At 36.8% G+C, this 72,089-nt stretch overlaps 3 protein-coding genes across 4 annotated transcripts; all 3 read left to right on the forward strand.

Annotated features, from left to right (window-relative positions):
- Positions 1-7,190: 7,190 nt before the first annotated feature.
- Positions 7,191-38,122, forward strand: LOC308635828 (von Willebrand factor A domain-containing protein 5A-like). 2 transcript variants are annotated; one of them, XM_081270601.1, is made up of 18 exons: positions 7,191-7,231; positions 13,616-13,672; positions 13,792-13,994; positions 14,293-14,515; positions 14,633-14,808; positions 15,093-15,207; positions 18,887-19,056; positions 19,298-19,386; positions 20,248-20,392; positions 20,817-20,896; positions 27,416-27,530; positions 28,322-28,486; positions 28,763-28,863; positions 29,182-29,429; positions 31,284-31,415; positions 31,785-31,915; positions 35,375-35,501; positions 37,814-38,122. In XM_081270601.1, the coding sequence occupies exons 2-18, from the start codon at positions 13,630-13,632 to the stop codon at positions 37,828-37,830; spliced, it is 2,280 nt and encodes a 759-aa protein (XP_081126727.1). In that variant the 5' UTR covers positions 7,191-7,231; positions 13,616-13,629; the 3' UTR covers positions 37,831-38,122. The 2 variants fall into 2 exon arrangements, with proteins under 2 accessions (XP_081126727.1, XP_081126726.1); XM_081270600.1 differs by lacking the exon at positions 37,814-38,122 and adding an exon at positions 36,016-36,343.
- A 7,663-nt stretch (positions 38,123-45,785) lies between these two features.
- On the forward strand, positions 45,786-46,715 carry LOC308635893 (olfactory receptor 10D1B; the record flags this gene model as incomplete). Its single annotated transcript, XM_081270740.1, has 1 exon — positions 45,786-46,715. One exon carries the CDS (start codon positions 45,786-45,788, stop codon positions 46,713-46,715), a length of 930 nt encoding a protein of 309 aa, XP_081126866.1.
- A 19,315-nt stretch (positions 46,716-66,030) lies between these two features.
- On the forward strand, positions 66,031-66,969 carry LOC308635850 (olfactory receptor 10D3; the record flags this gene model as incomplete). The annotated part of the gene is made up of 1 exon (XM_081270651.1): positions 66,031-66,969. The coding sequence occupies one exon, from the start codon at positions 66,031-66,033 to the stop codon at positions 66,967-66,969; it is 939 nt and encodes a 312-aa protein (XP_081126777.1).
- Between the last annotated feature and the right edge of the window lie 5,120 nt (positions 66,970-72,089).

The following is a 72,089-nucleotide window of genomic DNA, read 5'->3' on the forward strand; positions in this document are numbered from 1 at the left end:
AGGGAACACCAGAGTCATGAGTAAAGTTTTGTGACATGAAGGGAGTGGATGTGAAAAGTAATTAATATAAAAGTACCCCAAATATAACAAAGTTACTTACACAGCCTAAGGCTGTTAAAGATGCATTTGATCATGCATCTTAGTTCATGTGATAATAAATTAAAGAATGTTATCACAATATGTTAATGCAATGGATTTACTTTACTGCTGTCATGGCACCAAGTTTATAGAGGTAATTTTACTTTATGAGGTTCTTTGAGTCTTGGTTTATTTTTTGTCTTTTTTTTTGGAAGAACGCTGGCATTCTTTACATTTTTTTTCCTAGACTATTTCCTGTTGAGCACCATCTGGACTTGAAGCCAGTTTGTATTTGTGCAAATAGGTGGCTCCTATTCTCTTGGGTAGCCATCTTTACACAGACATAATTGGAAGTCTCTGAACAATTTCATTCAGGCTCAATTAATAGAGAGGGGGAACCAATTAACTCCCATGTAGGTGTTCTAACACATTTCTATGAAAAGATGTTTAACAACAAGGTGGAGGAAATTTTTTAATAATATGTGATTTAAACTGTGAAAATGCAGGGGATAAGTAGAAATGTAGGCAGGTGCTGAGAATCACCATACAGTAAATGGAAAAATACCATTGAAAGTTTGGGATGTCACTTTAATGGTGCTTGTCACATAGTGGGTGCTCAATAAATTCATGTTATTGATTAACTCAGATAACTTTCCTGCCCAGAATTGTAATAAAGTTTAAATTATGGTGATATTCATGATACACCCTGGAAAGTATAGTGAACTTTACTGCTGTCTGGAGGATAGGAGATAAGGGGAATGGTGATTAGAAAAGATGAGATTTTAAGGTGGGCAGATTTGATTGTAAATTTAGGCTGAATCTTGCTTATTAATTTTGTGACTTTTATTTGTCTTCAGTTTTTTATATCTAAAATAGGGATTATATTACATTTTAAATGTTGTTCAGTAGATTAAACAAGATAAGTTCCTATGAGGCTTCTAATAAAATGTTTATTGTTTTGCTGGTGTCCCCAAATTGATATTTTCTCTTTCATTCTATGCAAGGGAAAGACACATCTGTGCTGTTTTGGTTTAATATGAACATAAGCATAGCAGAGTTTGGGGAAGTTTTAAAAAATACCTTTTAGGTACACTTATACATTATTGCTGGGAATGAAATACAATCACTCTGGAAAGCAATATGGAGCTTCCTCAAAAAACTAAGAATGGAACCACATTTTGACCCAGTTATCCCACTCCTCAGTATATATCTAAAGGACTTTAAGTCAGCATACTACAGTGACACAGCCACATTAATGTTTATAACAGTACAATTCACAATAGCTAAGCTATGGAACCAATCTAGATGTGCTTCAACATATGAACAGATAAAGAAATTGTAATATATATACGACTGCCATAAAGAAGAATGGCTTTATGACATTTACTAGTAAATGGTTGGATCTGGAGACCATTCGTGCATAGTGAAATAAGTTAATCCCAAATATACAAAGGTCAACTGTTTTCTTTGATATGTGAAAGCTAACCCAAAACTGGAGGAGGGATATGATTTAAATGGATTAGACAAACAAGAATGAAGGAAAAGGAGTATGGATAGGGAAAGGAAGGACAGTGGAATAAATCCAAAATAACTCTCACATGTAAATATATGGATACACCACAATGAATCTCATTGTGTACATCCAAAAGACTGGGGTCCTAAATAGAAAAGGATATTCCATGTTAGTGTAATTATATCAAAATGGATCCTACCATTATGTACAACCAAGTTGTACCAATAAAATATAAAAATCCTCTTTAGTCCCTCATGGAGATTGCTGAATTTTTTCTGGGGTTAAAAAATATCTATATGTAGCTGGGCGCAGTGGCACACGCCTATAATCCCAGTGGTTCAGGAGGTTGAGGCAGGAGGATTGTGTCAAAGCCAGCCTCAGCAAGAATGAGGCATTAAGCAACTCAATGAGACCCTGTCACTAAATAAAAAAATATAAAATAAGGCTGGGGATGTGGCTCAGTGTCCAAATGCATGTGAGTTCAATCCCCAGTACCCTCCCTCCTCTCCCCAAAATATATACATATGTGATGGAGAAGACTGGGAACCATCTATTAAGAGTCTACTGCCTCCCTCACAGCCCACATGCAAATCTGTCTCCAATTCATTCAAAACAGTGAAATATGAATTATGCTGGAACATATAACGATGTACAAAAGGAGAGATGAGTCATATTGTTGAGTCTAAAGGAAAATCCACGATTTCCTTTAGATATAGACTCAAAGTAAAGAAAGCCTACAAGAAATTTCTGATGAAAATTACACTATTGCAAACTTAAATTTCAATGACCACAATTAAAAATGTTTATCTTTATAACTTCAAATATTATTATTAAATCACTAAACAATCAATCTCACTATTTCTAGACTCACAATCAGATAATTTCATAGACATCAAAGACATATGGAACTGAATATGATAATTTAAATAGTAATTTATGGGCCATCCATAATAAAAATGGAGTCAGCTTCCATAATAGGTTGAACTCAAACTGTAGCATTTATCTAGAAAATATACAACATGGCATAGCCAGATATATATATATATATATATATATATATATATATATAGAGAGAGAGAGAGAGAGAGAGAGAGAGAGAGAGAGAGAAATTAGATGTTTAAAAGTCCACATTCAAAATCCTTCGTTGTTTTTTTTTTTGATGGTATGACTTTTGGGCTAGTAGTTTGTCAATTCCCAATTTAGCTTTTCCCTGTAAAGAAGTAGAACTTTCCTGGCACAGGTAGCCTTACCCTTAACTACTCAGTTAAAATTAATCATTCCAACCAGGACACTTTTCAGAGTAAAATGAATTAATAACTTAAACAGAATGATAAGGGTAAAACAGGGAAGTTCAGGTCAAACCACTTTATATACTTTTTTTATTGGATCCTTGTGTGTGCCTCACAAGTCAGTACTTTGACATCCACCACGATAATAGTGTTCTGTGAGCATGTGGGATGTTCTTACAACCATACTTTGTACACAGTGGGCACTCATTAAATGTTCATTTTTCCAAAACTAATATAATATTTACCTCACCATAAAGATTGAATATCATGATGTTTTTAAAATATTTTGATAACATAAGATATGACATAAAATGGTAGAAATCATCACATTTATTATGGAAGTCCCATATTGATGGATTTGGGAAGGTGCCTGAATTGAGAGGAGTGTTGATGTCTTAAGGCCCAGTGACATCACTAGAGGAGACAGGATAAGACCAGTGCAAACTATGACTGGAGGCCAAACCTTGGGATACACTATGTTTTAGGAAAAGGAGATGAAAAAGGAAGCATTTAATAAGAAATATGTTCATTCCTCAGAGAATTAGGAAGTGGATCAGGAGAATATTTTTTCAAATTCTTTCTGTAATGAACTTTTTATTTTCTTCATGCCAGAGAGCATATCCAAATTATTTTTAGTCCTTATAATTTTTGTGATACTTGAAACATGATAGATGCTGCATTAGTTAGTAAAAAACAAATATATATATATATATATATATATATATATATATATATATATGTAAATAAAATAATGCATTTCTTCATGCTATGTGTGCAAAAGAAGGAATGTGGAATGGACCTTGGCCATCACATCAGAGAAAAAGGATGCCCCAAATGAGGAATTCTGCATTTCAAGTCTTTAGAATGAGGTTAAAAGGCCAAACTTGAGAAAGATGGTGGGAACTTTTGAGTACTTACATTGTCAAGAATATCATGCTGTCCCAAGACAGAAGGAAAACAATTTTTCCTTCTTTTTATCTTCCTTTTCTTCTGCAGGGTTATGGATAGTTTCATCCCAAATGTCTCTCTTCCCTAGATGCCATGGAATTGACTTCATTCTCTAGCTACAGATGATCTTCTTCAAATTATCTTCATCATTCAAAATCAACAAAGTGGATTCTCTACATGCTAGGTGACAGGGCAATTCCCTGCAAGCTACTGGAAGCAAAATTATCTCCTACATCTCTGGGATGTTAAATGACTTCATGGTCCCTTTGGAGCCCCCTCTGTGGTATGCCCCAAAACTGAGGAATAAGGAGCCCTGTGAACATAGGTAGCAATTAAATGCTGAATGTTGAAATAGGTTTATAGTTACAAATTAGTACATGGTAATAAAGATAATCTTCAAGGAATTGGGAATTAAAAGAACTTGTAAATCCCACCTGACCACCCATTTCTCTGTTGTGGGCAGATATCTCATCAAATCTTTGTTCTCTATAGACCTTGGGAATCTGGCTGCTTATTCTATCATTTTTCTGATTTCTCCCTATTTTATGTTTCTTGTGGTTTCTTGTGTTCCATGGGCCCAAACTTAATTGCAAGGTGACACCAGTTTTAAGGGATGCTGGGAAATGAATTTGAATAGCCATGGACTTGGCTCCACTTGGCTTACTTACTAACATAAAAGAACATGATGACCAATATTGGGGTATACCCAAAGTACAAGCACAGACTTGTGAGGAGATACCTCAATGAAGTAGCCTGTATTTGTTCTGTGTTGTATTACACTCATGTTATTGCATGATGATGTTTACCTCCAAAAGTGGCCAAACCACACCACATCTACGATGTTGTCCATTAAAGCATCATAGAGCTAATAATATTCCCATTTCCTAATGAAATGAATGTCCCAACCATCATAACTTCATAGCACAGTAAATCATGTTTCGGGGGTAATTCTGTTTGAAACAGCCTACTTCACTGCCATCATATACCTGTACAGCACATAAAATTATGGATGCTATGCAGTACTTGAGAGTGATTATAGATGATAAGTACTGGCTATGTATTTACTATACAATAAACCCCAGTAAGTATGTGTTGACTTAAAATGAATTATGCATTTCACTTTCCAAAGGTTGATCACTCTACTCAATTTATGTGGGGCTGGGGATGTGGCTCAAGCGGTAGCGCGCTCGCCTGGCATGCATGCGGCCCGGGTTCAATCCTCAGCACCACATACCAACAAAGATGTTGTGTCCGCCGAGAACTAAAAAATAAATATTAAAATTCTCTCTCTCTCTCTCTCTCTCTCTCTCTCTCTCTCTTTAAAAAAACACTTTATGTGAAAAAAGTGGAATTATCCACTGTGTTTAGAAAAATATGATTAAACAAAAATATAAATAAACAAAATATAACATACCCATACTTCAATAAATATAAAGGCTTGTTTACTTGTTTATTGTGCTAGGTTTAGGGGCTTTTCATATATTTATCTTTTTGATGACCATCAACATAATGTGTTTCTTGATTCAGTTCCAGCTTCTCTCTGTTGCTTTCCAGAATCTTTAGCCAATAGAGTGAAATTACAGCTGAGAGAAAAAAATTACACACACACACACACACACACACACACACACACACACACACATATATATATATATATATATATATATATATATATGATCTTTCCCGGGTAAATGGATCATCCTTTCTCACAGTTAGCTTGGCATATGTAGTACTAATAAGAATTAGTACTAAAATTTAGTACTGATAAAATATAATTTGTTCTTATATAGTGCTTTTTACCTTTGTGCATGGATACGTATGTGTATTTACTTTCACATCCATTAAGATCCATTAAATCTAAAAACAACCCAGGGAGTTAGCTATGTCACTGTCTTCATCATACAGATGCAAGAATGTACTTAGGCAGAAATAAAGATTCCACAGCAAGTGCATCAGAGAGACCAAAATCAAAGCAAGCCATCCATACTCATGATATATACTAAACACAGATTCTTACATTGACATGACTTTCTTTATGTCCCAGATTAAGTATGCATTTTTCAATACAGAGGATATAAGGAAATTTATCCCTTCTTGTGTACTTTAGCCAGGAAAATGAGTACAGATTCTCTCAGCTACTTGCATTGCTACACCATCCTGATGAAACACCCATGAGTCACCAGGCCCGGAAGAGGCAGTTCTTAAAAAATGGATAGCTCCCAAGAAAGAAAAAGTATGTTTTCCCCCATTGCTCTGGGTAAAATGTAGAGACAGAGAATTCAAATTAGAGATGGGGAATAAATGACATATACCCACAATGTTCCTATTAGCAGGGTCAGAAGCAGGAAGCCCTTGGTAAAGTCTGTTAAAGAGATATTTACTGTAGTGGGCTGATCACTCAGAAAACACTCTCAGTCTGAATTTTGTCCAAATGAGAGTTTTTTATTCAGCCAGCTGGAGACTGGTCCCTGCAGGAACCAAATTGTCTCTGCCAGGAACAGTGTCAGGTTTGAGTTCTATGGGGTTTATAAGAGGAAAAACCACATACTCGAAAATGTAGGTACTGTCAAGCAAGCAGAATACAAGGGCTGAGAAAGCAGTTAGCAGAGCACAAACAAACAACTACATCCTGGGTTTGAGCAATTTGTCGGCATATGAAGTACAGAAAAATATATTTTTTAACATCTTAGAGATAGCTTATATAACAGTTTCATATGGGAGTCATAAAAAGGAAGTCATGATGGGTATTTATACTTGCCTATTGCTATACATTGTACTTAAATATTGTTCCATTGACCTATACTTATCTGTAACTATGTTAACCTATGGGCTTATACTTATCAACTTACACTGTTCTATATTTTATTTCTAACAACTTAAATCTTATGTCTCACAGTTAGATGATTATGTCGTCCTACAATATTACTTCTTCTAACTTATAACTACAGCAGCTTAACATTATCTATTCTGTAACACCTATCACATAATCCTATTATCCTACTTATTAATATTTCATAACCTATAACCTACAATTTATAATCAATAATCTATATTGATTATGCTCAGACCATAAAATTTAGTGTATTTTATATCATTGCTAATGTTACTGTTGCAGCACTTTCACCTGAAAAACAAACCCCTTCCCTGTGTATCCCTCTAACAGTTCCTTTGTAGACACCAGTCAGATGAAAAATGCAAATGTTCTCCTCATGTTGGAGACTTTTACATGATCTGGAGAAAAGCAGAAGTGCAAATATTTGTTTAAGAATTATCAGTAGGTCCCTTAGTGATATAGTTGCTACTTTACAACTGGTCCCTAGAAGGGGGCGGGACTTCTAGGGAAATTTAACTGCAGTTGCTTTCACTTTCCTGCAGTGCAGAGCTCTGGGGACTTCAGGAGGAGGTAGGCAACCCTGCTGCCTGCACTGGGACAGAATCCCACCCCTGCACCTGAAGCCTGAGAGCCTCCCATTCTGCCTCCCTTTCTCCTGTCTTTACATCTATCTGTTGGTGCCTGTTCTAGCCACAAGCTCCCAGGGTGTGGAATTTAGTACCCGTGTGTGCCAGAAGGATTTCTGCAAGTTTGGCTGTTTACAGGAATCTTGGGGAAAGGCCCTGGAGCAGGAATTTAGCCATCTTCTGATAATCTCCACATTTCCCTTTCTACTATCATTTACTTTTCTCTCTCTCCATACCTCTACTTTTCCTTCCTCCTGTTTTATTTCTCTGGGAAAAAGGTGATGTTTTCTCAGTTTTGTGTAAGTTTGTGCTGTCAAAATGTGGCTTTAAGTCTCCACCCAACTCAATTATTGCAGTTGCTAAGCCCATTTATGTCGAAACTGAGATTGCTGTTGTTCCTTTTTGTAAATACCGGGACAATGAGAATCTAGGACTAAAAATTTAAAGATTGAACCACTCTCTGTTTCTGGGAAAGCCCCACTCTGCAGCCCAAATCACTTTCTGGCTGGCCCAGGGTTTCCACTTCTCATAACAGGATGTTAGTGTGTGGTTCACTGGTCTCTCCTGCTCCTCCCCTCCCTGCCTGCCTGTGACTGCTTCTGTCAGACTCTTGCATCTCTGATGTCCTGTCCAGACAGAGGTCCCAGCCTGAGAGAGAAGCTCCCTCTCCTCCCAGCTGCTTCAGATCCAAGACTTTGACCTTGGTCAGTTGCTGTGATCAAATCTTTGCCCTAGGAATTTCTAGGCACTTTTCTGAAGTGCCATCCTGAGAGTTGGAACAAAATTCTGACCCAAACTAAATTTGATTGTATTGGGAAGGGTGGGGAGAGTATGAACATAGCACCTTTGCCTCAGTGAAGGCTGTTTCTTTGTAGGGAACCCTAGTCCACCTGACTTCTCCCATCCACTGGGGTAAAAACTGGGCATCTGAGAGCTTGAGTTTTCTCACACAGTCTTTGAGCTTCTTAGCTCCTGTGTGAATCTACTGCCTTAAGCTTTCTGAAGGTGTTGTTAGATGTTCTTCCCTGTCCCAACCCAGCCTCTTCTGTGTGTCCCACTCTGGGGGTCATCCTAGAACCCCTTTTCCTCAGTGTGTTCTCCTGTGTTCTCACCTAAACTGTCCTCTGTGTTGCTGTCAAAATGTGAGCTGTTTTGCAATGTATAGTTTTTATCCAGTTGTGTAAAATAACAGATATGGAATGATGAGCCTGGCTTATTGCTATGCATTTGTATATGGGGGTGTGGGAGGTAGGTGCATAGGAAACACAAGAGATATAACATGGATGATCAGCATGGATATTGCATTGGTTTTGAAGATATTCTCTCTCTCTCTCTCTCTCTCTCTCTCTCTCTCTCCTCTCTCTCTCTCTGATTGATTTATGTGCTATGGATCTTACCCAGGGTCTTGCACAAGTTAGATAAGAGCTTTTCTGCTGAGCGATATCCTCAGCCTCAAGGTGTGTTTTAAATGGTGATTTGAATGGACATCATGGGCCTATAAATAGTATTGCCAAATGTTTCAGAATTCTTAGTGTAGGATTGTTCCAGAAGGGAATCTGTCCTTCTCGAGAACATTTGTTTTCTGGCTTTCAGGTCCCTCAGGGAAGGTTGGGGTTCTGTGCACTCATCTGCTTCTGAGGTTCTGGATGAGCACTTGTGTGTCTTTGTTTTTCAGCATGGTCTGTGCTCCAGGTAGTGCCATTTTAACTCCTTAAAGCCTGTTTTTGAGGAAAACCCTTCCTGATCTTAGAAATTTTAGCCCAGGGCACCCTGTTTCAGAACAGAGAAAGTTCATGATCCAATGCATAATGGACCAAGGGTACAGAACTAGGATCAAACCCACCTCTGGATTCCCTGGTTGAAAGAATCATCATGTTGGGCTGGAGATGTGGCTCAGTGGTAGAGCAACTGTCTAGCACATATGAGGCACTGGGTTCAATCCTTAGGATCACATAATAGATAAATTTACTTTAAAAAATAAATCATAACCTGTATATATAAAATCTCAGTTTATTATAATATCACATTTAATATTTGTCCAAGATTATATATTATTAGCTTGAGAAATATGTATCAGACAGCCTAATTTAAAAATAGAGAAAAATGTGTATATATATGCACATATATGAAATTATTAATATATATATACATAATATTTTGAACATAGATAACAAACTGTAGTTTGGTTCAATTCTGAGCCTCATGAGGAAAATCAGAAGGCACGTGGTATAAAAAGATGCAGGACTCTGAATACCATGATCCAAAGTGTATGAGTTTGGCAGGATGAACCCAACTACTATGTATAACAATAAAACTAAAATTTAAAACAGCAGATACATTGAACAATAGAAATGATGACAACAAGAACAATGTTGGTATCTGTCTCCATTGCTTAAAAGTCATCTATGCCACCGACTTATTCTTGGTTTTATTTTTTGAGCTTTAGCAGTCTTAATAAAGGCATTGGAGCTTGCACCAATATATCAGAGTGTAGACTCTATGGTCTCTTTTAGCAGTTGTAGTGTTTCTGTTTTCATTCCTAGGTCTTTGATCTATTTTGAATTGACTTTTATACAGGGTCAGAACTAGGTTCATAGTTTCATTCTTCTACATATAGATACGCAGTTTTCCCAGTACTTTTTGCTTAAAAGGTTGTCTTTTCTTCATTGTGTGTTTTTGACAACTTTGTCAAGAATCAGATGACTGTATGATCTATGTGGATTTCTATTCTGTTGGCCTTCATGTCTGTTTTTTATGCCAATACTATGATGTTTTTTTTTGTTACTATATGTCTGTAGTATAATTTGAGATTGGATATTGTGATGCCTGCAGTCTTGCTTCTATGCATTGCTTTGGCTATTCTGTTTTTATTCTTCCATATGATTTTTGGACTGTTTTTTCCCCCTAGCTTTGGGAAATTTTTATTTTGATGGGGATTTTAGTTCAACTGTAGGTCACTTTTGTTAATATGGCCATTTTAATAATATCAATTCTGTTTTTACAGGAATATGGAGATTCTTTCCATCTTCTGAGATCTCAAATTCCTTTCTTCACTATTCTGTAATTTTAACTGTGGAGATGTTTTTACTTATTTGATTAGATTTATCTAGTTTATTAAGTAGTTTATCTTTTTTGAGACTGTCATAAATGGAATTATTCTTGATTTCTTTCTCAGCATATTAATTACTAGATTATAGAAAAATTATTGTTTTTTGTATGTTACTCTCTGCCCTGCTACTTTGCTGAATTTATCAGCTAAAGGTTATCTGGTGGAGTTTTGGAAGTCTTTCAAGTACAGTATCATATAATAGTATGAAAAGAGAGCCTTCAGAGTGGGACAAAATCTTTACCACATGCTCTTCTAACAGAGAACTAATGTCCAGAATATTTGAAGGATTCAAAAAAACTTAACAACAAAACCAAACCAAATAGCCTAATCAATAAATGGAAAACAGATATAAACAGATATTTCTCAAAAGAAGAAAAATACATTCTCAACAAATATATAAAAAAAAGTGTTCAACATCTTTAGCTGTCAAGGAATTCAAATTAAAACTACCCTGATATTTCATCTCACTATAATTAGAATACAAATAATAATCATTACTGGTGAGATGTGGATAAAAAGGTATGCATGTTCATTGGGACTGCAAATTGGTACATTCATTTTGGAAAGCAGTTTAGACATTCCTCAAAACACTTGGAATAGAACCACCATATGACCCTGCTATCTTGATCCTTGGTATTTAGCCAAAAAGACTAAAATCAGCTTATTATAGTGATATATGAATACCAATATTTTAACAGTGCAACTCACAAAGAAAAATTATGGAACCTGCCATCAACAAATGAAAGTTAAAGAAGATGGGGTATACATACACAATGGAGTTTCATTCAGCTATAAAGTAGAAGAACAAAATTATATCATTATATCATTGCTGGTAAATGGATGGAATGGGAGAGCATCATGTTAAGTGAAATAAGCCTGACTCAGAAAGTCAAGAGTTGAATGTTCTCTTTCAATGTGGAAGCTACTCACCTTGCATAGAACTTAACTAAAAGTGGATCAAATACCCAGGAATTAGACTAGAAACCCTGCATACACTAGAATAAAATGTAGGGCCAACACTCCATCATGTTGGCTTATGAACCAGCTTCCTCAATAAGACTCCTAAAGTGTAATAAATAAAATCAAGAATCAATAAATGGGTTGGTACCAAATTAATAGGCTTCTTCATAGTAAAGTAAATAATTAAGAGTATAAAGAGAGAGCTTACAGAATAAGAGAAAATCTTTGACACCTGTACCTCAGAGCATTAATCTCCAGTATATATATGAACTTAAAATTAACACCCTTCAAAAAAACCACTCAAATAATCCAATTAATAAATTGGCAAAAGAACTGAAAAGAAGAAGAAATATGAATGGCCAACAAATATATGAAAAAATGCCAGGTGCAGTGGCACATGCCTGTAATCCCAGCAGCTTGGGAAGCTGAGGCAGGAGAATCATGAGTTCAAAGCCAGCCTCAGCAAAAGCAAGACAGTAAGTAACTCAGTGAGATCCTGTCTCTAAATAAAATACAAAATAGGGCTGGGGATGTGGCTCAGTGGTCCAGTGCCCCCTGAGTTTAATCCATGGTACCCACCCCACCCCCCGACCCCAGCAAATGTTCAACATCTCTAGCAATTAGAGGAATGCAAATTAAAACTGCACTGATTTCATCTCATTCCAGTCAGAATGGCAACTATAAAGAATACAAGCAACAACAAATGTTGGTGAGGATGTGGGGAAAAATGGTATACTCATACATTGCTGGTGGGACTACAAATTGCAACCACTCTGGAAAGCAGTATGGAGATTCATCAAAAAACTAGGAAGGGAAACACTATTTGATCTGGTTATACCACTACTAGGTATACTTTTTCAAAGGACTTAAAATCAGCATGCTACAGTGACCCAGCCACATCAATGTTTATTGCAGCAAAATTCACAATAGCTGAGCTATGGAACCAACATAGGTGACCTTCAACAGATGAATAGATAAAGAAAATGTGGTATACATACACAATGGAGTATTCCTCAGCCATAAAAAAGAATGGCTTTATAACATTTTCTGGTAAATGGATGGATCAGGAAACTATTATGTTAAGTGAAATAAGCCAATCCCCAAATACTAAAGGTTGTATGTTCTCTCTGATATGTGCATGCTATCACACAACAAGGTGGAGAAGAGGGGTAGAAGAAAATTTCAGTACATTGGACAAAGGAGAATGAAGGGAAGGGAGAGGAAATAGGAATAGGAAAGACATAAGAATGAATCTAACATGACTTTCCTATGTACATACATGAACATACTGCAGCAAATCTCCACACCGTGCACATATACAAGACTGGGAACCTAACTAGAATAAGATGTAATCCATGTTTGTATAAATACATCACAATAAACTCTGATTCATGTATAACTCAAAGAACAAATAAAGTAAATTTTAAAATGTGGAAGCTAGAGAGAAGGAAAAATGAAATAAAAAATAACAAGCCACACAACAATACTAGAAAGACTAATAACGTTGAGGAAGGGGGTCAAGAGGGAGGGAGGAGGGGACTCATGGGGAAGTCCTGAGGTATGAAATCTATCAAATTATATTATGGCCACATATCAACATACTACCATGAATCAAATATATGTGTGCATATATATAACACACAAAATAATATTATTAAAACAAATTAGTAGAGCAAATGGATCAGGAGGAGGGAGGAGGGGAAGGAAGGAAAGGTAATGGGAAATGAGAGTTATCAAATTATATTTATATACAAATATACATAATGAATCCCACAATGTGTATAATTATAAAGTACCAACGAAAATAGTATATGGCAATGTGAATAAAATAAAAAGCCATCTATGAGCCAGCCCTAGTGTGGGAAATTCATATGTGATTTGAAGGTACAATTGTTCTCATTTTAGAAAGAGAAAACCAAGGAGGATTAAGGTTACAACACCTATTCAGTATGTTTAAGAAAGGAGTATTAAACCCACTTTTGAATACTTACTATTAGTATTTGAAGCACCCTCTAGCTTTTTTAGGAATTTCTTCTTAGATGGCACTTATTGCATCTTACAATCTCCCCATCTGGGGATGGCATTTAAAAGGAGCCTAGCTATAGGATTTTTTGTCCCCTTCTCCCCTCCATGTTTCTTCCTAGCACAAAATGTGACTTCCTGAATGTATTCTTATGCAAAAGGAGGCTCATAATGTAATAATGTTTGGATGCATATCTCCCAACATGTCATTCTGCTCATGATGTATCTTTTCCTCAGGACACGGTGTCAGTATGGAGGGCTCCTGTGGCCTAATCACTCTCCAAAAGAAGCCAGGTAAGCCTGATTTCTGACTCTTGTGTACCAGTGTGTCTTTGATACCTAGCTCAATTCTTGGCTTGCAGGAGGCCTTCTATTATAGTGTGTTGAACCCTTGAACCCTAATCTATCCCCAGTGGCACTGAAAAGCATCTCTGTGACCTTGTCCATCCATGAGTTTGTGGCTTGTGTGTCTGCAACCTTAAACTATGAAAATGAGGAGAAAGTCCCTTTGGAGGCCTCCTTTGTATTCCCCATGGATGAAGACTCTGCTGTCTATAGCTTCGAGGCCTTGGTGGATGGGAAGAAAATTGTGGCAGAATTACAGGACAAGATGGAGGTACAGGAGATGGGTCCTTTGTCTTCTCCCTTCCTTTTACCTTAATGATTAATGTGAACTCTTTAAGATCTCATTCAAATGCACCTTCACAAAAAATGCTGGAGTTGGATGCTTTTCTATCTATGCACTTCTAAATTCTGATTTCCTGAGATCATTTAGGGATCAATCAATTAGAGGCATTCAAACTACAGCTATGAAATTGACAAGACCCATTAATTTCTCTAACAGTCTTCATTTTCTGCAGTCCTGTCTTTTCATTTGTTGTTACCTTTCTTTCCATCCCTCCTATTTTCCTTAGGCCCAACACAAATATGAAGATGCCATATCCCAGGGTCAGGAGGCCTACTTATTGGAGGAGGACTCAGACTCTAGAGATGTCTTCTGTTGCAATGTGGGGAACCTCCAGCCTGGGTCAAAGGTGGAGCTTACCCTGAGGTACGTGCAGGAGCTGCCCTTGGACGCTGATGGGGCCCTGCGCTATGTGCTCCCAGCCATCCTAAATCCTAGATACCATCTTTCTGGTAAGTACCTCTCCCCTTTGAGTAATAGTAGTGGCATAATAGGGGAATTCACTTTATATTTATGGGGGTGCTAAAAAGTATTGGCAAGGGAAACAGAATGAAGTTCACTTTTTATAGGACGGCTTGAGGACAGTTGCCTTGATATGAAAACTCCTCTAGTCCCCTTGGAGGAACTGCCCTACACACTCAGCATGGTTGCCACCATCAGCTCCCAGCATGGCATCCAGAGGGTCCACTCCAACTGCCCCTTGAGCGCTGTTGAGTTCCTTGCAGATGATAAGACTTCTGCTCAGGTAATCAGTAAGAGAGGACTGTTGTTGCCAGGACCCTAATCCTTGGGTCTTGATTTTGTCCAGCCCTTCCCAGGTGGTCCTTACTTTTCCCTATTAACCCAGAGGGGGATGCATTGTGCTCCCTCTTCACCCAGGTTTAATGTGCTGAGTCTTCTCTTGATTCTCTGCTTTGCCACTGGTCATGCTCACTGGTGGAGAAAGACTGTGGCCCTCAACTCTGACCTCAGCTCCAGGCAGCAAAGAGTGATGTTCTAACCTGACTCCTTTGCTGGTCCCTAACTCAGGTTTCCTTGGCTGAAGGACACAAGTTTGACAGGGACGTGGAACTCCTGATTTACTACAGGGAGGTGCACAGCCCCCGAGTATCTGTGGAGGCAGGGATGCTTGAGAAGAAGCCAGGTATATTCTTTCTTCATTTGTCCTCACCTCCTAGGAGGTGTTTGTCTATCTTGGAATCACTGTCAAATATTCTCACTTCCATTTCCTCTTCCCAGTAGCAGGTAAACACGTCAATTTGAAATACTGAAAGAGTCTACAGCATGCACAGTGGTCAGGTTTGGGAGTATCCTGCGGTATTGTCTTGTAGGCAAGTTTAAGTAGATTAGTAGAGAATTGGGGAAAGGGCATAAACAGATAAATTCACAACAGAAAACAGCCAATTATATACCTGTGACAATCATCAATTTTAAGAGATGCAAATACAAATATGTGACATTTTCCCCATTCAAACCTAAAAGATTTCCAAATCCAGTCATGCCTATTTTTTCAAAAGGAGTGATATAGATTGTTGAAAAATAATTGGTTTTTAATCTTTTTGAGATAAATTTGGCATATAGGTTTAGTATAGTCAGCTTGTTTGCTGCTGTGATTAAAAGACCTGACAAGAACAATTTTAGAAAAGGAAAAGTTCATTTGGGGACTCGTGGTTTCAGAGGCCTCAGTCCACAAACTTCTCTGGGTTCAAGGTAAGGCTGAACATCATGACAGAAGAGTGTGGCAGAGAAAAGCAGCTCACATGATGATCAGAAAACAGAGAGTGACTCCACTTGCCAAATATAAAATTTTTACTCCAAAAGCACAACCCCCAATGCACACCTCCTCTGGCCGCACTCTACCTGCCTTTGGTTACCATCAGGGGATTAATTCAATATTTGGGTTAAGGCTCCCATGACCTAGTCCTTTCTCCTTTACACGTCCTTGCTTTGGGGGAACATGTCACATCCAAACCATATCACAGGTGAAAATATATGATCTTTGTGGTAATTCCTGTTTGAGGAATATTACCTAAGGAAGCAAATATAAATATAAGTAAAAATATGCACTAGGTATGTTTTAATATTATTAATAATGTTAATAATATCAAATATCAGTAAAAAAAATCACAATGTCTCACTTGGACTAAATATACCATACTTTCAACAACTTGATAAATTATTATGCAGCTACTAAAATAATGTATGTTGACACATTGAAATAATTTTTAAAAAAGACCTCTAAGGAATTGGAAGTATAATGAAAGTAAGCCCTACCAATAGATTGCCAGTATATTATACCATACGTATTAGGAAAAAAACATTTTAAAAATCAAGAAATATACAAGTGGTGTTTGTGATTAGATTAACACAAAATTGAATTTTTAAATTTCTTTTTAAATTAAACAAATACTTCATTGGTTAATTGATCACAGCTACATATAATATCACTGCAATTATTTATTTTTTTAATTTTGATAAATATAAATAAAAATTTTAACATTTTAGCCATTTTAAGTGGATAGATCTATGGCTTTAATTTATTTACCTTTTACAATAATCAACACTGTTCCTCTTCAAAATACTTTTAACATGCCTTGGTTTCTTAATTTTTAAGACTCAGGTTTGTAAATTAGTAAGCAGAGTTTCTTACTGAGGTTTTTTTTTTTTGCTCCTTTTTTTCTAAGTCTTCCTAAATACATATGTGCTTTTTTTTTCATAACTAAAAGTGAAATAACCTGAGTCAGTCTCTTTCTTTGGCCTTCTGTGCTGCTTCCATTTTCATGACAGAAGAGATACTGCCACTCAGCAACCTTTTCCACGTGGATGGAATGGAGGCATTCTTGGGGACAGTCACATTCACAGTGACATGGTTGGGGCTAGGCCTTTGTCTCTGTGACTACAACTTCTATGAGGACTGTTCCCTGGAATTGCTTCCATAAGCTTTCCCATGGTTGCTTCATGTTTGAGCTTACAAATTGGCACTCTTGGTGGCACCTCACTTGTCCAACTTTTCTTCCAGCGTTTCATACTGAAGTCACTCAGGGCCACCTAACCTCAAAAATATTTGCTATAACTAGTTTCCCTCCCACGAAGCTGCACACTCTATCAGTTAGTTACCTGGTGTTTCTTTTCCTATTGGTGAGCTCCTTCTTGAAATATCCTAGAAGGAACCTGGCCTTTACTGAGTATTATTTAAACCTTATCTTAAAGATAAGGATTGAGATTTCTGTCTCTTTCCCCCCAAGGTATTCCCTTGTTCCCATGCAGATTTTCTCAACTGCTCCTCCTGACTAACTCTGCAGGTCATAGAATAATATGAGGGGCAGTTTTTATCAGTCTTATGAATTCCTTGCAGCAGGTGCTACTTCTTGATCATATATTTGGTTTAGTTGATTGGATGTTATATATACACAATGATGAAAAGGAAAACCTTGAATGGCAGCCTGGCTCAGTAAAAACTTTTAGAACTTGTGCCACATGAAGCATATCAGTATGAGAGGAAAACACACTACATTATTGTTTTTTTTTTTTTTTAATTTAGAATGGGTTTGTTAACTATATTAAGAATGCAATTTTAAAATTAAAATTTATATTTAACAAAATGTAATATTTAAAACTAATTTTATGTAAATATTACTAAGAGGTTAATGTGACCATCAAGAAAGTTCCTTAAAAGTATTGTATCGCTTAACAAATAAAACAATCATAAAATAGGTCTTATTACCATGATTTTCAGATGAGGAAATTGGAGGTAACAAGTGGTAGAACTAAGGTTTGAAATACTTTGTTTGAAATCCAGGAAGCAGCATTGGTGAAGCTAAAGATAATTTGTAGGAGGCTGAAAGAATTATAGTAGACAATACACATGCAGTGCTCACCATGTATCTGGCGGTGTTCTGAACAGTTCATATGTACTAACTCCCATCATTCTCATTCAACCTTTCTGACTTCTCAGAGCAGTGCCAACCCCATAATACCCAGGTGTCTCTCATTTCAGAAAGGAATCTACCTTCACCTATCAAAACAGTGCTGCATTATATATCCAGATGTCCAGATTATGTAAACATCATTTTTTCAACTCCTCTTCTATCAAAAGTTTTTTTGGGTGACATCTACTATATTAAGTAGCCTGTTTGACTAGTAGAGTATCCCATGGATAAAAGATTAAACTGAAATAGGTCTCATGGTCATACTGAATCTCAGGGCTACTAAGATTTTAATTCTACCATTCTGGAATCAGTTTACAAAAATAGGATAAATGGTATATAATTCCATATCCTCTTATACTCCCTGAACTTTAAACATGGAGTCAATATAACCCAGCCATTCTCATTTCATTTCCATCTCGGTAACTGATGTTTCAACTCCAGTATCAATTTTCATTCACATCTCAAAATGAAATCTCAGCAATGGCTTTGACATTTTATCCATAAAGGGTGGTCTCCCCATGTCTCCTCACACCGTTGTTTGTATGAAGCTATTTTAGTTTACCAGAGATTTTTCTAATCCCACAGCTTCCTTTTCTTGTGGGGAGCATGAATGAGTACTTCACACTAATGCACTATTATAATTATTGTTTGTGCCTACTAACCTCTACCCTCTCTCTTCTCTTTGATATGTGATCTATTTCTATACTTTTATATGTTTATAACTCACCTCCAGCCCTTTGTAAGAAGATTGTGAATAAGGATCAAGCACAGTGTTGTTTATATTTCAGTTTTTCCTGTCCCCTATTGTGTACACTACAATTACTTCCTGGGAATTTTAAGATTCTTGGGCTCTTGTTTCCCCCACCCCCCAGGATCTTTATCTTTTTTTTATAGATAGTTTAATGGGAGATTCTTCTGTCATGGTGAGTTTCTATCCAAACATTCCTGAAGATGAGGCATCTGTGACCTGTGGAGAATTTGTCTTCCTTATGGACTGCTCAGGAAGTATGCAGTGTCCCATGAATAACCAGGATGGGTCTCAGTCACGCATAGAGGCAGCCCAGGTAAATCTAGTTTCTTCTTCTGAGTCAGGTAGACAAGTGAGGGTGAATCTGAGGAGTTAAAGTGGGGTGCATTTGGAGATGCAGGTCTGTTCTCCACCTGAGCAGCAGCTGGTACGACCACTCAGAGGCCCTGGAAGGTAAAGTGGCATGGAACCAAGGTGACAGGCTACAGCCCCAAGTGTTGGCTCCACAGGGTCTGAGAAGATCCTCTCACTCCCTCCTCATCCTCTCTCCCCTTCAGGAAACACTGATTCTGCTGCTGAAGAGTTTGCCTATAGGCTGTTATTTCAACATCTATCAATTTGGATCTTCCTATGAGGAATTTTTTCCGTAAGTCTCTGAAAAGGCCAAAAAATAAATACTTTAAAGGGAGGAACTCTATTGTAAAGGGATTCCTGTTACCAAAAGCTCATTTCTTGTTTCTGATGCCAATTTGATAATGAGGACATTGTTTTGAGAAAAGGAAAAAGTTTATTTTTTTTCTGGCAAAGGGGTAGCTAAGGGACTCCTGTTCCACAAGGTGTGATTCTGCCCATCAGGGAGAATTGAAGGTTTTGTAAGAACAGTTCTAGGTGTTTTATAAGAACAGTTTTGGTGTTGCCTGTAGGAGGTTGTGATTCACTTGTTAATTTGGGAGATTGCCATTTCTTAGATCTCTGGAGCTCCTCCTGAAGTCTGAGTTACTTGGTTCCTAAAGCAGGTGTGATAACTATCAGCCTAAGACTGGAAAAAGATAGCCCATCCCCCACCCCTAGGTTAGGGAATGGGAGAGGGAGGAGAGGAAAAGAAAACATGTTCATTTTAAAATAAGCTTCAGTGGCAGAGCAGCAAAGTCTATATTCAAAGCATGAGGTGTACCACTGTAGGATTACTGAAGGGTCAACCTGAGTTTGGGGGATTTGGGGTGGGATTGCTCTTTTTTTTTTTTGGTAGGAGGGTTACCAGGGATTGAACTCAGCAGGGGCATTCCACCACTGAGCCACATCCCCAGCCCTATTTTTTTGTATTTTATTTAGAGATAGGGTCTTACTGAGTTGTTTAGTGCCTCACTTTTTGCTGAGGCTGGCTTTGAACTCACAATCCTGTCTCAGCCTCCTGAGAGGCTGGGAAGGATTGCTGTTTGATGGGGTTTCTCAGCAGCAGGCAATATGAAGCTGCCACCATGCAACTGGATGCTTTTGTTTCTCTCAGGGAGAGTGTGAAGTACACTCAGCAAACAATGGAAGAAGCAGTGAATAGAGTCAAGCTCATGAGAGCAGATCTAGGGGGCACTGAAATCTTGGCACCACTTCAGAACATTTACAGGAAGCCCTCCATTCCTCATCACCCACTACAGGTAGGAATTGGAATAGACTTAACAGAAGGACACAGAGAAAATGAAAGAATTAATGTCCTTGAGCTTTACTGCAGGAATTTTAAAATATGGTGTGTATTTTGAAGACTCTATTTTATAATAAAGAGAAGTAAAGAGAAGTGGTATTTTTCTTATCCCTTCACTCAATTGGATGGACAGTGGAACTGCCTCTGTGGAATGCCCCAAAGCCTCTGGCAAAGTCAGTGTGTGGAGGAGCCCCAAATCCCCAGTGTTTCCAGCAATCCTGAGAGGACAGGGTCCCAGTGACAGTGGAACACGGAAGAGTGCATGCCTGTTTGAAGAGCCCTTGGAGTCTCTGGAATGAAACAATTGGGGTTTTCAAGGGCAAATCCTGATACCTTGCAATGAGATTGAGGATTGATGTGTATTTTCTTTCTTTGTACAGCTTTTTGTCTTCACAGATGGAGAAGTTTCTGACACATTTAGTGTAATTAAAGAAGTTCAGTCTAACAGCAATAAACACAGGTACGAACTGAAAGTGATTTCTGCTGGGGTGACCATACTCCAGTAGTGCCACATGAAGCCTACAGCCTCATGATACCACTGTTGACAATGTTTTCAGAAGAATGACCCATTCTAAAATTTTATTCTTACCAGTTGAAAATGTATTTTTCTTCACAGAAACAAATGGTAGTTTTCCAAATAACACCAACAACACAGAAAACTCTTTGTCCTTTATTTTTCTAAGCCACAATAGAAGAAAGGTTTCATTAGTGTGTTTTTCTTTATTACAAACGTCTTTGACAAAGTTAAACAGGAAACTACATGAATTACTGTGATTTAGCTTGATGAACTATCACAATGAGCACAGAGTGACCCCACACAGGTCTAGAGCTAGAATGTTATCAAACTTCTTCCTCTTTACCCTTCACTCATATCCTGTTCTCACTTCCAATCCACTTGTTCTTCTGACTTATAACTCAATGGGTTATCTGTCCTTGTTTTCAGTTTAAAATAAGTGAGCTATATAGTAGGTTTTTCTGTCTGTATATCTTGTTTTTCTTCTTGTTTTCTACAGTGTGTTGAGATGCAAACATATGTTGCATGTAACCATGGTAAATTTTGATTAGTGAATATTATTCCATGGAATTACCATAATGTAGTTTCTCTTGATTCAAATGCTGATGGACTTTGGCTTTGTTGTTAAAAATAATGCTGCTATGAACATTCTTTCATCCTTGTATTTACCTTTTGTTCACCCACATCTTTATAGTTAACCCTCCACATCTACAAGTTCCATATCTGTGGATTCAAATTTTTATGTAATATTTATATTGTATTAGGTATTATAAGTAATCTAAAGATGATTTAAATTATACAGGAAGATATGTGTAGGTCATATGAAAATACTATACCACTTTACACAAGGGACTTGAGTATCAGATCTGGAGGTTGTTTCCACATGGGATTTTGGAACCAATCCCCCGTGGATGTGGAGGGAGGAGTGGGTATTGACATTTATATACATATATATTTCTTTCAGTAGACAGAGTTGCAGAATTTGAGGGAAATGCCAGACAGCTTTTCAAGTGGCTATAGTCATTTAATTCACAATGTCTTTACAGAAGGTTTTCAGTTGCTTCATTTTCTATCCAAAATTTATTGTGTATCTAAAGTGATATCTCATTATAGTTTTAACTTATAGTTTCTCAGTGGCTCAACATCATACCTAATTTCATCTGTATTGGCCATTCAGTTGTCTCCTTTTGTGACAGAGATTCAATTTGCTTTCCTATTTTTTTAAAATTTTATATTATATGATTTATCTATAGTTCACTTTATAATCTGAATGCAAGCACATTGCTGACTATATGTTCCAAAAATATGTTTTCTCACTATATAGCTTGCCTTTTTACCCTCAAAATTTTATCTTTTGAGTAATGGTTATTCTTATTATAATTCAATTTTTGTTCTTTTTCTTTATGATTAGTCTTTTTTAGATGTATTTGTGTGTGTGTGTATGTTTTATTTGAAGTACTTTCCTATCCAACATAATGAAAATATTTTCTTTTGTTGTTTTTATATTTTGTCATTTTGTCTTTTCTATTTAGATATAAAACATATTTGTAAATTATGTTTGTGCAACATGTGTAGTAGCTGATCATGTTTTATTTTTATCATGTAAACATCAATTTTTTTCTCATTTATTGAAAATTTTCAATTTCCCTCACTGATGGGCATGCCCTGTTTTCACAAGTATGTGCCTGTACCTGTGTGGCTTGATTCTAGATTTCCTGCACCCCTCGATTGGTCTGTCTATTTGGATGCATGCCAATATTACACCATTTAAATTAATGTGGCTTTATGTTTAATCTTGATTTTTCAATAAGTCCTCTACTTTGTTCATTTTTAAGGTTCACTTAGTTATATTTAGGACCCTGTAATTATTGTAATTGTAGTATTACCTTGTCAGTTTTTAACCAAAAAATATCTAGTAGGATACTGATTAGAATTATACTGACTTTTTAAAATCATTTTTTAATTAATTAGTTTATTTTAATTAGGCACATATGACATCATAATGCATTTTGATCCATTGTGCATAATTGCAGCACAACTTTACATTTTTCTGGTTGTACACACTTCAACATCACACAATATGTGCACTCATACATATACCTAGGGTAATCATGTCCATCTCATTCCACCATCTTGCCTGCCCCCTAAAATCAATTTTTGGAGGATTTAGTATTTACTATGCTGAGTTTTCCATCTATTTACAAGGTACATTTGTCCCTCAGTCTCTGTGCAGCATGACTTTTACATGAATTATCTCAGCTACTCTTTCCAAAAACTCTATGTCACAAGTATTATTGCTGATCTATTAAAATCAGAAGACGTTCACCTCTGACATACTTGGCATAGTAGTTGTATATAACATACTTACAGTCTCCCAATACTTTTAACCATCTCTAGATTACTCATACCTACTACAATGCAAATGCTAGGTAAATTGTTGCTATACTTTATCATTTAGGAAATAACAAAAAAAAGTGGTCTATACCTGTTCAGTATAGACAAAATTAAAATTTATTTTTAATCTTCTGTTGATTGAATCTGTAGACAGAAAATCTATAGACACAGGAGGATAACTGTATGTTTATGCACTCATCTTCCCCCCAAAAAAGGACATTCTGGCTAAATGGTCACTATAGAACTATTTAATTTAGAACATGTAGTATTGAGATAATATCATATCCCATATAGGCCATATTTGTCAGTTTTCTAATAATTTGATTTTTAGTTTTGTTTCTGTTGTAGAAACAAATCCAAGAAGAAATATTTTATTTAGTTGTTTTGACTCTTTTGTCTTTTTTACTGGAATAATTCAGTTTTTCATTACTTTTATAGGATTAATAGTTCAAAGAGAACTAGACAGATATTTAGTAGAATCTCGGTTTGTATTTGTTTGACTGTTTTAATTCATGTTTAAATTAATACTAAGCATTTTGGGTAGAAATATTGCAAAAGTGTAACATTAGGCCTGGTGATATTACCTTTGACAACTTAGTTACATACAGGGTGCTTTGTGACATATAAATTTTAAATTTGGTAAACATGTTGCTTTCCAGAACATTTACTCAAATTTGTTACTTTAAAAATTATGTTATTACTATCTCTGGTAGTGCAATGCTATTCTTTTCTTGTGTTTGATTTTTTTTTTTCAAAGCAGTGATTGGATTGAATCCAGAGCCCTACACATGCAAAGCAGCTGCTCTGCCACACAGCTACATCCTCAGCCCACAATGGTGACTTTTAAAGTATCAAGTTTTCCACATTCACTAGCAGCCATCCTTCTGTAAAGAAGAGCCTTTTCTCTCTTTCCTCTCTTCCCTTCCTTCTTTTTGTTCTATCAATGTGTATTCTTGAATTCTTCCACTATTTTTTAATGTATTAGGTGGCGTAACTATCATCATCTTTTTAGATTCTCAATATTTCCAGATCTGATCAATGGGAGCCCCTTTTATGAGCCCCCATATCTTTTCCACGTGTTTCTTAGGTATTTGAATATTTTCTTGTTTTCAACCCGGAATGTGCCCTTCCCCGGCCTGCACTCAAGCGTTTCCCAAGAAGCCCTGTTCCATTTAGTTGGAATCATAGGTAGAAACCAGCATTGAGTGCTACCTATGCTTCTGACTATTGGCCGATACTGATTCTAGGTATTTCAGGGGACAGAACTAGCAAATATTTTTTTAAAAAATCTTAAATTTTACTGATGTCCAAATTTCCAATGCAATAACATAGCATTCTTTCTCTTTATCTCAAATTCTATGTTGATATCTTCTTTCGTTCAGATGAGAAACTTAATTTTCCACAAAATCAGTGAATTTATTTATTTCCTTAATCTAACAACACATTCAAAATCTCTCTGTAATATTTTTTAATTCTCTGCATAGAGACCTTCATGTATTTTTCATTAGTTCATTTTCTTTAGGTGTTTGATATTGTTTTAAGTAGTATTTTTCATATTTTTATTGAATAGATATTTAATTTCACTAAAGAAATTAATTTTTCTTACATTAACTTTTATATAATGACTTGCCTCATTGAGATATTAATTCAAATGGTGTACTGTAGATTTGTAGTGCAAAAATTGCCTTTTTCCCTATTCTGTGGAAGATTTCTTCTTAAGTATTTGCTAGAAGTTATAGTGGACTCTCTGGAACTGGAAAAGTATGGGAAATTATTTTTTAAACAATTTATGTTTTTGTATGTTCTTATTTTTATAAAAATTTGAATATTTTTTAAAAAATTCTTTGCAGTAACATTCTACAGATATCACCTTAAAGTGTCACTTAATGTCGTGATGTCTATAGTGATACTACTACCTTTTCAATTTGATATTAGTCATTTGTACCTTCTATTTTCTTCACATAGAAGTTTATCAATTTTCATGATCTTCCAAAGACCACTATTTTTTGTTTTGTTCATCCTCTCTATTTGTACAAATTTTTATTTCATTTTCATTTGTTCCTGTTTCCATCATTTTCTTTCATTTAAAATACTTGGTTTAATAGTTGTTCCTTTTCTAGTATCTTGAGATAGATGTTTAGATACTTAATTATGAGGCTTCTTGTTTGTTTCTAAGTCAAGTTTTTAAAACTATAAATGTAAGTATATCTGTAGTTAAATTCTGAATTTGGACTTGTTATTTTTCATTTGCAAGTTTTTGAGCATATTTCCTAATTAATATGATGATTTTCTTTTTAAGCTGTGTTATTCACAAGCACATTGATTAATTTTCTCAGATTTTCTATATTCGTTTAGTTATCAGATATTTTATATGAATGTTCATAGAAATTCTTTAGACCTCTAAATTATATCCTGCCTCCTGCAGGTCTTACTGTGCTCTGATGGATGTGTACACTAGAATCAGACAATTTTGATATGGTTAGGATCTAATTAACTTCAGCCATGGTGATGGCCAGTCTATTTCTAATTCTCCTCTATGTCTTGAGTGTAGTACCCTAGGGTTCTGTCCAAACAGCTGAGAGGTTTTCAGAGTCACTACCCTGTTGGAGACCTCAGTCGCTGCTTTTTCTTCTCACTTTGGCCATTCGTTTTGTACTTGACACTTTCCTCAAAGGGTAAACGGACATCTGGTACCAGGCTCGAAGTTCTTGGCTTCCTTCCTCTTCCAAGATTTGGCACTTAGCTTCTTAAAGCCTTCGTACACAATTGACTCAATTGTCTTTACTGCTTTCAAATAAATTATTAAAAATATTGTGCACAGCTTCTCACTGACAAGAAACAACTCAGTCCAGCATTGCTGAGATCAGGACAGGGGAAGTTTTGATTCACACATTCAATTGCTATGAAGTCATAAAAATAAGTCATATGTTTAAGTTCTAGTTTTTCTTCTTGCTAGATGTTTGGAAAAATCAATTAATCTCTAAGCAATGGTTTCTTTACCTGAAATGGTGATACTTATAGTAGAACTTACCTTGTAGGTTTATTGTGAGGCTTAAAAGAATAAAACTATGTAAAACATCTAGGAATTGTCCTTGACACAAAATATGCACTATATACATTTTTGTTATTATTGCCGTTATTATTTTATTATCATTGACATGAATCATGTTAGTGAGTTCTAGGCATTTTTCAGTTTAGTTTTTATAAATAAAAACATTTAAAATTATGCATATATGCATTGTATAATATGGACTAGAGTTTAAAAATCATAATGGAAATTTAAAGATGAGATCATAAAGAGACTAGCAGGACGTGATCTTTTGGGAGAATGACTCCACTTAAATCACTGCAATTACATATCTGGTCCTATCCTCACAAGTTAAGAGCATTAATCCTAATACTGATGTCACTTGAGAGTGATGAGTCACACAAACACATGTCAAAATAGACACATCAGCCTGCATTCTAGTGTATGAATTTATGATGAAAACTTTCATTTCTGCCATTTTAAGGCTTATCATAGCATTACTAAGGCATTGTCTGTTTATGTACAATTTTATTTTGGAACCCAAATTGAGGTTAAGAATCTCCATCAGTGCACATGGGCCACAACAGGATGAGAACTTTTACCTTAAGAGTAGGAGGCACTTTTCCATGCCCTAAACCTTGCAGGAGCAACATCATGATGCAGCAGTATCAGTCAGGCACTGATGACAGTTTCTAGCTTTTCCTTGGTTTGCTAGGAGACTCTTGTAGTTAGTCATAGCAGTGTTCTAGTGCCATGTCTAACATTTATAAAAGATGTGATCTTGCACAGATTTCTTAAATTCTTAGGGTCCTTGTTCTTTATGTGTGAAATTAAACACAACCTTGCCTCTGAGGAGACTCAGGATGATTCAATCATACTATTAATTTCAGGAATTTATTAAGGTTCCAAAATATACAATATTCTCAATAAATGGCTATTACAACTTTTCTCAATAAAGTAGACTATCTCATCATGTAGTTTTCACCATTATGTATAAATTTTATAAGTTCCTGTGTCTAACCTCCATTCATTTACAATTACAGATGTTTCTCATTTGGCATTGGAGAAGGTGCCTCCACCAGCTTAATAAAAAGCATTGCCCGGGTGTCAGGGGGAACTTCTGAGTTTATCACAGGCAAGGACAGGATGCAGCCCAAGGTGAGGGGCAAGCCATGTGTCCAGAGGTGGTCAATCCAGACCAAGTATGCAGCAGGGTGGGGGACACTGCTACAAGGGTAAGAGCCTAGCTTGCCTCTAACATGCATTTTTCCAAATACCCAAGGTATGAATTATATTTTCAGAGGAGCTGATTTGGTCTTACATCAAATGTTTTTACTTTGGAGAATGGCATCTGACCCTCATAGCTGGAAGTCCAGAGATAAGATTCTGAAAGAGCTTGGGCTGGGGATATTGCTCAGTGGTAGAGTGTTTGCCTGGCATGCATGAAGCCCTGGGTTTGATCCCAACACCACCAAAAAGAAAAGAAAAAAAAAAACCTCCCTGAAAGAACTTTAGGTCTTGTATTTAAGTGCCCAAACAGAAACTAAGAGCTTTGGCTATCATGTTTGAGACTCCAGTCCTATGCTTCAGGACCTCTTTTAGTGGCAAATTGATATTCCATTATCAGTGTGCACAAGGAAAAGATATCTCTGGTTCTGTTTCTAAGTTCCTCTTTCCCAGTTACTGCCATGTCTTCTCTAGTTCCATTCTCCATGGATCAACTTTCCCTAGCATATCCTTCATTCACATTTATGCTATTAAATCTCTCAACCTTAGCTTCCTGTATATAAAGCAAGATAAATAATACCCATATCCCCAAGATGGGGTTAAAGATTAGACATAACTTGTATTGTACCATATAGCAACTGATACATGATAAATATTGAGTTAATTATAATTATCTTCATCCTTTTTTATTTATGTTTATTGTATTTCCTTTCCTCCATCAGGTTCTTAGGTCTCTGAAGCACTCTCTTCAGCCTGCAGTAGAAGACATCTCCTTGAGATGGAATTTGCCTCCTGGTGTGTCTGCTAACTTGCTTTCTCCAGAACCAACTGTCATCTTTAGGGGTCAGAGGTTGATCCTCTATGCCCAACTCACTGGAAAAATGCCAGTGAGTCCCAGTTCTTATTTGTTTCTCTGTTCAGAGTAGCTACTGCCCTGACAGATTCGTTGAAGCTGGTTGGTGTATTAGGATTTTAGTAAGAGGTTGTAAATGCCAGGTAGAAGCAGCTCTCTATCTCCCCCATCATTTCAGGTCCCTGGTTTCCTGGGATACCTAATCACTACTAAGAAATGATAATGTGCTGAGCTGGGGAGTTGCCCCAGTTCTGATCACTTTCTCTGTGACCTTTTCTTTTTATCACTTTTGTTCTTCTCCAATTTGTAGGCTGCAGAGGCTACAGGAGAAGTAGGCCTCAAGTACACGCTCCAGGGCAAAAGATTTGAAGATAAACTGACATTTTCTCTCAAACCCAAGCCAGATGCTGAGTGAGAATTGTTTTCCCTTCTCTTTCTTGTTTTTCTGACCTTTTGCTCCACTTCACTTCCTTGCCTTTTCATCTTGTTCCTTCTATTCTTATTCTTCCTTCTTCTTTTTTTTCTCCTTTCTTACTGCTTACTTCTTTGGACTGTGGCTTAAAATGTGTCCTTGTATTCATTCTTCCTTTGTGTGCCACTCTGTTTCTATTCTTTCCTTCTCTAATTTTTCTTTCCTCTGCTATCTCTAAAGTTTAAGAGCACCTATTAGCTAGAATGTGGGTGTTTTTCCCCACCTCTCTGGAAATTTCTTTTTTTTTTTCCTTTCAGCCTCGCTATTCACCGTCTTGCTGCCAAATCCTTCATCCAGACCAAAGACCTTGGCCTCACACAGACCTCAGCAATGGACAAAAAAGACGTGTTGAAGATCAGCATTGAATCTGGAGTCATCAGCTCCTTCACAGCATTCATTGCCATAAACAAGGAACTCAAGAAGCCAGTTCAGGGGCCCCGGGCTTACAGGCAGATTCCAAGGCCAGTTCTGTACAAAGCCTTTAGGAGCCCAAGGATTTTATGTGGTGAGTTCTATTCCATGCATAAGTCTCATGAATAGCTGCACACACTATTTTAAGGAAATTGTTGTGAAATATTTTTAAAATCATTGTTTTCTTTTTTTTTAAAAAAAATTATATACACATTTAGTAGTAGATAGACACAATAACTTTATTTTATTTGTTTATTCTTATGTGGTGCTGGGGACTGAACCCAGTGTCTCACACATGCCAGGCAAGCACTCTGCCACTGAGCCACAAACCCAGCTTGCCCTCCACCTCTAGGATTTCTGCCTAGTGTTAAAATTTTGTCTTACTGAAGTAGAATATAATCTATTGGCAGAGAGATTTAATATGAAAAGGATACTAACGTGTACAAGGTGCACATAATCATTTAACAAATAGTTTAAATATGAAGCTGATTTATGTTCTTGATAATGAGGTAGCTAATGATTATCCAAATGGCTGACATTTGGAATGATGTGGTCCTGGAAGTGGTGGAAGTCAGGACTCAAAGAAAAGGCAAAGATTTAAAGGAGTCACTGGGAATAGTTGGAAAATGGATTGTCCAGAGAGAAATAGAAACATCTGTGAAGGAGGGTTGAGGGTCCAGTTAAGTTTGGCGCCTTGACTTATTTTGTGGGACCACACTGCCAAAAAAAACCTTAGCTTATGTTTATCTTTTCAGCAACTTTGGCATAAAAATGTTGGGCTCATTGCAGTTTTGGGGTTTTGCTAGATTGGGTGTAATGAAAGGAAATTACCAATGTGGATTTGTAGATGTCGATAAGCAGTTGGCAAAAATTAAAATTGAGTTGTAGATTGAGTACACAATGAAGATGGAAGGAGGTTGATATATAGGAAAGCAATATATCAAAAGATATATTAAAGACTTAAGTGATTAAAGATTAAAGACTTAAGTGATCTAGAGGAAGTGAAAATTCAGATAAAACAGGGAAACTTGGATATTTATATTTAAAAGTAAGATTTTTTTTCAATTTATTTTTTATAAGTGAAACAATTCTTTGTGATAACAAAACCATCATGACTTGGGAGAGTGAGACCGAAGAAGAATAGAACCCAAGTAATTAAATTGAGAAGGTTAAAAACCTGGCTGTCTCCATGGGAGCTGAAATCTCTCAAGAGGATGGCCGACCTAGGAATAGAGTGAAGTCTCTGGTCTGGTTTTCAGTTTCCTTAGTGGATGATGGGAGATGACCAAGAGTTTGGGAGCTGACAGTAATAAGGACATTTGGGAGGTACCGTGTGAGGGTGGAAGAATATTGATCTGGACTGAATAGGTTGCCAAACCTGGATGGTTGGACTGCAGTACATTGAACAACAGCCAAGTGAGAGAGATGGAGGGAAAAGAATGTTTTGGGAGGATTCATGAGTCTTCATTTAAGACTTAGTTGGAAGGAGCCTCTTGAAATGAAAGTAAAGAGGTAGGTAAGATTGTTTAGCCTGTGTCAGGGGTTAGAGAGGGCATAATAGAAAATAGAGATCTGAGAGTGTAAGGGTGTGTTGTGTTCAGTGGTGAGCTCATGGGAGAAGAATGACACAGTGAGGGTAGAAACTGAAGCTGACTGATATGGATGGGAAAGTGTGTGTCTCAAATAATCCTTAGACTTTATATTATTTTGGCCTGCTGCAGACAGCAAGGGCAACTCATTGTGTACATCGGTATTTTTCAGCTTTTCAACAGAACTCAGGCTATAGTGATTGTTTTTATCTATGGTTACATGGGATTCAGCTTTCTTTGCTACCATGACATATCAGGAGAATGGTTAACATCCCCATAGGCCTATAAATCACCGTGGTCCACAGTGTAAGTGAGCATCTTTCCAGGGACATTTTCTCACCACTGTTTGTCACACATAGGATCAAGCGCACCTCTATTACATACTCAGAGCTTGGGGAATACATGCTCATCTCTCAGAGGTTCTGTCTCTATGATGGGAAACCTGTGTTCTTCCAACAACAGCAGGACCAAGTCAAAAAGTTATCATAAAGGTGAGGTGGCCTTATTTCACTTCTCTAATCTACCATGTAGACTTTCTAGTCTATGACGTCGGCTAATGGGATGATTTCTAAATAAACACAGCCTTTTCCCCCCCTCTCTACCTACATATGTTGTCTGCAGGCAACAGAGTTCTGTCTGGAAACAGCAGAACTCTGCTTTCACCCTGTTTGGGCCCCCATTTCCCTAGTCATCCTTTTACAATTTGGGTTTGAAGATAGACATGGGTACTGTCTGACCATTCTCTCGGGAGCAGACTTGTGGCAGCCTGTCTCTGAATCCTGCAGCTTATCTCAGGTGTGCTCAGAGTTCAGGGGCTCAGTGGTTTCCTCTCATTCCTTTTTTCTATTTTTCCCTCAAAGTGATTGGAGGCACTAAACTTATGCGGCTGATTGACCTCCAAAAAGCAAATGGTTCCTGGGATCTGAATGAAGATCTGACTAAGATCCTAGGTGTGAGTTTGGAAGACCTGCTTGCTGCACACCCTGCCCAGGTAAGATTCAAAGAAAACAATGGAGTAGGTATACTTTTAAGGAAGTAAAGTTTGTAATGGGGAGTGGGGGTGTGTATTGGTCATTGTTTCATCACTGTAACCAAAATACCTGACAAAAGCAACTTAAAGGAGGAAAGATTTGGCTCAGAGTTTTTAGTCCATGGTCAGTTGGCTCCATTGCTTTAGGCGTGAGGTGAGGCAGAATAGCATGGAGAAAGTGCTTGGTGGAGTCAAGTTGCTCAGTTCATGGCAGCATGGACACAGAGAAAGAGCAGAGGAAGTGGGGTGGCAAGGGAGAAGATGCAGCGTTCAGAGGATGTCCTCAATGTCCCACTTCTTCCAAAAATGCCCTGCCTTCTCCCAATAATCCACTCAAATCATTAATCTACCAAATGAATTAATATACTGATGAGGTCAGAGCCCTCATTATCTAATCATTTCCTAAAAGCTCCATCAGTGCATTGTTGCATTGAAGAACAAGTTTTGACATCTTTGGGGTACATTACAGATCCAAACCATAAAAGGGTAGATCAGGATCCACCTGAGAAAGCAGAACACAGAGGGATCCACAGACATTGTTAACTTCTAATAAGTCACGGTTGAAAGTTTTTCTGGTTATTTTAGAATAGAAATAACAAGGAATTTATGGGCCAGCTAGTAGGAGTTCATGTGAAGGTTGATGGAATACAAGGAGAAAGTCACAATCCTTTGGACTTAAAATCATATTCCCTTCCAGACATCTTAAATGTAAAGTTAAAACTCAGGTTGTCTTCTGTACCAGGAATTGTGCTAACTTAGCATTCATGACCACATTTACTCCTCACTTCAATTAAATAAGGTGGGTCCTATTCACATTGTTGTTTGTAGATAAAGAAGCTGAAGCTTACAGGAGTATAAATATGTGTCTGAGCCAGTGAGTGGCAAAGCTGCATTTAATGCTAGGACTATCTGTCCTCAGAACCACTAATAATAACCCCACTATTAATAGTAAAGAATGTGGTTCATACATAAAAATGTTCATCAAAGTCAGGATAGGTGAGTACAAATGGGAGCCACCTAGTTATTTTAATAATTGCAATATACTGACAGAGATAAAATATATTCAGAATGTACATTCAGTTAAGGTAACTTGCTAAAACTTCTACTCCTAGAGAAATTGATAAAATATGATGGCTGTCAAAAACATAAAATCCCATTTCAAACTTTCAAACTTAGGAAAACAATGAACTAACCTTCAGATTTTCTATGATCTGAACATGTAACATCCATGAGTCACCTTTGGCTATTGAGCCTTGGAATTGTGGCTAAGGTTAAATAAAAATTTTAATTGAATGGAGGTGTTCTATGTTGTGAAATATATACTGACTTCAGGTAAAAAATAAACAATGTACAATGTACTATCAAAATTATTTTATGTTGATTTCAAGTTAAAATAATGATTTTTATAGTGTATTGGCTTACATAGATACTAGCTGAAGTCAGAGCTCACCAGTAGAACACATGCTTAGCATATTGAGGTCCTGGATTCAATCCCTGGCACCAAAAAACAAAATAAAGTAAAATAATAATAAAATTCTGCCTATTTGCATTTTACTTTTTAAGGTATAGCTACTGGACAATTTAAAATTCATTCTGTGTTTGGATTTTATTTCTAAAATAAGTTGGAGCAGGGATGATGAAGTTCAAGGAGCACAAGACATGTCAGGTTGACGTTTCCTTTTTGACATGGCAACAAAGCCAACAAATCAAGTGCGTCAGAGACCTGGTAGATATATATTTCAGGAGGGAATTTGAATGTTTTGTAATGATGAATATCTGGACCAAGAGTAAAGGAGGTGAACATTCAGAACAGTTAATTATGAGTTGATTTTTAAAATGGAATATATTTTTAAACCATGAAACTGAATTTTTATATATCTTCTGTGAAGATTTTGATGAGGATATAGATCAGATTTTCCTACTCATGGATGACAGAAAAGAGAACTAAAGTGTTAGGATGACAGAAAAGAGAACTAAAGTGTTAGTCAAGAGTTTGGGGATTCCTAAAGTCCGCTAAACAAGGAATTGCAATTTTTTCATGAAACAATGCGACCACCACTACTGCAAACAGAAAATATAGTAATAATACAACTAAAGAATAGCTTTTGGTTTTAAATTCTCAATGCCACAGTTGAAAGGGGGAGAAATGTGCCTCAAAAGTCATTGCATATTACAAACAACATCAGCATATTGGAAACAGGAAGAGGGGAGGCAAGAAGATTTCCTGACCTGCCACAGTACTGTTGAACTGATCAGAGAATTCATAAGAATTTTCTCCTCCAGTTGTTTTTCAAAAATAATTGTGACATTTGTTTTTAAACCAGGAAAACAGCATGGGAGTTCCTGATGCTTTTACATGATCTTCCTTTTCAGGAAGAATTGAAGGAACTAAAATTTTGATAAAATTAAGACTATTCAAAGAGGACATGGTAGCTTTTTACAAATTTTAAAGCTTATGATATATATAAGAAATTTCCCTTTATCCACTGACTCTATAACCCGAAGTTTTCATGAACAGTTGGTGAAACTCATGGGTGACAGTCTTCTGATCTATGGATGAGATTATCTTTTAAGGAGTATGATTACAATTAGACTATTCAGAATCAGTCACACCTCAATTATTTGCTGGAATACTAACTTTGGGCACTTCATTTCACTTCTGTATGAAGCATTTTTTGTCTTTAAAAATGTGGGACTGGGTGTGGTGGTGCATGCCTATAATCCCAGCGGTTCTGGAGGCAGAGGCAGGAGGATTGTGAGTTCAAAGCCAGCCTCAACAATTTAGCTAGGTGCTAAGCAACTCAGTGAGACCCTGTCGCTAATAAAATACAAAATAGGGTTAGGGATGTGGTTCAGTGCCCAAGTGCCCCTGAGTTCAATTCCTGGTACCCTCCCCCCAAAAAATTTGGTTATTGATAATTCCTCATGCCTTTGTTTAGTGGAGAGTAAGAATGAGGATTAAAATTTTAAAACATGGGGAATGATGTTGGCCAACTTATATCGTTATATCATGTGCATGTACAAAATATGTAACAAGAAATCCCACCATTATGTACCACTATAATACACCAATAAAAATGTGGGAACGAAAAAAAAAACATGAAGACATTTTATAAAATTGCCATGCATGTGTTTCTCTTACACAACTGGGTAGTCCTTGCATGGGTGTTAGGGGTCTCTACACAGCTCTGGATTTAAAGCTTATGACCTTTCTACCCTAAGACTCAGTAGACTGTTGCCTTGGGGTACATGGCCTATCATTGTGCCTTGCAAGTGATAGAGTTAGAGGGAGACCAAATAATACCATGTAGCAGCAATTTGGGACTTGCCAGTAAGGAGGGCATGGCACTCTTTGCATGTCCTTAAGGGACTTCCTGCCCCAGCCCAGAGTCTTCAGGGAAGTCTCTGTCTATTGTACAGCATGTGGACCTCTCAGGCTGGGCCACTGCCCTGGCTGTGGTCTGGCTGCACACCCATGGTAAAGACCAGAAGATGGAGTGGGAGCTTCTAGAAAGGAAAGCGGTGGCCTGGATTCACACCCAAGCAGGTAAGAACCCACTCCCAGGGCCTTTCCTTCCCTCTCAGCTATGCACCTCCAGCCCTGGCAGAGGGTGACCCCAAGAGTCCTCATAGTCACTTCCTTCACAGTCTTGGTCCAGACAATTTCTGGTCTTTCAGGAGTTCTTTTCTTGGCAGGAGGAGGGTAAAATCTTGGATTTGAAGTAGGAGGGGGAGAGTTGAGTAAAGATGTAAGGGAACATGGATGGGGAGTGTGAATTTCTACAAGGACATAAAGTCTGCTTGCTCTCCTCTCTCTCAGTACTAAGTTGAATAAGTACCAGGATGGACTTGGAGAACCTCCTCCTTGGAGGTTTATTATCTCACAGCTGCTGAGTGATTCTGGGACCAGAGAAAACTAAAGGAGAATGTGGGCATGAAGTAAAGAAAAATAAAGAGTATTGAGGAAAGATAAAGCAGAACTCAGGGTTTGGGGGTCACTGGGAGAACAGCTGTCTCATCTGCTGTCCCCCATCCCTGATGGTTCTTAACCTTCTTCACAGGCTCCACTGTGCCCATGCTTGTGAAGGCTGCAAATACTCTCCTGAAGTCATCTGTGGACCCTGCTGTCTTTGCTCCCTAAAGATGTCTTCCAGCAAAAAGAAAAAGGCGGGGTGGGGGGAGAGTTTTCTCCTTGGCTATCAGCACCCTTTCACCATTTCTTCTACTGTAATGTTTTGTGTTTTAAATCTCACCTATATCTCTCTTGAAATAAAAGTAAAGGATGTTCACACCACCTTGCCTCTCTAAGCACATCCCTTTGAATGTAATCTTCTTTCCCCAGCATGACCCTCAGACAAGTAATGGTAGTCCCAGAACCTATACCTTTCCTAGAGAAGTTCAAAGCATCCATATGCAATACTTAATATTCCTCCCAGGCTTTCCAGAGTGATGACAAGAAAAATAGGTGACATGGGCACCAGACTAACAATTTCAATATTCGATGCCAGAGATTGCCTAAATGATAGAATTCTCTGTACAATTTTTGTCACCCATTTTTGCTCTTATATATTTACCAGAACTATACATGTAAGCTTTGAAGTCTTCTATCTTTGAAGGAAGAGTTGGAGGGCAATTAAAAGCCAACATCAGTGTTGATGTGACCTCAAGATTACAAAGAGAAGTACATGAAGGGTACACTGTGAGCCCTAGCCCTGTTGGAATCCTTCTCAGTGAATTCTTCTTGGGTTTGTGAGCCTATACCAGATACTTTTGCTTCCAATATATGCCTAAATGACATGAGTTGGGCTAATTGTTGGAGACAGATGTTCTCTTAAATCCTGAACACCTTGTAATAGGATTATAACCCTAGCGCTAGCCTGAACCCATGAGGACTGCATATTAGGTTCTGATCTAGTGCAATAGAGAAAGAGTAGGATTGATGGTAGACCTGAACCTGGGTTGCTCACCACATAAAGAACAGTGGAAATCCATCTGATGGCTCTCATAACTTATCAGAATGAAGTGGCCCTATTTGCAGTATTGTCAGTATTAGAATGCCTATTTGTATGCATACTTTGTTTTCTGGTCTTTCATAGATTCACTCATTGAATCTTCATTGGTTTTATTACCCTTATTTTCTGTGTCAAATTTGCTGACATGTCCACTGTTCGCACTGAATTCTGTCCCCACATCTCCTGTAGGCTGATTTACTGTCTTGCAAGAAGAAAGCAAAGGGCAGTTTTCAGAAAATCATATATAGCTAGGTACATGAAGACTAAGGCAAATGGCTTACCCCCTCAGGGGTAATTTTTCCATTTGCAGAATCGGGGCGCTAACCTACAGTCTATTAATACATTCATGTTGAATTTTCTAGAATTTGGAGCAGGACCTCAGTAGTTTTCTCTCAGTTATTGGATCATCTATGTGAAAACTGACTTTAGGAAAATTCGTGTGAATGCACTATGGATTCCAATCTGAATGTTCCTCTGAGTTTGCTATGGCTGTGATCAGTGGAACAGGACTGCAGGATCACCTGGATGCTTGTTAGAAATGCAGACTTTTGGGACAACACCAACGATTACTTTACTGAAGTCAGCATTTTAGCAAAGTTCCCTGGTTAACTTGTATGCACATTGGAGTTTGAGACCTGGGGGCCCAGTATTGTCAGGTGGCTGAATCCCACTCTGCAATCTAGATCATCTTTATCTATCACATGAGTATTATTGTAAAAGAAAAGTTTTCCAAGGACCATGAAACTTCTGGAACTACCCTCTGCACATAAAAATATGTCACTGATGTGTTTTATGCATAGAATTGGTCACTACACTTAATGTTCAGCCCCCTTTTCTCACTTTTCAGCTTTCAGACCAGACTAGGATTTGAGGCCGCCTGTGCTTTCAGGAACTGATGATACAGGCTGGGAACCCAAGAGAAATGCTGTTCTCATATCCTTGTGGTTTCCTGTACTCTGCACTTGTTTCCTGCCTGCCAAGAACTTGGCCACAGATAGATGATGGATAACCTTGCCTCAAGATGTTCTTACTCAAACAGAGGAGCTCCAATAGAGTGAGGAGACTTAATGAAATGCCCTGCCGATTCACCCCAATCCAGCACAGTCATCCTGGGGATTGATTATCTGATATTCCTCTCCCAGTTCAGTCCTTGTTTCTTTAAAATCAAGCAGCACAATTCACAATAGCAAGACTGTGGAACCAACCTAGATACCCTTCAATAGACGAATGGATAAAAAAAAATGTGGCATTTATACACAATGGAGTATTACTCTGCACTAAAAAATGACAAAATCATAGAATTTGGAGGGAAATGGATGGCATTAGAGCAGATTATGCTAAGTGAAGCTAGCCAAGCCCTAAAAAACAAATGCCAAATGTCTTCTTTGATATAAGGAGAGTAACTAAGAACAGACTAGGGAAGAACAGCACGAGAAGAAGACCAACATTAAACAAGGATGAGAGGTGGGAGGGAAAGGAGAGAGAAGGGAAATTGCATGGAAATGGAAGGAGACCCTCAGGGTTATACAAAATTACATACAAGAGGAAGTGAGGGGAAAGGGAAAAATAATACAAGGGGGAGGAATGAATTACAGTAGAGGGGGTAGAGAGAGAAGAGAGGAGGGGAGGGGAGGGGAGGGGGGATAGTAGAGGATAGGAAAGGCAGCAGAATACAACAGACATGAGTATGTCAATATGTAAATCAATGGAAGTGTAACTGATGTGATTCTGCAATCTGTATACGGGGTAAAAATGGGAGTTCATAACCCACTTAAATCAAAGTGTGAAATATGATATATCAAGAACTATGTAATGTTTTGAACAACCAACAATAAAAAAATAAATAAAAAAAATTAAAAAAAAATAAAATCAGTCCATCTTCCTTCAGATGAAAACCCCCATGCAATGAACCATCACATGGATTCTGTTTCTCCTCTCAGTTCTGAAGTTTTGCCTTATATATTTTGAAGTTCTTTTGTTAAGTGTATCACCATTTAGGATTATTATAACCTTCTTGGAGAATTGACTCTTCTATCATTAGGTAATGCATACCTTTATTGCTGATGATTTTTCTTTTTCTGAAGTTGGCTTTATCTAAAATTAACATTTCTACTCCAGATTTCTAGTGATTAGTGTTAGCCTAATACATTTTTCTCCATAACTTCAACCTATAAAATTGTTTTAATTTAAAGAAAGTTTCTTACAGAAAACATGGTGTTTTTTTTTTATTTTTTTGCTTGTTTTAGATAATCTACTCTGGCAATCTCTGTGTTTTAAACAGTGTATTTAGATCATTTATATTTAAAGTAATTATTGATATTATTTGGATAATATCTACTGTTTTCGTTACTATTTTCTTTTTTTATTAGTTGCTCAAGACAATACAATGATCTTGACATATCATACATTTGATTCAAATAGGGTATGAATTCTCATTTTTACACATGTACAGATTGCAGGATCACATTGGTTATACATCCATGTGTATATATACAGCAATCCTAGTGTCAGTTGTATTCTGCTGCCCTCCCTCTCCCCTGCCCCTCCCCTCCCCTCCCATCACTATTCTCTAGCCATTCTACTGTGACAATTATCTCTTTCTCTCTCTTTTTTTCTTCCCTTCCCCCTCACACCATCGTATATGTATTTTGTGAACCCATGAGGGTCTCCTTCTGTCTTCCGTGCAATTCCCCTTCTCCCTCCCTTTCCCTCCCTCCTCTTTTCCTTGTTTTGTGGTAATCTTCTTCTCATGCTCTTCCTTCCTACACTGTTTTGAATCACCTCCCTTATATCAGAGAAGACATTTGGCATTTGTTTTCTAGGGATTGGCTAATTTTGCTTAGTGTAATTTGCTCTAGTGCATCCATTTCCCTGCAAATGCCATGATTTTGTTATTTTTTAATGCTGAGTGATATTCCATTGTGTATAAATGCCACATTTTAAAAATCCATTCATCTGTTGAAGGGCATCTGGGTTGGTTCCACAGTCTAGCTATTGTGAATTGTCCTGTTATGAACATTGATGTAGCTGTGTCCCTGTAGTATGCTCTTTTTAGGTCTTTTGGATATAGTCCGAGAAGGGGAATAGCTGGGTCAAATGGTGGTTCCATTCCCAGCTTTCCAAGGAATCTCCATACTGCCCTCCAAATTGGCTGCACCAGTTTGCAGTCCCACCAGCAATGTACAAGTGTACCTTTTTCCCCACATCCTCGCCAACACTTGTTATTGTTTGACTTCATAATGGTTGCTTTTCTTACTGGAGTGAGATGGTATCTTAGAGTGGTTTTACTTTGCATTTCTCTGACTGCTAGAGATGGTGAGAATATTTTGGTGTACTTGTTAATTGATTGTATATCCTCCTCTGTGAAGTGTCTGTTTAGATCTTTGGCCCATTTGTTGATTGGGTTATTTGTTTTTTTGTTGTTTTTGTTACTATTTTCTATGTTTCATTTGTTCTTTGATCTTTCCATCTTGTTTTTGCCTTTTCTAATTTTAATTAATCACTTTTATGTGATATTATTTTGTCTCTACCCTAAACATATTATATTTTTTTAAAAAATGTTTTAGCTGTTGCCTTATAATTTGTAATATACATTTAAAATTAATCTAGGACCACATTCAAGTAACATTGTACCATTTTATGCATTGTAACAGTGTTCCTAAATTCTTTTCTCCCATCCATTATGGAATTGCTCCTACGCATGTGTTTCACTTATTCACCTACCTCCCGAAAGAATTATTACTATTACCTTAAAATTAGCTTATAGATCAATTATGAATAAAAAGTATAGATTTATTTTTATTTCGATTTATTCCTTCTCTTTACTCTTCTTTCTTAATGTGGATCTGAATTTCTGACCTGTATTATTTTCCTTTATACTGTAAATTTCTTTGTTTAGGTATGTTTAAGTACACAGATACTTACTGTTGTTATAATTGCCTATAGTATTTAGTACAGTATCATTATACAAGTTTGGAGTCTAGGAGAAATAGGCTATAATATATATCCTGGTGTGTAGTGGGCATACATCTAGGTTTGTGTGAGTATACAATATCATACCTTTTATCAAATGCTAGTAAGTGTTTTGTGTTTTCTTTATATACTTGTAGCCAAGATCTGAATTCTACTTTCACTAAACACAAAACTGCTCTCTCCCCAAGTCCTACAAGCTGTATATTTATGACTTTATTACACATCAGAAATTTCACAACAACACTATATGGACAACCTTCATGTCTGCGGCTATGTGTGTATCACTCAAGAGGTACAACTACAATACCTAGTGATATGACAATGGCATTCAATTTTCAAAGCAGAAAAATCAATCATATTGGAAATACCATCCTGAATTCACTTTTTTAAGATCCTCAGTTTCAAAACTAGAGATATTTTGACTAGCTGTTTTCCAAACTCAAGAACTAAGATCATACTCTGCTAATTTTGTTTCCATAGAAGATACTTTAAATACTTTTAAAAAATACAATATCAAGTGATTGATTTAGTTTCAGTATTGTACCAAAATAGGGAATTTCTTAACATTTTAATTGTTCATGTAGGAGATGATGTTCTTACTGTTAAGAACTCTTTTTTTTTCTTTTTTTTATTGGTTAAGAACTCTTATAGATAAGATGCAAGTCACTTATCAGATACATGACACTGCTCTTATGGACTTATTTAATTGGTTTAATCTTGACTCCAGCTAATATCTGTTTTAGGATATTTTTTGTACTCTTAATATTTTAAAAAGGAGTAAATTAGCCTTGGAAAAAAGGAAAATCTTCCTACATTATACCAGTTGCATAACAAAATTTAAAATAATCACAGAAAACTTATAGTCACAACAATGCCATAAACTCAACAGAAGCAGAGAATGGAATGGTGGTGGCCAGGGTGTTGAAGAAGAGGAAGACAGGGAGATATTAATCAAAGGGCACAAATTTTCAGTTATACTGACGAAGTATTAGAGATTTACTGTACTTCATAGGGCTTATAGATGATAAACTGCATTTCATACCTAAACATTTGTTTAAAGGTGAAAGAAACTTTTGGAGGCAGTGTGTAGGTTCATTGTATGCACAGGTTTGTGATGATGGCTTCATGGTATATACTTATCTTTAAACTCATTTGCACACATTAAATATATAAATATTTTCATATGTTGATTATACCCCAACTATATGGTTTTTTAAAATTAAAAAAAGAAGAAGAAGCTATTGTCACTGAAATGAAAGAGAAAGAAGAATATCACTGTGGTAGGTAGATCAGCACATTAACTCCTAGTGGGCAGAGGTTAGAAAATATAAAACATTGTTTCCCAGACTCCCTTGCATTTGAGGTTTTGATGTTATTGAAGTTCTGTCAGTCAGATGCACTTGAGAATTGGATGTTGAAACCAAGTCATATGTGGCAAAAAGTAGGACAATGGGTATCTGTATTTGCTAGTATAAACTGTGTGTTAGTACTAGAGCTGCCAACCATAACAGTAGCTTCACATTTCAGCAGCTTTCTTAGTATCTCCTAATTCAGCAAGTGAGTTAGTGACTCAGGTCTACAGCATGGATTTGGATGGAGGTACAATAATAAAATAAAATAATTTTAAAATCAGAAAGAACATGCACTATCTTCAGTTATTCATTCACAATGAGAATATCCTCAGTAGTACACTTAAGACTGTTCTCCTTATATCTTCTTAAATACTTACAGTGATAGAGAAAAGGTGGTTTCATAAGGTTGCTTATTTTATTAATGTATATATTATAATAATTGCTTCTTATTTTTAAAATACATCTGTCTTCCTATTATGTCTGTCCATGATTCATGAGTCAGTTTATCAAACAACTCATATCATGTCTATCCACAAGTTCTGCAAACATCTGAAGACCACATTTTTCTCTCTTTTTATTCTTTGAGTACAAAACTCAAATCTCTGGAATTAATTATCAGTACTTTGAAATTAGAGTCTCAGCTTAGTTTCCTCCTAATTATTTAATATTTAAGTTACTTACTCTTTGTTTTGTAAAAAAATTATGTCAAACAATACCACCTACTTTATGAAATTACTTTTAGAGATTAAGTGTAATAATAAATGAAAATTTTTATCACAGCTTTTATTATGTGGTAAGTGCTTAGAATTAATTATTAACTAAATAATAACTTTTTTGATAATTTGTTTTTGAGACGGTTTATATATTTATTTTGGTCATTCTGTTATGAATGGCTCCCCCATATTTCTCTTTTGAAATACGTACCTGAGGATACATACTGTTAGTAGATGCATAAGAGTTATTATCTAATTATAGTCCTGTCTTAAACAGTGATATTTACTAGAAACAAATACATAGTTACATTGATACACAGATATTTTTAAAAGTGATGAGAGAAATAGTATCACAAGCAAAGGCTTGAAGGTATGAAGGGTTACCAAATGTGGGCATAGCATAGCAGGTGATCTAATATTTAGTAGGCAGCCTATCTTCCCATGCCATCAATCTCATCCTCTTTATGATGATACCATTACTATTATCTCATGATTAGATGATGAATGAGGTTGACAAACTAATTGCTCCCTCAGAGCTATCACTGAGTTCCAATCAGGGCTTAAAAGGATGTAAAAAGCACTTCTAAGAAAGCAACCCAGGGAGAAAGAGTGTATGCTGGTCTCAGTTGCACAAACCCCATGAGATTCTATTTTTTATAAGTAAGGAATGGCGGCTCCTATGGATGGAGCACTCTGTGCTCTGCTCAGCAACGGTAAATGCAAGGTTAAACTTCTGTCAGGGTCTCACCATCAATCTCTGCCTCCTACTTATTAACGAGACCACATATGGGGACCTTTCTGGTCCTTCGAGCTTCTTTTTTTCCTGAAATGGACTTAAAAATCAAATAGCATCATCTAATCAGGGATTATCATGGTGTCTGATTATAGGCAAGGAATAGGGACTTCTGTGAGCCTTAGATAACCAAGGGGAGGGAATGAAGAGCTCACAGGAATTTGAGTTGTTCAGGGAGACTATTCAGGTGTGGCTAGAATTAGTAACAAGTGGTAGAATCTAACTCCCACCCCCTAAAATGTCGTTGTTTTTATCTTAGTGTTGATATTTTTGCCCAATTTAGAGTGGTATAGCTGACTTATTCTGGCATGGTCTTTATTTTTAGAAATGTTTTTCAGAGGCACGTTTCACAGCATATGATTGGAATTTCTATCTTGAATGTGGCTGTATAACGAGAAAGCTCCTGTATTAGATACTATACCACTATACTACAGCTGGTATTATGCTGTAGCATCAAAGGCATGGGAAAACCCAATTTTATGATCTCTAAAAGCTAAAGAGAATTTAGCCAAGTGTGGTCTAAAATGCAGACTGCAAATTACCAGGAATAATTTAGATGCAAAGATTTTTCTCACCTTCATGGAAAGCAATTGTGAGGACACATCTGGAAGGGTATAATTGCCCATAAGTGGAGCAGACTGTCTCAGAAAGCAGAGACAAAGAGAGGGCAGATTTGACTAATGATTAAGGGTGCAGACAATGAAATAAAACAGCTCTACCATATAGTAGCTTTGCATTCTTAGGCAACTTACTTAATATTTCTGAGCTTCTATCTCTTATCTGCAAATAGTAATAGTAATAGTAAATTCTTATTATAGGTACACTTAAAAGATAAGTCACAGTTTCACAGCATGGATCCAGTCCTTGGAACATAGTAAGTACTAATTAAATGGTATGTGTGTATGTGTGTAAATATGTGCAATTATTATTACCATTGTTAAGTGAATAATGAGAAGGAGAACCTGCATCTTCCAGTCAGTAGATCCTGCTCTTCACTTATATAACCTTTCTGATTAGTGCTTCTGTTTCTTTTAGTTCAACATGAGACACTGTACTTTCCACTTTGTCACAGTAACATGAACTTGATGCTTTCCTTGCTGCTACTGTTTGTTTTGGTTAATATTTCTAAGTAGCCATAAGTCCATGTAGAAAAAAAATTAAAGTACTGGAATAACAAGAGCAGTGTCATGTGATAAAGTTGTGGAACTTAGCACTCTAAAATCCAGAGGAATGTATTCTGAAGAAAATGTTATCTAAGTCTATTCAACAGTGTTATTTAACAAAACATTTATTGGAAAATAATTACATAATACCAGCATTAATAGAAAATACTTAAATAACTATCTTTAAGATGCATAAAATAAAGGGAAATTTTTACTTAGGATACAGAGATTTGCCAGATATTTTCATGGACATTTCATAAACTTTACTGTGATACCAGGATGTTTTGTGCAAACATTGTTGTAAAAATTTTGGCTTCCATGTAGCAGATGATGAAACCAGGCCTATGGAAGACACTGTGCTAGTTATTTTTATTATTTCAGCTAATAAAAGGCTAAGCCAGGATTCATATAGAGTGACCTGCATCTTAACACAATCATTTTCTGTTCTTTGCAGAGTGTAATAAATAGTTGGAGTTTGTTACTTAAAGATATCACAAGCCTTCAAAATATAAATGTGCTCAAAGAGAATAAATCCATGGAAAAAGTTTTCTCACTTGAAGATGTTTTGAGTATAACTCTAAATTTCTGCTCTTGTCATGGTGGGCAATTATCAGCCTTTACAAAATATCCCTTCCAAAATTGGATTGACTGACTCTGAAACATCCATCTCTTATTACCTGAAATTATTGCATAGATTTTTCTCTTGCCTTTTGTATGACGGCAGATTGCTTCTGTTTAAAAACATAGTCAAAGCTTGATAATGTGACTCTGTTGTTCAAATTTGGGTGCTTCATACCCCTACTCAGGGTCAGACTTTCTTACAACTATGATGAATCGCTCAGTGGTGACTGAGTTTGTCTTGCTGGGCATCCCAAACACAGAGGGCCTGGAGACCATGCTCTTTGTCCTTTTTTTGTCCTTTTACGTCTTCACCCTCATGGGGAACCTGCTAATCTTGCTCGCAATTATTTCCTCTACTCGGCTTCATACCCCCATGTACTTCTTCCTGTGCAAGCTATCTATTTTTGACATATTTTTCCCTTCTGTGAGTTCTCCCAAGATGCTGTTTTACCTTTCAGGGAACAGCAGAGCCATCTCCTATGGGGGCTGTGTGTCCCAGCTCTTCTTCTACCATTTTCTGGGCTGCACTGAGTGTTTTCTGTACACAGTGATGGCCTACGACCGCTTTGTTGCGATATGTTTCCCTCTACGCTACACCATAATCATGAGCCACAGAGTGTGTGCCATCTTGGCTGCAGGGACCTCATTTTTTGGCTGCATTCAGGCCACCTTTCTGACCACTCTCACCTTCCAGCTGCCCTACTGTGGTCCCAATGAGGTGGACTACTACTTCTGTGACATCCCAGTGATGCTGAAGCTGGCTTGTGCGGACACCTCAGCCCTGGAGATGGTGGGGTTCATCAGTGTTGGCCTCATGCCCCTCAGCTGCTTCCTCCTCATCCTCACCTCCTACAGCTGCATTGTCTGCTCCATCTTGCAGATCCGCTCTGCAGAGGGCCAACGCCGTGCCTTCTCCACCTGCAGTGCCCACCTCACAGCCATCCTGCTTTTCTACATGCCAGTGGTCCTCATCTATCTAAGGCCAACCCCAAGCCCCTGGCTGGATGCAACTGTTCAGGTCCTGAATAACTTGGTCACTCCCATGCTAAACCCTTTGATCTATAGTCTGAGAAACAAGGAGGTGAAATCATCCCTGAGGAAGGCCCTCCACCTGATTGACTTCCTTCCTGAATAATTGTAAAGAGAGATCAATAGCTAACACTTCAGCCACACATCAGAGCTGATGAAATATTTTTATTTGGTTTGCATAAGGTATTATTATTATCTCTATTTTATAGCATGGGGGACTGAGATGCTGAGAGTTAAAGTGATTTGTCTTAGGATGTGTAAGGAACAAGTAGCAGAATGAAGACTCCAGGGTTGGTCTTCTCACACTGGGATCCATGTTTTCTTGTGGACATCAGAGGGCTCATAAAGAGGAAGAGAAGTTTTCCCAGTAGGCTGAAAAAAAATGGAACTTGTGCTTCTCAATATTAATTGTCTTCATGCTTTTTCATTTCTACACCTCGTTTTCTTCTCATTCTGTTGCTGTTTTATCTTGGCTAAAGTGATTGTCTTCTCAAAAATCTATATTGGAAAAGCTATCATTTTATTAGTCTAAAGGTTGTTGTTGAAGTGAGAGAGAAGCATCTCTATGGTTTCAAATAACATCCTGTACTTAAGAATCTTGAAGAAATTGTATGAAGAGAAAGACTTCTGGCTAGGACTTGAGACAGGTCTCTGAGGTGAAGCAGAGGTACCAATATTCTGTATCACTTACAAATCCTGACTTTAGGGATTGGACCTGAAAACAGGCCTTGAGTGTGCAAATGCAGCATGTGAGTAGAAAGCTTTTTTGTTTACTGAAAAGGTTTGACTTTGGTTTAATTTCCTGTGGTTCTTGATTTTGTTTTCTGGTTCAAATATCCTGAAAATAAAAAATGTGCCATTTCAATCTGGACAGCTATCATTTTCATGTCCAAATTTGTTAAGTCTTATGTTTGGGGACTATTTTTGTTGTGAAATTTGTTGGAGTCTAAATTTGCAAATTATGCTGTATGCCTATATGAATATGTCACAATAAAACCAACTGTTTGTACAATTAATATGTAGTTACATCTGTAAATAAAATTGAAATTATTTTAAAAAAGAATGACATACAGAGGAAAAGACACCAGGACACTGGAAAGAAGATGATGGAAGAGGAGGAGGAAGAGGAAGAGGCAAGTGTATTTCTTTTGTCTGTCCTTCTCAGAATCAGAGCATAGCAGAAGTACCTGCCACACCCAATGAGCAGTGCAGGGTCTTTGTCTGCTGCCCCCAAGGTAAGCTGACAGAACCAGAAGGTAAGCAAACTTCTGGCTGTAACTACTCTTGGGTGCCTAAAAACCTTCTATCAGTGCTGTTTTCCTCTTGTTTTTCAGTAAGCAAGAGTCTAAAGGGGAAGCTGGAAATATATCTCAAATTATTTTTCCTGTATTGCAAATCCTTCTCATTATTCTCAGGGTCCATTCTGACAACCATGAAGCAGATATACAACTCAGTAGAACATTCCAGGGTTCATACTAAGACCAGGGTAGAATATAAAGCAGAAAGAAAGGAGTACATTTTCTGGGATAGAGAAGGACCTCACAGAAGTATTGAAGATCAAGATGTGTGTGATACCTTACTTTATCCAGAGGAAGGAGAGCTGAGGAGTATTATCCAGGAAGAAACAGCCTACTTCTCAATCTTTCTTTTAGGGATCTGGGGAGGAGGGTGAGAGAGAATTACTTAGGCTGGTATCTCTTAAACATGTGCCATTATGAAGGAATGTCTTTGCAGTAAGCTCAAATTCAGTATAGCTTCTGATTTCAGGGTTCTTCCCCAGCTCAGCATGTTGTTCTTGGATTGGGGGAGAAGCCTGGAGAAAAGAATTCCATCCATATTGCCTAAAGCAAACTAACCTGTCTGCTTGTCATAGTAGTTCTGAGACATGCTTACAAGTCTTGTGGTTCCAGGTACAGCCTAAACTCTCTCCATCTCAATAGAAGCTCAGAATGTCAGGCCCAGCCTGGTATATGGAGAACTAGGTTGACTTTTATGATAAGATAAAATTTGTATGGATTCTATCATTTAAGAGGCACCATAAGAAGCATTTGAGAAAAAGTATCAGTGGAGGAATCTATAGGGCAGATAAAGACAGAGGATCAAAGTTTAAGGGCAGGGAGACTGGAGAAGAACAGGAGTATTGGAGCAGAGGTTCAGAGAATAGTTTTGAGCAGGGTGGGGTGCAGGAAAGCATTTCCTGAGGCACTGGCTTTAAGCATGGCCCGGGGCCAATCAACACCCAGCACCCTCCCCATATTCTCCATTTTACCCAAACAATTTCTGCAAAATACCACAGCACTCTCCACTCATGTTTACTTTTTGTTCCTTGCTAAATTCTTTTAAAAAGCAAAGCTTGTTCTGACTTTGACCTGTGTAATTTTTCTTTTCTGCAGCCCCTAGAGAACAAATGCGTGTTATGAGCCTCCATGGAAACCTATGACATAGACACTAAAAGTGATGTCCAGATCATGGTACTGACAAGGCAGAGAGAGGCTGTGGAGAGAGGCTTCCCAGGGAGTATCCACAGGGGTCTGCGCTGTTCATTGCCTACTCTCTCTGATGATTGGTTCCCAATGAAAATGGCTGAAGTCAATGAATAAAAAATCAGAAATTAATGTTTTCAGTCACTTGATCTGCATAATGTTCTTGGTGCAAAAAAAATGCTATTTTTTCCTTTAGCAAAATAACCATTCAAGCTAAAAGAAAAGCATTGCTATGTGGTATACTGGTTGACTGAGGTTGAAGGGCAACAATACCTGTCATTATTGGAAAGCTAGATCGGTGAGGATCTAGCCTATTCTCTATCATTCCTTTGTTTTATGTTTCAGCATACAGACAATTATTTTAATTCTTATCTCAGTGATATCCTATAATGACAATATCACAAAGTTATCTGTTATTGTCCTATTGATATTTTTTAAAAAAATATTTTATCCAATATTAAAGAATTAGAAAATAATATTAATGAAAAATAGGCTAAGTGTAAAAAAACTATGATGCAATCAGTGCACATATTCCTCTACATACTTAAAGAGTGATGCCAGTGGAAATCCCCAGAGGTTCTGGCCTGATCCCATACTCTTTCCTCCTCCTGGATAACATCATTCTACTGAATGTGGTGTTTTCTTTGAATTTTGTCTCATATGTTTGTGTCCCTGAACACAATATTGCAAGGTTTTGAATCTTATATTAATAAAATTCTATTGAAATTTGCTTTTTTAAGTTGAAATATTAACTTTTAATATTTATGTATTTGTTTGCCTGAAATTAATTAATTCACTATTTACAGAGTGTAGCAGCCCATTAAATAAATACATCTACTTTGCCACTGTGTAGTATCACATTATGTCAATATATTAACATTTATATTTTTATTACTAATTAAATAAATATGAAACTCTTCCTTTTACATAGCCATAATATTTTATTGAGTTCTTATGCCTCTCATGTATACAAATGACACAAAGATACCATCACCAAACTCTCTTAAAGATTTCTTTCCATGAGGGAAAAGAGAAAACAGGAAAAACTATTTAGTTTGGATTTGCTCAACAACATACACTAGTACACAGGTTGGGTATCAGCAAATTATTTTGAAATATGCTCCCAAGAAGCATAGTAATGGAGTAAGTGATATAAGAAAGGACAGTCAATTAAGTATGTGTTTATAGCTCACTGTTATGGAGAACTGGAGCTCATTCCCATTAGGAATCCTCTGGAAGACAGAATGAAACCTTCTCCATTATTCCAAAGGATGCTGGGGATTTTTGTATCAACCATTGCCCCAAACTTGTTAGTGGATGTTCTTTGGAACATTAATGATCAAGCCCTCTGGCCTGCTCCGTATACAGAGGCTAAAAAATCTTCCTTGGCCAGAAATTGCCCTCAGGCAGAGGACATGGGATCCCTCAGCATGCAGTGTGGTGGCACACACCTGTAATCCCAGCAGCTTGAGGGGCTGAGGTAGGAGGATCACAAGTTCAAAACCAGCCTCAACAAAAGCAAGACACTAAGCAATTCAGTGAGATCCTGTCTCTAAATAAAATACAAAATAGGGCTGGGGATGTGGCTCAGTTATCAACTGTCCCTGAGTTCAATTCCTAGTACAACCCCCACCCCCCCCAAAAGAGTAAGAGTTAACTAGGTGTAGGAAAGTGAGGAAAAAGGACAGATGAGTTGTCACAGTTCACTACTCTCTTTTCCTTTATTATTGGTGGAATAAACGGAAGCATGACTTCTGGGTGACATTACATTGATGGTCAGGACCTCAGTTTATGCATTTGCCACATGTTATTAAGTGTCTGGCGGTAACGTACTTGGGCTCTGATTTGAGAAGGATAATAATGGTCTATGTTGACAGAGGTGACAGAATCAGATAGTCATGATTAATTTTGATCTGAACATGTATGACTATTACAACTGTTAACAAGTCACACAGCTGATTTAAATTGCTACATTTTGATAAAATAGAAATATATGAATGTACTTTGGTGAACTGTAAAGACTGACTTAGTTCTTTAATTTATCTAAAATTACATTTTGAAGGTAAAAAGGATTTGATAAATTCACACATATTAGTAACAAAGAATAGTGTTTATAAACAGTATGTGCTGGGCTTTAAAGTCAGACAGACATGAGTTAAATTCCCAATCAGCCACTTCCCATTGGTGTACCATTTGATAAGTTCTCTGAGTACAGTCTAATCAAATTTATTATCAGGATGAAAGCACCTCACTCACAGGATTGATGTGAAAATTAAGTGATGTTATCCACAACAGGAGCTCAGCTGAGGCTTAGTGTATAGTAAGAAATTAACAAATGATAGCCATTTGTATGAGTCATAGTAGTCATGGTACTCCAGAAAACCATAGCCTATAGGAAGAAGGGTCATATCCCTGAACTTATAATAGGGTCACATCCTAATAAACCTAAAACAACCATAAGTCAAATCATAAATCAAGGAGTGTGTTTGTGTATGTGTGTATTTGTGTGTGTGTGTGTGTGTGTGTGTGTGTGTGTGTGTGTGTGTTTTAAGGAACTGGCTCCAACTATAAAGGCTGAGAAATCCCAAGTCTGCAGTAGGCAACCTGGAGACCCAAGACAGCCTGTGGTATAACTCAATGTAACTCTGAAGACTTGAGAACCAGGAGAGACAGTGGTGTAAATTTTGGGAGAAGGGCAGGAGAAGAACAAAGTGCTCAATCAATAGGGCCTCCAAATTTCTATTTTCTTACCATCCTAATTCTATCGAAGACTTCACATTAATTGAATAAGGATCACCCACATTAAGGAGGCAATGCCCTTTATTTAGTCTATTGATTGAAATGCTAGTCTCATTGAAAACATTTTCACAGATGCACTCAGAAAAATATCTGGCCAAGTGTCTGGAAACTGTGGTTCAATCAAGCTGATTCCTAATGTTAACTATTATATCTATTATTATTAAAGTATTTTAATTTAGTTTTCTATAAAATACTTTACAAATTAATTTATACTTAACAATATGTTGAATTAAAGTAAAATAATGGGCTGTTTCCCATTATAGTTCACACAATTTTTCTTTATTTAAGGTTACTTAAATGCTGAATCCTTTATTATATTGCCCCATAAAAATAGTAGACACTGAAAGTAATATTGGAATTACACAGTGTATGTCATTTCAATCTGTATTGGTCATTTCAATCTGTTAGCAGCAACTAACAATTTATATGCTGATATAACAAAGACTTGGTAAGGGGGATAAAGTAGAGAAGAAGACCCTGTGCCCAAATTGCCTCAAACTCTCAGGAAACATTAAAAATGTCAGTGCACCTGTTTGTAACCACTATGAATTAGGATTTTCTCAAAGTAATTTAACTGAAGCAAAAACATGAGATGAGAAGTTATATTAGATTGAATAGTATTTGGATTAAATGAGCAAACTGAGAAACTTATTAAAAATATAACTGCAGGTGGGAAAGAACAAAATAAAGCTACTACCAGGAAATGGTTGTGATTAGCCAAGATTTCTAAGGCATTTAATAGATTAGCCAGGATTTAGAGAACATTTAATATGAGTGCTTTGCCTGGTCTTTTATATTCTTGTCTCATTTAATTCTCATGGTTTTTCCATGAGATAAGTATTGATTATCTCTATTATCTCTCATTTAGGAAAATGAGACTGACAACTTGGGCAACTTGCTCAAAGTATATCAAAGCATTCAGCCCCGAGTTTGTCTCACTCTTACACGTGCTTCTTCCCTCATGACTCTCATGTACAATCCATGATGGGAACCATTGCTACCAGCATGTGCTTTCCCTGGTCATTCCCATTAACATCATTTGTTAAAACTCAGAAAATAGTCCTTATTCCTTAAATTAAATAATGGAAAACTACCAATAAGAAACATTTTCAAAATATTATCTTACTCTCACATCAAGCTGTACGATCTCTCAAAGGAAATCACCAAAAAGAGAACTTTTTAAATTAATTAACCTCCAAGGAATCATTCCTATGAGATGCTTCTCATGCTCATTAAGACTTTTATTCTTTCCCTGTAGCTTTTGGTCCCCATCTGTGAGCTATGTCATGAGGAAAAGTGGATTAATAGGACTGGGATATATTTAGGCAGGGCAAGGGAGCTTGTTAAAGGGTTTATGTCTTGGATTCTCTCTGTAATTCTTGTTCTCAGGAAAAGCCAGTCATGAATGAGACACACACATGTGTATACACAGCTTCCTTCCCACCACACACATGCTCGTGGACAGTGTCATCCACCTCAGTTTCTTCAGTGTGCCCAGGATGAGGCCTGTGTTTCCTAACCCACTGCATTAAGCACATGCCTCTAACATTGCCCCTCTAAAGGAAGTTAGTGATAAAAGTGACACTGGCCACTCACACTGTAATTAAATCTTTGACTAGAATTTTAACAGTGGAAATATGGAGTTATTCATGCGTAGGCTCCAAATGAATACTTACTTTGAGTACAGACTTCTCTCACCTCCAAGAAGCAAGAGTGGAATTTGTCAATCATGTTTCAGTGGTCAGATTTAGGTTCACCCAGCATGTGGTGAAAAGCAGAATGAATTTCATGAAGGAATACATGGGCTCATGACAGTTTTCATGGTTTTATTTTCATGTGTGTGTGTGTGTGCATGTGTGTGTGTGTGTGTGTGTGTGTGTGTGTGTGTGTGTGTTTCTTTTCTTATTTTTTTGTTACTACGGATTGAAACCACTTTCCTTTAATACTGAGCAACACCCCCAATCCTGTTGATTTTTTTTATATATTTGAGACAGGATCTCACTAAATTTCTGAAGCTAGCCTGGTACTTTCGATCCTCCCGACTCAGCCTCCTGAGTTGCTGGGATCACAGTCATGCAACACCTCACCTGACTTCATGGTTTCATTTAACCAGATAGTTGCTGATTCTTCTCATCAGTACATGATAAGATATATCATACCTCATATCAGCCCTTCCCCACATTCAGAAACCCCAAAGATAGATGTATTTTACTTTCATAGTTATTTTCATGGCACTAGGGAATATTTATATTAAATACATAAAAAAAGCATGCACATATGCACTTTTATGCACACACAGTATAATTAATAGGAATAGCAATAATTTGCAACAAATAAAGTTTATAAAAAATGGAATAGAATCTATTGTTTTAAATAAAATATCATTAAAATCCTTCAGGATCCACAATAATTATCTATGTCAAAACAGATCAATAAATGCTTATATCTCGTTAGATGTAAGTGGGTAGAAATTGATAGAACCTTAAATGTCATGTAAAGCAATTATTTTGTATACAGTGAAACAACAGGACAGAGAGGTCAAACAATATAAAGAAAATAACAGAACAAATGTCGACAAAGATAGGTACTAGAATCTAATTTAGTATTTAAATCTTCAATTAATCTTGTCTGTTTTCAAATAAGTTTTATAATTGCCTTTATACTTGTCTTCTGCATATATTGAAATTTCTCCAAGAATAGGCACTCTGTGTCTCCATGTATATCTTTTTTTTTTTTTAGAGAGAGAGAGAGACAGAGAGAGAGAGAGAGAGAGAGAGAGAGAGAGAGAGAGAGAGAGAGAGAATTTTAATATTTATTTTTTAGTTTTTGGCGGACACAACATCTTTGTATGTATGTGGTGCTGAGGATCGAACCCGGGCTGCACGCATGTCAGGTGAGCACGCTACCGCTTGAGCCACATCCCCAGCCCCCATGCATATCTTTTTGCCTCTAATTCCATCTGCATTTCACCTACAGTGGTCAGCACAAGAGCTGGAGCATAACTGAGATTCTAACTACTAGTGCTGTTGAGTTGAATATGTCCTTGTAAATGACATCCCCGTGTAGCTGGCCCTTGGCCCTCTCCAGTTTCATTATGTACAAAGCAAAACCTAACCACTTGGAAGTCAATGGTGAGCAGAATTGAAGAGAGACCTCTAGACTAGGCCCCATAACTATGTCTTATTTTTAATTCTTGATTATTAAAGAGAAACTTTGAACTAGAAGGAAACTTAGAGATTATCAGTGTAAGGACAATTTTTTTTTTTTTTTATAAATGAGGAAAAAGTCCTACATTGTGAAATGAGTGTGGAGGAATGAGTGCACCAAATTGAGAGCTCTGCATTCCATCAAGGAACCTGGACCATTTTAATTAACTGAGAACTAATTTAGAAACATTCACTGAGGATTTACTAGGCCACTTAGCAAGGAGCCATGGAGAATAAAAGATAAAACAGACAGAAGTCTTTATGAAACTGACTAAGTGAAGTGTGTATATTACCAATCATCAGAAAAATACAGTTAAGCCTGGAAGTCTAGCCCTGACTGACAGACTGATTTCCTAGCATATGCAAGGCTCTGGGTTCATTCTTCTTTAAAAAAAGGAAGGTTACAGTTAAAATAATGGTATAAAAAAGTTAGTTTGATCTGGAAATATCTGCGTAGGTCTGAAGAAAGAGGTAACATATAAATTGGATTTTATTGGCTGATAGAATTTGAAAATTTGGAAAAATTTAGAAGTAGGAAAAAATTGTGCACTGAAAAATTCAGAGGTTAGGACTAGAAATGGCAGGGAAATGAGAAAAAGTGATATTTTTCTTCTTTTCTTCAATGTAAAAAAATCAGTGATGTAAAATAATATTGTTTTACATATGGTTAAACATTTTGTGATTAAATATTATACCATATATATGGTCATGCACCACGTAAAGTTTCAATCACAGGACACTCATAAGATTTTAGTGGCGCTGAAAAATTCCTATAGCCTGGTCACTTTGTAGCTATTTTAACATCAAACACAACATGTTATTCAAGTGTTTGTTTTGATGCTGGCAGAAAGAAACCTAGTGTAATGCCAGCTCTGTAAAATTACAGCACATATAATAACATGCTGTACATAATACTTGGTAACTAAAAGGACCAACTATGCTCCTGGTTTATGCATTTACTACATTGTGTGTTTTATCCTTATTTTAGAGAATACTTCTTTTGCTTATTAAAAAAAAAAGTTTACTGTAAAGCTGAATGCCATGTTAGGTTGTTGCCTGGCTCATCCCATGTTCATGTGTATTTTGACTACATCAAGCAACCACATTTGGCTATTGACTTACACAATCTAGATTTGTCTAAATGCACTCCAGGATCCTAGCACAATAATAAAACTGTTTAGTGATGCATTTCTTATGACATCTCGACATGGTTAAGTGATGCATGAGTGTGCATTATTTTGATTTCAGACTATTTTTATAGGATAGTATTTTATAGCATTTACATTTTCTACAGTAAGGTATTAGGGAATAGATTTATATGCACTTAGTATAGTCCATGCTAAAAACTTTGGTTCTATTGTCAGAAAATAAAGAAAAGAAAGCAGCAGGCTTAAAATTAATTGTTAGACTATCTCTCTTTTAGCTCCCTTTATCTGTGCATTTGTTTTTTACTGAGACCTTTCTATAGAGGACTTATGAGTCAACAACAGTCCAAAGCTAATACATGGAGCCCTGTGAGTCAAAGTGTAAATTTTAATTTAATGGTCAGTGGGATAGATACTATTAAATAACACACTGCTCAAATAAATTTCAAGTTCTATTAAATGTAATGAGGTTTATTATCTTCCACACATAGCCCTACATCTAGAATCCCACTATCAGACTCTCCATTCACACCCTGGTGTATATGATGGTAAAACTGATGTCACTGCTATACTTCTTGGAGACTCACAGTACACTGTATGTTTTGTGATGGCAAGAGGTCACCCAGCTCCATCTCCACATTTGCAGGAGAACCAATTTCTGCTGTGGTCTCCATATTGACCCTTAACAACATTTTCCCTTGGAGAATCCCCTCATCAAAACCTCATATGTGTTCATGGCTTCCCTTCAAAAGTTAATGTATTTCCTTTAAAATTTAATTATTCAGCTAGTAAAATGGTACACTTTTAAGTTTCAAAAGTCATGTTTTTTAAAAGTGAGATTACAACAAAGATAAGAATGGTTTCAGTGATGGTACCCTGAACTATAAAATCAAGTTCACCAGTAACAAATGGAAATTTCTTTTTATTAAATTCAGTATCAACTAGTTGGTTGTAAAAAGCAATATAAGCAGATCAAATTAATGCTACATACTAGAGTTTTGTTGGTTCTATACTTGCTTTTTATTAGTTCATTTTTTTTATTATTGTAGAAAGGTTAAAAGCAAGGGTATATATCAAACTTTGTGCTTGAGATAACATTTAAGAAAATCTACATTTCAATTTGAAATGACAATAGTTTAAATCTAGCATTTTACTTCTGGGTATATACCCAAGAAAACTGAAGACACATGTACACACACACAAAGACATGTACACAAATTTTTATAATGACATTATTAATAGCCCAAAATGAAATAACCTATACATTCATAACCTAATAAGTGATAAACAAAATGTAGTATATCTATTCATGGAATATCACTCAATCATAAAAAGGAACAAAGATTTGAGAGATACTACAAAGTGGATGAATCTTGAGAACATTAAGCTAATAGAAAGAAACCAGACACAAAAGCCACATTTTATCTGTTTATATGAACTATCATAAAAATACAAATCCATGCATAGTGCATAAAAGTGCATTGCAAAGGCTATGGGAATGAGGAATTCTTATTTATTTTTTGGTACTGGGGATTAAACTCAGGGATACTCAAACACTGAGCCACATCCCCAGTCCTTTTTTTCCTACATTTTATTTAGAGACAAGATCTCACTGAGTTGTTTAGTATCTCACTATTGCTGAGGCTGGCTTTGAACTCAAGATCCTCCTGTCTCAGCCTCTGAGCCTCTGGGATTACAGGCGTGCCCCACCATACTGGCAGAAATTCTTTTGAAGTGATAAATATATTCTAAAATTGTGTTACAATATTATTCCAAAACTCTGCAAATTCAATAAAAATCATTTAACTCTATGCTTTAAAAAGATGAATTTATAGTATGTGAATTATATTTTAATAAAATTGTTATTAAATTACCAATAATGTCTCTTCATGACATTATATCAACCTATTTATAGTGCTTATAAAATTAAGTGTCAGTTCTTCACATTTGCAGAGATTTATATTTCAGAAAAGCACACAGTATCTCATTTGAAATTCAAATAAACACCTGCAAGAGATATTATCATTTTAGTTTTATAAAAACTTGATGATCCTCAGACAATTTTACAACTTGCACACGAAGAACACGAAGAACTTGAATACGATGAAAAATAATATTGAGATATTTTTCTAGTTTTGAAATTTGTTTAAATGAACAGAGCCATGATTGTTTTTGTTCCCTTTAAATTTGTTTTAAGATTTATTAATATTAGAACATTTATCTGTAATTTTACAACAAGTTTTTGTATTTGTTTATTCATACTTCTTGTCAGACATATGGGTGATTTCTTATTATTATTATGAACATTCTTCTGCGTATCTCTGGGCTCAAGTTCAAGAGTTCCTCCAGAAGATACTTTTAGGAGTGGAAAGACAAACAGTTTTTGAGAATGAAGTGATTATTAAAAATGCATTTGTTGTCTGGGGATGTGGCTCAAGCGGTAGCACGCTTGCCTGGCATGTGCGGGGCACTGGGTTTGATCCTCAGCACCACATACAAATAAAGATGTTGTGTCCACTGAAAACTAAAAAAATAAATATTAAAAAAATAATTCTCTCTCTCTCTCTCTCTTTCTCTCCCTCTTTAAAAAAATGCATTTGTACCCTGAATGATGAAAATCCTAAAACATTCCTGTAAGCACTTTATATTGACACCTTTCTTAATATTTTTCAAATTGTTAGTGTTAGAATTTTCCATTCCATTTTAAAATTCAATCCATGATAACTACTAAAGTTGAACATCTTCTAATATGTTTAAGGACAATTTACATTTCATCCTCCCGCCCATGTCTCACATGGGCAGTGGGAATGGATGTCCCCTTAGTGGAATGGGCTGGCTGAGAAATAAAAGCTAAGAGAAATAACACAGTGAAAAAACCACACAACACAGGAGGTAGTTTCAAAAGCAGGGATAGGAGAGGCAAGCTGATCTAATGGATTGAGCTTCTCATGATAATGAAACCGGAACCTGCTTTATTTATATTAGGAAACATCAAAGGCCTCCCATAGAATGTTCTTCACCAAAATAGGGTAAAGGTGAACTGTTCAGTTGCTAATGGGATACACTTAGCTCCAGTTACTACTATGAGAGACCTTTCTAGCAGATCTGAGGGGAAGGTTATGTGCATTGGGCTATCTGTCACCAAGGGAGAACAATGGAAAGTTCCCAATGCCAGGCCTAACCCTCCCTGGCTCCTATGCCAAGTGAATTTCCTCATGTATTTTACAGATGACTTCTCACATCATCCTTTGGGAATTTATATTATGTTTTTAGTTTTGTATTCCTTTTAGTATCCCAACTTTTAAAAAAATTGACTAATACTAGTTCTGTATGTACTTTAGATTTTAATCTCTTGGTGATAACATGTACTACAAATACCTTCTCCTAGTTTGCAGTTCCTCCCTTTTTCAGCATTAAGGCATATTGTTGATAAAATCAATGTCTTCCTTTTACTATGGATGATTTATCAGTTTTCTTTTATAATTATAAATTACGGCCTCCTATTTAGAAATTACAATATACTTTTAGTTATGTTTTTAGTTTTTTGTGATTTTATTTATTCATTTTTAATTATTTTTCACTTAATCCACCTAGTATAGGTTTTTGTTTGTGATTGACATAAGAATTCAATTCTCTTTTACTTTTAAAAAATTTAAATAGTTGTCCCAGAACAACTTACTATTTAATAGTTCATTGCCTCCTCCACACACACACAATGTCTTCAATGTTCCCCAATTTTAGGATTTTTGCTCTTGTGTAATCATCTGTTTAAATTTAGTGACTCAATTCTAGAAAATAGAATGTGGCAGGGTTGGTGGAATGTCACTTCTGCGGTTATGTTACAGATAACTGTGCAGTCCATCTTGGGTACCCATTTTCTATCTTCCTGTCTCTTGGCTTGATTGCCTTGGGAAATGCCAGTTTCCATGTTGGATGAAGTGATGGGGACAGTCACAGGCTGAACAGTAGCTCTCTGAACATGCATGGAAGCAGATCTTCCACAGTAAAGCCTTCAGAGGAAGACTGAGGCCCCTACTTGTAGCTTGAGAGCAACTTCCTGAGACATGCTGAGACAGAAGCACCTGTTTAAGCTGTGTCTGGATTCCTGAGCCACAAAAAAAACATGAGACAACAAATATGTCTAGGCCACTAAGATTTGATATAACAGGTTATGTGGCAAGCAACAGCAACTCATGCATATAATTACCCTTATTTTCCATTTTTGAGTCTCAAAAAATTGTTTCAGAAAGTTTTGAAATATAGTTTGTTTTGATAAAGTCACCCAAATTTACTTGCAAATATTGTAATATCTCTTATCATCTAATTAGACCACAGGCTCCTGTCTTCTCTTTCATTCTTTATGTGTTTATATGTGCTTTATCTCTTTTTTTCCAGAGATACTTTTATTACTTAATTTAAATAAAGTGCCATATTCTTGCATTCACCAACCCTCACATTTTTTCACTATTTCATTAGTTTATGCTTTCAAACATCCTTTTCCCCACATTTCTATTTGTGCATTACTATTCAACATAATGTTGGGATTAGTTGTTACAGATTTGTACATGCACACAATATAAAGATATAATTTGGCTAATATCACTCCCTAGAACTTCCCCCTCCCTCCTCACTTCCCAACCCTTTTCCCCTTTCCTCTATGATCTCTCTTTCATTTTCATTAAATATGCCCCCACCTTTCTTTTTCTTTTTCTTTTCTAACTTCCACATGTGAGAGAGAACATACAGTCCTTCTGAGCTTGGTTTATTTTGCTTAACATAATAGTCTCCAGTTCCATCCATTTTCCTGCAAATTATATAATTTAATTTTTTCTTTATGACTGAATAAAACTCCATTATGTATATGTACCACATTTTCTTTATCATCCATCCATTGATAGATGCCTAGGCTGGTTTCATAATTTGACTATTGTGAATTGTGATGCTATAAACATGAATATGCCTGTATCACTGTAGTATGATGACTTTAATTCTTTAGGATAAACACTGACGAGTGGTTAACCTGGATCATATGGTGGTTCTTGCCTAGTACTTGGAGGAATCTACATGCTAATTTCCATGGTGGTTGTATTAATTTACAATCTCCCTGATACTGTAAAAGGGATCCTTTATCTCCACATCCTCTCCAGCATTTATTATTGTTTGTATTCTTGATTACTTAGGCAACTTTTCTTGCTGTTTTAACTAAAGTAAAATGAAATCCCAGGCTGGGGTTGTGGCTCAGAATGTGTGAGGCGCTGGGTTCTATCCTCAGCACCACATAAAAATAAATATATAAAATAAAGGTCTTGTGTCCAACTACAACTATATATATATATATATATATATATATATATATATATATATATATATATATCAGTGTAGTTTTAATTTGTATTTCTCTAATTGCTAATGATGTTGAACATTTTAAAGAAATTTATTGGCCATTGTATTTCTTCTTTTGAGAAGTGCTTGTTAAATTAATTTGCTCATCTATTAATTGGGTTATTTAATTTTTTTGATGTAAAGATTTTTGAGCTCTTTATATATTCAAGATATTAATCCTCCATAAGAAGAGTAGAATAGATTATTCCCCAATCCACAGGGTCTCTTTTTACATTTATAATAGTTTCCTTTGCTGTGCAGAGCTTTTTAGTTTTATGAAGTCTACTTCATTCACTCTTGGCATTATTTCCTAAGCTTTGGGAATCCTATTGAGAAAATTGTTGCTTGTGCCCATATACTGAAGTGTTGATTTTACATTTTCTTCTAGGGGTTGCATAGTTTCTAGTCTAATTCTTAGTTCTTTGATTCATTTTGAGTTTATTTTTGTGCAGGATGAGAGATAAGGTCCTAGTTTTATTCTCTGCATATGGATAACCAGATTTCCTAGCACCATGGTAAAAAGACTTTATTTTCTTCATTGTATGTTTTTGGCTCCTTTGTGAAGGGTCAGATGACTATAAATGTGTGAGTTTGTCTCTGTGTCTTCTGTATTATTGATGTGTCTGTTTTTAATATGTTATGCTCGAATTTGGGTCCCCCAAAAGACCACCAGAGACCAAGATCCATGTAAGCAACAAAGAGGTGTGTATTGTGAGCTAGCTCAGTCCTCTACACACACATACAGCAACTGGTGACACTGAGAGGTCCCAAGCCCAGGGTTTGCAGCAGTTTTATACACTTTTTGGGGAAGGCAGGGACTTCACATACATCATAGCATCTCTTAGCAAATAATCACACACCACAGGAAAATCAAACAACAACTCTTAACATTGATTAGCACATTCACTGGTGGGAACAAGTTGGGTAGGTGTGATAGGTTAGTACCAGAGGGGGATTTGTTTGAACTGATTGGTATAAGCCATGAGGGGTGTACGTGCTGAACTACATGGTTTCCCAACATGTTATCAACCACCATAAACTACTGGGAGGGTCATCTGGCATCCCAGGTATTTCCCTGTCTCATGCTGATTGGTGGCTGCTAGGGGGTTGCTATGGGTCCTCACCTAGCCTGACTGAGTCAGGGACACCTGACTCCGCAGTTCTCTCCTGTTATTAGTAGATAAACAACTCAAAAGGGTGGGTATGTGCCTAGGAGTGCTCTGTGAGTCTTTCAAAGGACAGGGGTCATGCCCCTTTCCTTGGACAGGCTTTGCTCTGAGGTAGAGGCTGGTTTCTCAAATACACATAGTTCTTTGATAATGATGAACCTTGTTATATGGAAGATGAACAAATCTTAGATTACTAACAACTGCAAAATCAAGGACAACCTCCACAGCAGAGAAACTCCAGACTTAGGCAACTTTTTTTGCTCATGGTTGTCTAGGTCCTTAATTAATAATTTTGAATAATATATATATATATATATATATATATATATATATATATATATATATTTACAGAAAACTCATATGAAGAAAAATTCCCAGCTTATGGTAGTCAATTTACCAAATGACAACCCTGTTTGATGAGAAATCTGGTAATAGAAACTACATATACCAATAAAAATAATAGAAAACATAGTCTGAAAAGTAGAACTATCCTACTCTGCTAAGGTTGCCATAGATTCATACAGTCTAATAAATACAGTAGGACTGTTTTGAGGCCCTAGCTCCAATATATTCAAATGCAGAGGAGGTTATGGCTTTGATACATGAAATTGTGGGCAAGGTGAGCACAGTTCAGTCCATAGTAAGAACAGTTGAGAAACTGAGATTGAAGTGTGTGAAATTATATGAGTTTTTAAAAGCCTGAGAGATATAGGTGTTATTTCTTCTAATAATAATATATTTTCCAATTGGTGGAATGGTTTCTACATAGGTCCTAAAATTGAACCATATCCCTCACCTTTTCTCTAAGCCAGCAAGTGTTGATATAAGCCAGGCATAGTGGCACACGCCTGTGATCCGAGTGACTCAGGAGGCTGAGGCAGGAGTCACACAAGTTTCAGCCACCCCGGGAAACTTAGCAAGACCCTGTCTCAAAACAACAACAACAACAAATTGTAGAAAAGGACTGGGTATATAGCTTGGTGATAAAGTGTTCCTGAGTTTCACTTCAGTACCAAAAAAGAAAATAAAAAGCGTAGATATGGCTCCATCCTGTGTATATCACAATAACACCTCAAGGGGAAGTACTATCATATTGTATTTTGGCCTATTTACCATTTTTAATTAATTAGTCCCTTTGCTACAGAACCTGCTTGAATAGTATTCATTCAGGCATGGAATCCCAAGGCTCCAAAGACATTTAAGTTTCCACCTATGTGGAAACAATGTAGCTATTAGTGTCTTAGAAAACATCTTTCCAGAAGAGAAACACAAAGCCAACTTTGTCATTTATCTGGATTCATCTGCCTAAAAAGAAAGAGCTTTACAGATTATGGGAGGAAATGCCTGACCTTGGTTTACATTTTGGACTTTAGATCCTAGATGGGCAGATGGTAAAAGGACCAAACTTCCTTCTTGTAAGTCCCCTAAGAGCCATTTTTATCACTTTTCTTTTCTCTTTTGTTGATCCCTCTTTCATGCCTCATATACTCAGAAAAGAGGAGAAATTGGAAACTTTGGTTTACAAATATTCTCAGATTTTGTGATGAAGAAGAATATACAGCTAGTGGGCATAAGAATATGTTATGATTTGCTTGGTTTGAAGGCGTTTTCATTTTTTAAAAAATCATTTGAATCTGATCCATCAGTTCACAAACCCCATTCTGATTGTTCCCCCTGATAACCAAGAATTTGTACCGGATTAAAAATGATTTTTTTAAAGTGAAAATTCTTAATGATCCTATGCCCAGATAATTTCAGCTCTTTTTTTTCTGTGGTGTGTGATGGCCAAAACTTTTTTGGAGGTGGTACAGATTTTGTGTAGTATGTGATTTGTATCTTGTCACCTGGAGGTAGATAGAAAACTTTTAAGTACTCAGTGGAATGGAGTAAATTGGGAACAGATAGATGATCAAGCTGTTTTACATGGTTGTTTGGGGAGACGGGGGAATATTATTAATCGACAGTATGACACAAGTTATTGTACAACACAAATGAGTTAATCCAAGTCATGCCAGACATTGCGTGAGTTATTTCATTCTTTAATTCACTGTTTATGAAGGACCTACTCTCCTATTTTATGCCAACCACTGTTGTTTTCACTGATGACATAATTTAAACATGAAAAATTATTTACTCTCCTAGACGTGTGTGTGTGTGTATGTGTGTGTGTGTGTGTGTGTGTGTGTGTGTGTGTGTGTGTAGCTGTAAACAGAGGTTCATTTTCATTGCTTAATAAAGAAGAGAGACAGATGAATGATAGCCAGGCAAAGTTCAGCAAGGTCAATAATGCCTACAATGTATCACAGATGCAGTGCAATGGAAAGACTGATCTCTTTCAAAAAATAAAAATAAAAAGCATTTGAATTTAGTTCCTAGTTTTTCCATTCACTAACTGCCTTAATTTAGGAGAACTATTTAGCCTTTCTCTTGTGAAAATGTTTTCTTTTCTGCAGATCCACAGTAGAGGGTCATCATGAGTAAACAGAGATCATGCATGTGTTTTGAACTATAAAGTAGTAATTGTTCAATCTTTCTTTATGACTCACTTTAAAAAGGAACAAACATAATGCTGTCAGTAATAGTGATTGACAAATATACTAATTTCCCTCATCCATGAGGGAGGAGCAGCATTTATTGTGTGGATCCTGATGTTCCCTTTAAACACTTTTGCTGCTAGAGTTTTCTTTCCTTCTTTTTATTTATTTATTTATTTATTTATTTATTTATTTATTTATTTATTTATTTTTGGCACTGGGGATTAAACCTGGGGCACTTAACCACTGAGCCATATCTCAGCACTTCTTTTTTAAATATTATTTTTTTTTTTATTTTGAGACAGGATCTTGCTAAGTTGCTTACAGCCTCATGAAGTTACTGAGGCTGACCTCAAACTTGTGATCCCCAACCTCCCCTCAACCTCCCAAGTTGCTGGGATTATGGGCACCCACTTCTGTGCCCAACTTGCTTTTACATTTAAAAAAATGTTGTTGTAATAAAAGACAGCTCTATTGTGAAGCAGTACAACAAAACTACTTGCTTCAGAAACTTCTAAGTTGGCTGTGGCAGCTCCACTCTAATATATAATGCCCTGAATCCTGGGGCACAAGCAGTCTCTCCATAACTTACAACCTGAATACTCATTTAAATTTCATTTCCCTAGTAAGGTCATTCCTAGAGAGTGAGCAAGGTCATACTTCCATGTCCTCTGTTTCTTCTTCCTTCCCAGGCCTGACTTTCATGGATTTGAAGAACAGCTCTGTGGTGACAGAATTCATCCTGTTGGGAATCCCACACACGGAGGGGCTGGAGACTATACTTTTTGTCCTTTTCTTGTCCTTCTATGTATGCACCCTGTTGGGAAATATGTCTATCCTGGTGGTTGTCATCTCTTCCACTCACCTTCACACACCCATGTACTTCTTCTTGGGGAACTTGTCTGTGTTTGACATGGGTTTCTCTTCTGTGACCTGCCCCAAAATGCTGTTCTACCTTATGGGACTGAGCCGGCTCATCTCCTACCAAGACTGTGTCTCCCAGCTCTTCTTCTTCCACTTCCTTGGAAGCATTGAGTGTTTCTTGTATACTGTGATGGCCTATGACCGTTTTGCTGCCATCTGTTACCCTCTTCAGTACACAGTAATCATGAACTCCAGAATCTGTGTGGTCCTGGCTGTGGGCACATGGCTTTTAGGGTGCATTCATTCCAGCATCTTGACTTCCCTCACCTTCACCTTGCCATACTGTGGTCCCAATGAAGTGCATCATTTCTTCTGTGATATCCCAGCACTCTTGCCCTTGGCCTGTGCTGATACTTCCTTAGCACAGAGGGTAAGCTTCACCAACGTTGGCCTAGTGTCTCTCATCTGCTTTCTCTTAATCCTCGTGTCTTACACTCGAATCACGATCTCTATCTTGAGTATTCATACAACTGAGGGTCGCCACCGTGCCTTCTCCACCTGCTGTGCTCACCTCATTGCTATTCTCTGTGCCTATGGGCCCATCATCACTGTCTACCTACAGCCCACACCCAACCCCATGCTGGGAACTGTGGTTCAAATTCTGATGAATGTGGTAGGACCAATGCTGAACCCTTTGATCTATACCTTAAGGAATAAGGAAGTAAAGACAGCCCTGAAAAAAATATTGCACAGGACAGGACACATTCCTGAGAGTTAGTAAGAGTATTAACAAAGTCAATGTTAGAGTCAAGATGAAGTATTTTCTTGTTCTTTCTCAACTGCCTGGAAAAAGAACAATTCAGCAAGGTTGTTCTTCCATCTATCTTATGTTTGACCTTGTGCTCAATTACTCTGCTTGAAGGTACCTGGGTAAATTGGGTTAGCTCCTAACCTTAGGATAATGAAAAGTATTGTGAGTATTATACACATGCGCACACACACACCTTTGATTCCATTTCTATCTCACCACAAACTAATAATGTGACCATTACCATGGTTCATCAAGTCAGATTACCAGATTTTTCAAGTGGTTTTCCAAGTATTCAAAAATCCCAGAACAACTGATTTGATTCCAAGGTTTCCATATTAATGGTAGTTAATGAGACTGCTCTTTTATCTATCTTATATATTAGATTACTGGGCAAGAGTCCACTGAAAAACTTTGAAAGCCTCTGGACCATGCCATCCCTATGGTACTTTGAAGGACTAAAACCATAACATATATTCTTCTTTCTACATATAGATTTCAGGTTCTTCAACACCTAAATTTCAATCTTACTTCTCTGAGATTCTCTTAGGCTTTTTTACGTTGTGAAGCCTCCAACATTCACTTTATTTGCCTGCAGAAAATATCTGTTATTTACAATTAAAAAAAAACCCCTAGGTCTGAGGATATAGATCAGTGGGAGAGCATGTACTTTGCAAGATCCTGGGTTTGATTCCTGGACCCATAAAAACAAAACAAAGTGGCAACAACAAAAACTGTGAAGGAAATATTTATGATTAAGCTTACCCCTATATAACCTCCTTTTTTGGTATGCATCAAAGCTAGCTGTTTTGTTTCACAAATGGTCACACAGAAGCCCTAGGGGGCTAATGACTGACTCTGCAGTACCACATTGTTAACTTGTTTTAGCATAATTCTAACAACCAGATGAGCAAAAAGCCACAAGAAAACCCAGGTGTCCCTCTTAAAACATGTTCCCATAGGAAAATGGTTCCACCACAGAGGATCAGATAAAGAGATGTTCTGTTTTATTGAATGGAAAGTCTCATGGTCAACAGGATGTGGTTGACCCTTAAGCTCATAAGACATGACCAGGAAAGGCTCAAACTCTGAAGTCCCCTGCTCACAGGCCCAATGATCATTATCACAGAGTTTTAAAAAATGCTATCAAGCCTCTCTGGTTAGTTGCCTGAATCTTAAGATCTACTTATTCATTTTCCCTGTCCACTCTACTAAACTCTTTAACCTCCTCCAAATAAATAAATATGATGCCTCTTTTCCCTCCTAGATTTTATAGAATTATCCTGTGCTCTCATCAGATCTTTTCTGTATCTTGAATATTTCTATAGAAAATTTGCTCTGTATGTCGGTACTTCATTATCCCTCAAAATTTCATCTCAGGAGATGACTTTGAAGAAAGGTAAATTATTAGATTTGGGTTCAAAAGATGTCTATGTCTTAATTTCAGGAATCTGTGATTATATTAGTTTAAATGGCAATAGGAAATTAAAAATGCTCATGGAATTAAGTGCCTAACCAGCAAAACCCCTGAAGAGATTATTCTAGGTGATTTGGGCTAGCACATGATTATGACAAAGATTCTTGTAAGTGGAATAGGAAGGCAGAAGAAAGATATAGGGTAATTGTTTGAGAAAAAACCAAAGCCCTACCAACACTAATTTTTAGTTCAATGGGACCTATTTTGGATTTCTAAACTTCAGAATTGTTAAGATAATTGTTAAGACAATAAATTTGCATTGTTTAAGCCAGTTCACCTATGGTAATTTGTTACACCAGAAATAAGAAACTAATACAGCTTGCATACCTCTAAGCTTCACCATTGATTCAAAGCTGTCCTATGACTCTTCCTTCCTCAGCAGAGGTCTGAGAGCATGGGCTCTGAGGGTTGGATTGGGTCCCTGTGAACCTCTAAGCCTCACTGAGCATATTGGCATGTCTAACTAGTGGCACACAGGACAAATATCCATAGACTTTCTCTGAAACATGTCCTAGAAAAATATTGGTGTAAATACTCTGTCCCGACCTGTTCTAGGAGCACAGCAGTATGTTGGCCTTGAGCAGATGTTCCTTGGCCTTACAAAACAATATACTTTTACTGCCAAAGTTTCAGTCTGTCTGAGAATAAGAAGATAAAACTGTAAAAGAATTATTGCTCCTTCATTGTGCTCCAGAAAATCTCAAGTGTTAATTATCAAAAATAGGGATAATAATGTATAGATTGAAAGCTAGTATACCAATCACTGAAAAAGGATTCATAGTTATAATTAAAAAGCACATTTATAACTTAGTATTTTAAGAATTAAGCACCATAAACCAATATAAAAAGGCTTAGTATAATGCCTGGAAAACTGATTTTGGGATGAAACATCGAAGTTCACAATATGTACTAAAATAAATATTAGATGAATGAAGAATTAAATAATAAAAATAAAAAAAGGAAAGACAAACAAACCAAAATAATCCAGTTGAGAAAATTATTCTGTGTATTTTTTCTTACTTACTAAAGAAAAACAGAAGGACTGGAGATGAAGCTTAATGGTAGAGTGCTTGCCTAGGATGTATGAGGCCCTGGGTTCAGTATTTAGTACTGCAAAACAAAGGAAAGGATGGAGGGAGGAGAGGGAAAGGAAGTAAGGATGGAATGAAGGAAGGGAGAAAAAAAAGAAAGGGAGGAAGGGAGTGAGTGGAAAGAAAGGAAGAAAGAGAGAGAGGAAAAGAGGTAGAATGGGATAGCAGAAGGCAGAAGAAAGAAGGGAAACCTCCCAAAGGGCCTCACTAGTGAAAGGCTATCAATCACCATGTATTGCCAATTTCACCCAAATTGTTACAGTTCTCTACAAATAAGTACCTTACATTTAATTGTGGAAACATCTCTGACTTGTGCTATTGGGCTAACATTTAATATTACATAGCATGAAAACTACCTTCATTTTTGGAAAATAGAAAAATTTCTGTGTAAGTGAGGTTTGTAGTATTTCATGTTTATTTCAAAAATTCTGTCCTAACTTAAACTGGAGGGAGGGGTAGCTGAGAACTAGTACCACCAGCTTTGGTTCCACTCCACTCGACCTGACAACTTAGTGAGTAACCCCAAGCCCCATTCTTTGCTCTCCCAAAGGGATATACAACCTCAGAAGAAAGGCAACAAAGGTGGTCTGGCATAGGCAGAGAGCCGCCATTTTTAATATTGTCAACAGTTTTGACCTCCTCAGCAGAGACAGTCCTTTAATTTTTCATTAAACATTTATTTTTTTCTTTCTTCTTTTGAGAGAAAGAGAAAGAAAGAGAGAGAGAGAGAGAGAGAGAGAGAGAGAGAGAGAGAGAGAGAGAGTTCTCTCTGTGCTGATTGACTTGTAGATATATACATTTTTTTCTTTTTGTTTTCTCTTAATTTTTATCCCTGGTTTTCTTTCCTCAACTCTTACTCTCCATGTTTTGACTTAGAAGGGTAGGATTTTTCTATTGTGTGTATGTTTTGGTTTTACTTTTTGTTTGTTTTGCTCTTGTTTATATTTCCTTTCTTATTCCTTTTTCCTCTCTTCCCTTTTCATAGTCATATTCCTTGTTTTCTTCCTCTTTCATTATTTATTTTATTTCTTTTACTTAATTTAACTCATCATTTTATAGCTATCTATCCTACTTTTTCTGTTAAACTTCTGAATAATTTAAACTTTCTTTTACCTTCCTACCCCATTTCTTTTCTCTTATTGAACTGCAATTTTACTATCCTTAAGATAAATTTAGTTTACATAACTACTTCATATTTTTGCAGTTATAATTACTGCAGAGGGTAAAGTTGACACCTATTGTATTTTTTAATTATGGATTAGTTTGTAGCTGTTTATTGTTGTTGCTGTTGTTAAACAACACCTTGCTATTCCTCTTCTTGAAGTAATTAATATTGTGTTTGCCATAGTAGGCACAAGACATTTATTATGATGTTGTATTTTGATTACTACTATTGTTGCTGTTGCTTATTTCCCTTTTTCTGAAATAGGCTGGGAAGAGACTGGTACACTACAAGTTCATATCACCCACACCTCCACAACATGTGAGCTCACCGTCTTACACACACAAACTAACCCCACTCAAACTTCAAACATACTTTATTCTTTTTCTTTTTTCTTTTTTTATTGGTTGTTCAGAACATTACAAAGCTCTTGACATATCATATTTCATACATTAGATTCAAGTGGGTTATGAACTCCCATTTTTACCCCAAATACAGATTGCAGAATCACATCGGTTACACATCCACATTTTTACATAATGCCATATTAGTAACTGTTGTATTCTGCTACCTTTCCTATCCTCTACTATCCTTCCTCCCCTCCCCTCCCATCTTCTCTCTCTACCCCATATACTGTAATTCATTTCTCTCCTTGTTTATTTTCCCATTCCCCTCACAACCTCTTATATGTAATTTTGTATAACAATGAGGGTCTCCCTCCATTTCCATGCAATTTCCCTTTTCTCTCCCTTTCCCTCCCACCTCATGTCTCTGTTTAACGTTAATCTTTTCTTCCTGCTCTTCCTCCCTGCTCTGTTCTTAGTTGCTCTCATTATATCAAAGAAGACATTTGGTATTTGTTTTTTAGGGATTGGCTAGCTTCACTAAGCATAATCTGCTCTAGTGCCATCCATTTCCCTGCAAATTCCATGATTTTGTCATTTTTTAGTGCTGTGTAATACTCCACGGTGTATAAATGCCACATTTTTTTTTTATCCAGTCATCTATTGAAGGGCATCTGGGTTGGTTCCACAGTCTAGCAATTGTGAATTGTGCTGCTATGAACATTGATGTGGCAGTATCCCTGTAGTACGCTCTTTTAAGGTCTTCAGGGAATAGTCTGAGAAGGGCAATAGCTGGGTCAAATGGTGGTTCCATTCCCAGCTTTCCCAGGAATCTCCATACTGCTTTCCAAATTGGCCTCACCAGTTTGCAGTACCACCAGCAATGAAAACAGGGCTCCCAGGAGCAGCAGACTTGCCACATAGAATCAGAGAGAGAAAAACACCAACCAATGACTGTGTTCTAAGTATGAATAACTATAGAATCAGAGATAGAAAAACACCAACCAATGACTGTG

The sequence above is a fragment of the Spermophilus citellus genome (assembly GCF_964194105.1).
Source record: "Spermophilus citellus genome assembly, chromosome: 2".
Taxonomy (NCBI): Eukaryota; Metazoa; Chordata; class Mammalia; order Rodentia; family Sciuridae; genus Spermophilus; species Spermophilus citellus.

Coding starts and splice junctions, on each gene's coding strand:
- LOC308635828 (XM_081270600.1), top strand. CDS start 13,630: ATGGAGGGCTCCTGTGGCCTAATCACTCTCCAAAAGAAGCCAG. Junction 15,208..18,886: donor GATGCTTGAGAAGAAGCCAG/GTATATTCTTTC, acceptor TTTTTTTTATAG/ATAGTTTAATGGGAGATTCT. Junction 20,393..20,816: donor TTCCTCATCACCCACTACAG/GTAGGAATTGGA, acceptor TTCTTTGTACAG/CTTTTTGTCTTCACAGATGG.